This window comes from Dromaius novaehollandiae, chromosome 1 (assembly GCF_036370855.1).
Source record: "Dromaius novaehollandiae isolate bDroNov1 chromosome 1, bDroNov1.hap1, whole genome shotgun sequence".
Lineage (NCBI taxonomy): Eukaryota > Metazoa > Chordata > Aves > Casuariiformes > Dromaiidae > Dromaius > Dromaius novaehollandiae.
In genome coordinates this window covers 113,272,645-113,344,733 of record NC_088098.1, presented here as the reverse complement: position 1 = coordinate 113,344,733, position 72,089 = coordinate 113,272,645, and the positions used below count along the sequence as shown (strand labels likewise).

The 72,089-nt window shown below is 37.0% G+C and overlaps 1 long non-coding RNA gene across 1 annotated transcript; it reads left to right on the top strand.

Annotated features, from left to right (window-relative positions):
* Nucleotides 1–13,352: 13,352 nt before the first annotated feature.
* LOC135329342 (uncharacterized) lies at nt 13,353–44,163 on the top strand. Its single transcript, XR_010390750.1, has 2 exons — nt 13,353–13,396; nt 43,038–44,163. It is a non-coding gene; the product is annotated as an uncharacterized LOC135329342 (long non-coding RNA).
* The last annotated feature ends 27,926 nt before the right edge of the window (nt 44,164–72,089 follow it).

Genomic DNA, 72,089 nt, shown 5'->3' with positions numbered 1-72,089 from the left:
CTTTGCTATTTCATAGAAAAGTTCATCACTATGAGATCGGTGAGAAAGCTGTTGAACAATGGAACAGAGAGTTTCAGCCTGAAGAATTTATAATGGCGGAGAGAATATCTAATGCAATCTCTCTTTTAAATGATACAATAGTCAGAATTATTAGCTTGTTATGATCTGCTTATTTCTCAAGATTCTACTTCTGTCTCTTTAAAATTTTGTATATTTGTATTGTTTTAACAATTGTATTTTCTAGTTTGCAGTGCTTTTCACTGATGCTGTAATATGCGTTCTTGTTTCTACTAAATGATATTTGCTTGTTTCTTGATGAAATAACTTTTTCTCTGTATTTCTGCTCTTGTGGTCTTTTTGTTTAACTATATTGTTATTTTTCTTCATTTGAAGAAATGGAAGTTTTGATTACTTTTGCCATAGCTCTTCTGATGAATATTATTCTCCTATATTTCATTTCAAGAAAACAAAATGTTTTTATATAAAAGGGTTAAAGATGACTGTGGCTGATTTTAATTTTTCTAAGTGTTTTGCTGCTGTATATTCTGCCTCCACACAACTATAATTCTGGTGGATTTGATTTTCCCCCCCAAAACTCAAGGTAGCTGTTCTTGTCATATTGAATTTGGGGTTTGTGGAGAGGAATCAATTTTCTGTATTTGGTTTTGATAACTTCAAGCTTATACTTTGCAAATGAACTGTTAGCACCTGAACCACAGAAGCTAATTGTTATCTAACATTTTAAAACTAAAAGTAAAACATGGCATATACTATCCTCTGGGTTCCCATATGTACTGAGGTGAGGAAACGGAAGGCATTACTGTAGATGACCATGCAGTTTTTCCACTTTATTTGTACAAAAAGGGTAAAACATCCTCTCTGATTCTTAATCTTTTTGGGGATGTGTGTAATGAGATCCTTGCTTGGTACAAAACGGGACAAAGCCAGATAAAATGGATTTAGACAAATAAGCAAAAAATACTGTAGTAAACAAGCTCGCAAGAAAGATTAAAAGAATAAGTTCACCTTGCGGGTGAAATGTCTGTGCATATGGGTACATTAGAATTAAAAAGCAGTGATAGCAACCATGACTATACTCACCTGCCTAAGGCTCCTGAAGTAACCAAAGCTAGTGAAAAAACATTAGTTTTTTTTGTTTGTTTTTCTGTTTCCCACCTATTCTAAAGTGTTAGAATTTACCTTTCTCTGTGTAATTATATGATAAACTGTATTTGCTCTGTTTTTACAGTAGAGGTAAATTTAGAACCACACCGTTTCCTGCTCCCACTGGAAGTAGTACAGTTCTCGCAGGCAGAGCAAGCGACTGTGAGCCCATCAGTGCTGAAACAATGTCTGGGAAGGGAAGAGATTTTTTTGTGGTGGAGAAAGCAAAAGGTTCAGAGACTGGGTGAAGACAAGGACAGTGTTATATCTAGCTGTATGTTCTCACTGGCCATTTTCACTGTCTATTGCATGCAGCCAGCATGTACACTCAGTTTAGATCTTACATCACCAATGAAGGGTTGCTGAAGACAAAATCAACCTCACTAACCTTGGTAATACATTGCATGTATCCCCATATTCTTGCTAATAAAGGGATTTGCTCTGACTGGCAGCCTGTATGGGCACAGCCTGTAAGAACTGCTTGTAGTCATCCTGAAGGAAGCCAGCTGAACACATATGGAAATACCAGATCTTTTCTGTCTACCTAATTTTAGTCAGGCTATACTAATATAGGCAACATAAACATTGCATTTTTATCATCATTTTGTTGTCATTCCCAGTATTTTCTGGTGATAAACAGTATTATTATACCTGGTAAAAATGAGTGGGAAATTGTACTCTTCTACTATGTATTGGAATATTATATCACTCTGTGTGGTCTTTGTGTATGCATGGTTTTTCTTTTCATCTGTAAAAACTTTCCCCTTGTGTCTCCTTATTTCTGGATATTGGACTTGTATGTGTATGAAATTAATCCTTTGATTTTACAGAAATGCAAATGCAATAAAGTTATTTATATCAAGTTATAAATGTGAAATATGGAGACTTGATGAAGTTTATTGATTTTCCCATTAAAGTGTGTTGCAATTCAACATTTTCAGTGTTCAAAACTTCAGCTGTCTGCTTCTATCTGATGCCAGTAACAGCTGCCAGTGTTAATGGGATGGGGATGCCCAGAGAGCCAAAGATCTGAGGTGGTCTCACTTAGATCTCTTCTAGAGAGAGCTCCTCAAAAAAAAGACCAGAAGGCTTTTATACTTACTTAGAATACTTGTACTTTCTAAAACTCAGACTGACTAGGTCAGGCACAAATAGAAAAGATGTGGGTATATATGCAGCACTCCTCCAGCTCTCTGTGCCCTTGAAGGCAAGTCTTTGCTTCTAGGTTTGGTTTCAATCAACATAAAAGATTTCTGCATTAGAGGAAATTCTTTGTCATTCCTTCCTTGTCTTAAGGATTTTTTTTTCTGGGTGCATCCACGTTAGCTTTTCAGTTTAGATCAGCCATGAACATTTGAAGCAAACCTCCATTTGTTCCCACTAACTGTACTCTGGCTGCATTTTGAAGCCATGCCAGAGTGGGTGAGCTGGTGTCTTAGCCTGCACCCTGACAGCTGAAGGGCATTCAGCCCATGGACCAGAGTTGAGCTAGGACAAAGCAAAAGCCCTGGAAGTATTTGGTTCCTCTGCACCAGCTGAACTCCAGATTTGCTCTTTCTGGGCTGTGTTTTGTGTTAGTTCATATTTGTCCTCTGTCCACCTCTGAGGCCAGACTGTTTTCACCCTCCTCCTCTTGCGGAGCTACAGATTCCCTGAGCTCACTGCGATGCTGTCTCTCTCTGATCTTCTGCCCCGCACTGCAGGCCCTGGCAGAGTCCTCCCCAGGCTTGCTCGATTGCTCCTGTGTACGGGAGGGCTATAACCCTCTTCCAGAGGGATCCATCTCATCCACTCAGTTTTTAAAGAAACCTAAGCTAAGAATAAATAAAGCAAGCATTCTTATTCATAGTTCGGCTTGCACAGAGTTTCACTGCTTCCCTCACTCCTCACAGGCTGTCACAACAGGATTTAGGCAACTGTCACATCTTGTAAATTTTGACTCTGGTAGATGGGTTCTTCTACTTTTTCAGGACAATGTTTGGGGACCGATAAGAAAAAATTAATAGATGCATGCAGATGTAATAAACAGAAAATTTTATCATCATAAAACAGTCTTATACGGACAACAATGATAGAAAGTTCCAGTGGTGTTTCCAGATTTACGTGATTTATACTCAGGTATTTTTAAGGAAAAAAAGAAAAAATGAGCTCATAAAAAACACAATGCTCATGTTGGACTTTCTGTGAAAAATGGAAGATATATTGCTTGCATTGTTTTTGAACAAAGCTTGAACAATTGCATAACTGTAAATATATTTATATAGTTGTAGTTCCTTACCATGATTTAGTAGTAGGCTAATTCACCTTAAATATTTCTGGTTTTATATTTATTTCTAGAAACAAGCTGAAGAGAAGAAGCCTTCTAAACCAAATACTTCTCTTTACCCTGCTACTTGCAGAGCCCTGCTGAGGAAAAAGGGGAAGTAACTTGCTTGAACAACTTGGTGATTCCTGGTTTCTGGAATTAAAGCACAGACAGACAAGAGGGAATTGGAGTTACTGTATCTTACACTGGGACAATACTTGCAAATTACTGAATTCAGATTTCAAGGCGCAAAAGCATGGTGTTAAGCAGAGGTTATTCCACTGCCATGGTTCCTGCACAAAGAACTTACCAGGCCTGCCTGAGGAGGAAGCTAGGCTCATATTAATGGTAAAATGCTCTATCATGAGCTCAAGTTTTCTATCCTTGACTTTTTTTTTCTTTTTGATAGAGTGCAGAAATGAAGAAATTAATTCATACAAAAGACTTTATCATGATAACAATTTGAAGAATTGCTATTAATTGCATCTAGTTGCAGTGCTGTTGAACTCAACAGTGTTTCTAATTACAGTTTTTCATGCCATGACTGGATTTTGCATGTCATCAAAAGCAGTGTTTCACGTTCATTTCCTTCAATGAATGCTGTTTGCGTGCATGAACGTTTCAGGTATACAAGCTGAAAAATGTTGCTGAGCTTGTGCAGGAATTCAGCTGCAGGAATTCAGCTTTTCATAAATTGTCTTTGCTCTAAAAGAGGGCAATGAGAATGTATAGGGAAGTCTGTGAATTTGAAATAAACGCCAACCTTTAATTTGGCTATTTTTTACAAGTAGAGAAAATTCAATTAATATCCAAGTCATTTCTTCAATTACTTTGCCTGAGACATGCTTTTGCTCCTATCTTACTGCTTTTACAAGCATTACTTCGCTGAGTTTATCAACCACAAGAGTTCATGGAGGGTCAAATTGTGAGTCTACTCTCTCATATTTTTCATAGTAATTAAAATGTATATCTGTTAAGGAGAATTACAATCTTGCATTCATAAGACATTTCTTCACATAACTTGATTACATATTTCAAACTTCTGAATAAATGAGTAGTCAGTTTTTCAAAATTTGTTATCATATATTTTTTCTCTCCAATTTTTCAAGAACTAAATATAGTAAACTCTTCCTCACCAAATAATATTGCACTCTCAGAGTCCGTGTAAAATGAAATCACCCTTTGAATGTCACACCTTCTCTCCTTTGATATTTAAATTTAAAAATCCACCTTCTTTATTTACTTTCCATGAGATAATTTCCCTCTGCTGCAAGTTTATAGAAGGTTAATACTGACTTTCATTATTTAAGTCCATTCAAGACTGCTAAGAATGTGACTTTTTATAAGATCATTCCTTTTACATTTTTACAATGGCAAGTGTTTATTTTCCAAGTAAAAATGTGGGTTTTTTTCCAGAGTGTCAAGAACCCTGTTTATATCTATGGTTTCTAATTTTAAGTTTTGGCATGTCTTGTTTTGAGTCTAATGCAAAAATATTAAATGTAGGCTGGGCAGAAAGAATTTTTTCACGCTTAAGAAATGTCTGATTTAAGAGAGCATTGTCAGTGTTAATCTGCTTGTGTTTGCACATAGTGATACAGTCTTTGAAGTATGGCAAGTATTTGGGTGATAAAAAAAAAAAGGACTACATACACAGGTAAGGTTTTCTGTTAAACTACTTTGTAATTTCATCCTTTTTTGACATAAGAATGTAACTTTCCCCCCCAGAAAGTATCAGGATAGAAGAAAATGACTGCGAAAAATTTCGGATAAAATGTTGCTTTAGGATAGTTGAGATCTTTCCATTGTTTATGACTAAGTTATCAGCACAAGAAAACAAGGACACCATCTTTTCCCCATTTTATCTAACATCACAGATTCCCTGAAAACATGTTATATATCTCCTTGAAATGCCTGAGCCCCAGAATTGCTGAGCAGCCTGTACCGCCTACCATAATCGGCATAGAATCTCAATGTGCTTCACTGTTGAAAATCAGTAAGAATTTTTAGATATGGATTAGGAGATAAGTATTAGTCTCCTATTTTTGTAATCTCTGGTCAGGATGTTATAAATGAAATTTAATTGAACAGGACATTGTCTGGTGGTTAGTCTAATAAGGACAAGACTTGAGAAGCTGAATTAATAATAAGAAGTATAATAATGTAGTTGATTGACAGATTCATGGCAGCTATTTTTGCCAGGTATTACTCTGGCTTCTAACTAAGCTGGTTTTCTTCACCAGGACTCCATCACACTCAAAATATCTAGTCCCTAGAAATACTACCAAAAATTAAAAGTAGCACAATGTTGAGGGGGAGGTTAACATACTCAGTCTGCAGTCTTTTAAAAATGAATCAGTTCAATAAATATAGCTGCATACTTCCAACATTATGCACAGTGGACAATAGTTGTTAATTACATGGAATACACTTCTGCAAATTTGCCTACTGAACACAGAGGGTAAACTCCTGGCCCTAGTGAAGTCAAATGGAGGCTTTGCAATTGACTTCAAAATAGCCAGGATTCAATGCATTTAATTTTTAAGACCTTTAACCAGACACAGAAGTGATACATTGAATAAGGAAATTATAATTATTTAGGTCTTCCAGAGCCTTTGTTTTATGTAACATTGTCTGTAACCATATTTACTGTGAAGAGCACGTACACAATAATGAAAAGTTAATTTTTGGCTGAGAATAAGACCTCAGTTCACAATAATCAATCCTTGCTCCATTATTTCTAGGTATGCATACAAGAATCAGATAATTCCAGCAAAGATAAGCAGTGTGGATTCTCTTGCAACATTGACACAATTGTAATCTCCACTCTTAGAAAATGTAGTATGGCTAAGATTTAAATTTTAAATGAACGTCTAGAAATCGTGCAAATAAATGTTAGCAAACTTCTACTTCAGGGCAGCTACACATTTCAAATAAGCCATCTGACACTGAAGGCTATCACCCAGTGGCTTTACTGAGTGACAGTGAAAAGCACGTTTCTTCCCTGCAGCAGTTTCTTGAACGTTCTTTTTTTAAAAATGCTACATTTTTAGTGGTTTTGCAATTTCATGAAAACAAGTATTGACTAAAAATGCTGTAAGTCCAGAAGAACATAAGCTGAGATATTCTGCAGACCAATCATTCAGGCTGAGAGGGAATTTTTTGGTTTAAAGGTTGTTTAAAAGAAAGTAAGAAAACCGTCAGACAAATAGGAAATTTTCCCTGGGGAAACAAACAAGTCAGGAATCTTGCATTAAATACATTGTGCCTATTGCTTTATGTGCAGTTCTCAAAGTACTCTGGAATTACAGAGGTGGGTGTAGTAGGAGGCAATATAACAAAGTGGTTCAATCCTCTTCTTCCTAGTTCAGAGTTTGAACTTGGCACAGGAAAATATAAGGAGAGTAAAAAAAGTAGTAACAGCTGAACTGAAGATGATTACTTTCAGAGAAACAAAAAAGTAACCTAAAGGGAATTACGATAGAGACTTTCCGTTTCCAGCCTGCCTGTCCCAGAGGACAGGAGTGTTAGTGATGTCTTTGATTTTTTTTCTCTTCACTTCTTGGGTCTTGAAGAGAGATTATTTTATAGCATCACAACTGAAGGAAAACCTATAACTTGTGACATTTAAACATCAGCAGAGACAAGAAAGGAGAACGGGGAAAAAAATGAAATCTGCATGAGGGTTTCTTTTTTTTTTTATGTCTGCAAGTACAATGTTTCCTCAGTATATTTTGCCCTCTTTTCTGATCTTAAATCTGTGAACTGCACTGGGCTGGATGTTCCAGTTGAGAGTAGAGAGGTAGTTTGATTCATTTAATCTCTTTCTGTGTTGAAACAAATTTAGTCTAAAATGGAGGCACAAACTAGTTAAACAGAAAAAAAAAATCAATAACAAAGTTCCAGGAGGAAAAAAGAACAAGAACAAGTACATATGATATATCTTATCACAAGAAAGTGTGTAAAGGGAAATAGCCAGATAACTGGAGTACCAGAGCTCTTAGACAGGCCATTTATAGGGTAACACTGACTGCAGCCTTGAAAGCTCTCAGGTAGTCTGCCCATTTAGAGGAAGAGTGGGTAGGATGATGACAGATGGCATTGATTGGTCTCAGTGAAGGAAGAGCAGGGAATCCAAAATTAGAAGAGCTGTGTCTTCAGAGTGAGATGAATTACTTCATGTTTGCATGTATCAGAGGACGACTACTGCTAACAGGGGAAGCAGGGAAAAGAAAACAAAAGGCATCAAAGTGATATGGCATCTGCTTATGGTTGCCTGTATGGGGGGGAGTTGTTCAACCAGCCTAGGACAGTGAGAGAAAAAGATGAAGCAACATAGAATGAAGACATTAAAGTCTGAGTCAATATTTTTGCGAGCAGGCTTTCAATCAAGTGTAATTATACTGCAAAAAGTAAATAGAAAAGATTGCGTTGAAATTATGATTTGTATTATGTGTAATGCAGTAGAAATTACAGCCCTATTGTGCCAGACCCTGAACATGAACAAATATGTCATCTGTCCTGAAGAGATTATAATATAAACAGAAAAGATGTGCCTAATGTGGAAGAAAAGTAAAAATCATATAAAAATATAGAAGTGACTAAGTGATCTGAACAAGGCTGTAGAAATCCTGTAAATGTAATGCTACCTTTTGAATCCAAGACCAGCCTCTTTCTGTGAAGACTTAAGCACTTCTCTAAATAAAAGGTAATAACAAGACCTAAAGGGAAATTGCACAGCAGGGATGCACACTTCCCCCCTACTCTCCCCTGGAGCTGTAAGTATTGTAAGCAGCAATTTTTAGTCTGCTTTGTACACTAGATTTTATGTGTTGTGACTACCTGAGAGATTTGCATAACAGCTCCCAGTATATACAAAAGTGTTTCCATAGCTTATATTTCTTCCTTCCTTAGAGTACTGATGAAATATTTTAGGTTTGTATTATAAATCAAAGCGGTGTGATAGAAACATTGACAATGTTAAATACTTTCTGATGAGATGTGGAGATTTGTCGTTTTGACTGAAAGTACTTTTAGCTGCGCTAAAACTAAAAACATTCTGCTTTCAGAGCTGCCTGTTAGTGACAGCCATATTGCTCCCTATTTCAAAATAACTTCTTTATTTCAGACAGCTGAGGTTACTTTCCATGTTAATAATATCCTTCCTGACTTCTATATGAGATCCCTTCTTCCTTTTCCTTCAAGTTCTTTCTCCGCATTTTTGGGCCATTGCTCCTTCATTCTTTCCACCACAGCTGCCCTGCTCCCACCGTGAGCCACCCTTCCCTAGTGGCACAGGGACCTGCGTCTGTATACAAACAGATGTCTGCAGAAGTTCGCTCACTCTACTGACATTCTGAGATGACCAGCTATAGCACCTTTAGTGCTGAGCAGTCTTCAAGGGCTTGTTTCATCAGTGCTGCTTGTTTGTGTGGATGCAGCACTATGCTGTATAGTTTTCAGATCAGAAATTGCTTGCATCTGGCCACCTTAAATTTTTGCCAGAGAGTATGTGTCCATTCAGACTTGCCTGTGAAGACATCTCTGTTGCTCAATGCACTTAAGGTATAACTGAAGCTCTTTGGGGTCAAGGAGAAATTTTTATTTGGCCAGTTTTCTGGGCCAGATCGGTACATTGATTTCATTTGTTTGTCTATTTAAATTTGCCCTTTTGAAGCATCAGTTAAAAAAAAAATGATTAATGCATCCACTTCAATATTCAGAGTCATGCACACTTTTACTAGTGAGAATCATCATGGAGGCACTAAAGCACTTGGATAAGCAGCAGGATTTGAAAGCTTAGTATTAGGAAAAATTTTGGCTCATTGCAATTTGCCGGTTTCCAGAGGTGAGACATGATTTTGATGATGACAATTGTTCTTAACTGGTACTTGTAGATCAAAGGAGCCACTCCGTAGACTGCAGGCCCCATTTTGTTATTTCCTGCCCTTCAAAACACATGAAGGCAGGGGTACCTGGGGGAACAATAACATTCGGAAACAAAAAGCATCATTTGGGAAGGTCTGACGTTCCCATTACAGGAACTGGCTAGAGAAACTTGAGGCTAGATCCAATACCATAGTTCTTAGCGAGACACTTAGGCTTCCTTTGCATTTTTATGGGAGGGAGTTGGGGGCAGTCAAACAAGATTTAAAGCATCCACTAATTGGGAGCCTCCCCTTCTGCAGTGCTAGCCAGGCAGACCCAGTGGGTGCTCAGGGCTTGCTGTGGCTGTTCTGCCTATCAGGCTTACAAGGAGGAGATCATAGGACTCTCTTCTGGTAATGAATATCTATAAACATTCTTCTGAGAATGAAACAGGAGTCATTTTATTCAAGAATCAAAATTCTCAGGAATCCCATCTTGGGGAAGGTGCAATTGTCCTGCCTTTTACACAAGAGCAAGGAAGAAAGAGACACTTTTTCAGTTCCTTTCATCTTTAGACCACCCATGGTGATACTGAAGACATTTTTTATACACATGTACCAAAATGATGCAACTGATGCACACAGAGTATCCTGTGCCAGAAGGCGTCATCCGGAGTCAGTAAGATTTTTGAATCTTGATGGTTTGGTCACCTCAGAAAGAGAAGATTTGGCTCACAGTCTTAATCTATCAAAAAACTGCATCACATTTGGCAATGTTTCATAAACCAGAGATGTTTGAATGAAACATTTCTGTCTCAATAAGATAATTACTACTCTCCCTCTCAGTAGGAGAATTAGCCTTGATTTTGTTTCTGTGTGCTAGTTATGGCCTGGAATACCGAAGAGACTGAGTCCTTCAGAAGCTGCCTTCTGGATCCCAATTAGGCTCAGATGTAGACGTGCCTTCAGACGCTCAGTTTTCCGAAGCCTGCAATATTGAGCTTGTGCAGAGGGAGACATCTAAAGAGTGACACTTCACTTTCACAGTTTTGTGCAAGTGCTGACATTGAGGTCCTTCTAAGGGGTTTCCCCTGTGGAAGATGGTAAACAGCAAAGTTCAGGAGCAAACACTGAATCTGCTTTCAGCCATGGCTATTTTAAATATTTAATAAAAGCACTGTCAGATTTTCCCTGCTTCCTCAAGAATATATTATTAGTTAAGAAAAATATCTAAACTAACAGATAGGAAATGATCTCTTTGTTGAATATCTTGTCCTAATTATTCTTCATTTTCATATATTTTGTGAATTTTCCATTCTGGTTTCTCTAAATCAACCAATCGTCTTTCCTTCCTGAATAAATAAATAGATTAAATACTGATTCAGAACATAACCTCTCTGTTCAAGGTTGTTCAAATTTTCACTGAAATGTTAGTAACCTTTATTGTGTCCACATGATATTATCTGCCAAATAAATGGAACAGCATTTTAGATATATAGTTATATCTAAAAGATAAAGGAAAATGAAATACTTGAATTAGTTTCTATTGTAAGATAGAAAGAAGATGCCCAGAAATACATTCTAATATCAAAAAGCTTCATATCATACTCAGTAGTTAAGACTTTTTATTAGTGCCCTGCAAGTGAGGACATCATTGTAAAGCAAGCTGGCAGAACAGTCTGGATTTCATCCAACACAATGGATTTAATAAGTACTGTCACCCATTCTAATGACACTAGTCCAATCCATTTTGAAAGACTGCATTCCATGGAAACATGACTCTCAAAACCACCCAAGTGACTGACGTGGCTGAAATATTCTCATGTTTCTGGGTAAATACTGCAGATTAATAAAGATTTTTTTCTCTGTTTACAGGGGGAAAAAAAAGCTTTTTTTCCTAATTATCCCGGTGTTTTAAAATAACTTGACAAGTTCCATACATTAGCATGTCTTTCCCACAGGCAGACACATTTATGCAAATTTTCCATGTCTTTGTACAAATATATCACACAGAATTATGACTGCAGAGTCTTTTATGTATATGCCCTGTTATGAGTATATGAAACCCATATACTGGACTGTATGGGGTGCTTATAAGTATCAATGATAGCACAATAAATGTAGCATTATTTATTTTTAGTATCTTCCAAATTATTTGATGCTTTTTGAGTTCCTATTTATGTAGCCCTCTACATTTTAACATTATTGACTAAGACACAGGTGAAATGTCTTTTATTAATATTCACTTATTAAGATTTTTTTTAAGGATTTAATCTTCTTATGTACAGAATATCCCGAAACTAATCACCTGCGGAGACCTGTTTAATGCCACATGCAAGACTGGGGCCTAGGTTTGTTCAGCAACAGGGAACATAGGAGTTAAGTGTTTTCATTCCAGTTCTTAAAAACAACTGTCTGTAACACGTGACTTGCTGTGAATACCCCGTCTTATATTTTTCCTGGCAGTGTCTAAAAGGGTATGAGTGGATTAATATAAATATTAAAAGTGACCTCTTAAGTTCTGATGGTCTCTCTGGGCTAACAGCATGCCATGTGTTAGCAGGACAATGTCAGAATCCTTCATTGCCCTGGATCTTTCCTTCCTAGACTGTAAGTTCAGTTTGAACATTACAGGTAGATTTTCTTTTCTTTATGGTTTCTTCCCAAAACAAGTAAGTTCAGTGGTATTAGACCAAAACCAGACAAATGCTTAGATGTATATTTTTTTGCTTACTGACTGCAAAAGCCTCCTTGTCCCTGTCCAAGTTGTATACATACTGAAAGGTTCTGATACAAAAAATAAATACATGCTTTTGAGTACTTTTTTCTGTCAATATAGAAGACTTATTCTTTGTTAATAATTAAACTCTTCCTATCTATGTGAGCTCTGACGTTCATATTAAGAGAAACAATTTGTTCATTTAAAAGAAATGTGTGGTTTGAGGGTTTTTTGGTTTTGTTTTTTTCAAAAGTCTGTAATATTTTAAAACATATTCTGTTCCTTTGAGGATTTCTTTTTTACTGTATATATATATATATGTTCTTACTGGGTTTTTTTACTGAAAAATCTTTCCCAGAGTTTAAACTGCAGTGGGAAATATAATCACTTTTGATTTTCCAGGAAGCATAAAACTGAACACCAGTTTACTCTTTAGCGTTGTTTCTTAGCTTGTAAATAAATCTGAAGATATTCTGCATACTATTCTCTCTCTGGATGCATTTTTTGTGCTCTTTCAGTAACGCTATGGATTCAAATCAAAACATCTCTGCAGCCCTAATAGTCAGGTTTTTGTGCTCAGAATGAAATTGTTTTCCCTGGACAATCACCAAAAGATAAGAGCTTTACTTCAGGGTTGCATTGCAAATTGTCTTTGAACTTCTACAGAAAACCAGAAGAAAGAATTTTAGTAGCATTTTATCTCCTCCTCTTTACTATTTTACTTGTTAATTTTCCTTACAATATGTATTCCCCAACTGGGAAGGTTTAGTTACTTGGCTTTCCCTTTTGTGTGGTTGTCTACTTCTGGCTGTTTCATCCTCCAGCAGTCTGTGCAGACACTGAACCATTTCCTCAGAAAAAGAAGGAAAAAAAAATTTGGAAAAGTTGCTAAATAAAGGAAAAGTAAAAAGTTATTTAGCTTTGACATCTGATCCAAAAAGTTCCATACACAGCAAAGACAAGCCAGGGGACTGCATGTTGTGAGAGGGGAAAGAGGCAGAGTACTTTTGCTGCTGTAGGCATCCTACCAACAACCACAGGTGTGCGAACACCTTCTGTAGGTAGCTGGGGTGACACCCGGTAGTCTTAGAGACAAAAATACTGCCATTACTGTTAGTAATTCTCATCCATCTCAGTCTGTTTGGTAACTTGGTCATGATAAAAAAAATGGCAACAGTTCTGTAAATCATTTCTGATGGGAAAAGCTGTGGGGTGGGGCCATGGAAGAAATATGAGCTCCAATTCATGAACTATAGTGTCTCCAGTGGGAGGGACAGGGTAGTGAGAGAGAAGAAAGAAGACTGATCCAAATTACCTGGCACAGGCTGTTTAAAGAACTTGGTAAGTACTCTCTCTCGTTTCCTGTCTTTCCTAACTGTAGGTTATGGTGAAAATTTCCTGAAATATGAATGGTAGAAAGGTGATTAACTCCCACTGGGGGAAAAAAAGAAAAGAAAAAAGGAGGAAAGGTCCTATCTAACATTTGTGCTTTTAAAGCTGTTTCTGTCTCCACTGCCTTCTTTTAAGGTCTGCTCGTTAGTTATTTTGCAGCAATTGCCAATACTTTGTGGCTAATACTTTAACTGACTTGAATTTCCTGTCAGAATTTATTCTGTAGTAGTACTGCCCACTGGTTATTCTGCTATGAGTAGCATGTCTGTGAGAAGAGCATATAGGAAGTTTTTCCAAGACTCCCAGTGTGGAGCTTATTTTCTCAGAGCTGTGAATCTTCAATGGCATCTGGCAGAAAGATGCTATAATTTGGTCCTTCTGAGGTGTGGTACATGAGAGGTAGCAGTCTTGCCTGTTATTTGTTTGCCTTAGACAGGTCCATTAGTTCTTGAAAACTTCTGCCAAGTTAATAAATTGAAAGAAAAATTTGATAATAGCCAGGCAAGGCAATTTATAACATACCAATTTCACAAAGAGCAAAAATCAGACTGCTTCTCACACAATCCATATTCTGTCATAGCTCCTCTGTCAAATTAGCCATAATCAAAGTTCTCTCAGGTCCTGTAGCTGTACTCGTTCTACAGGTTTTTTTAACTTTTGCATTACTGTTGAAGCACAAATGTTTCTTGAAATCCTGTCTCTGTTAAATGTTACTGCAAAATTCCTGTTAATTCACAAAGCCTAGGTGACATCTTTAATGACTTTGGATTAGATACTCTGCAGTGCCTATCATTTGCTAAATGCAGAAGAGAGGTAAGGTAATCAAATGGCGCTGGGTCCTTAGATGCCTGTGGATGTGCCTAGCTACTGCCCACTAGCGACATCTCCACAAATTTCTGTGTCCTTGGAGCTGCATGGGGCCAAAGATGCTGACTGGGTTGTGGAAGTTACTTATTGCCTCCTTGCACTTTCCTAGTGTTTCATGAAAGACAGAGAAGGGAAAGATTTGCTCTTAGAAGGGGATTTTTCCTTCTTTTTTTTCTGTTAGTTTATACTTTTTACTGGAAGAAGCAATAAATAGATTAATTTCACTAATTTTCATCTGCTTGGGACTAGAACTATGCACAAAATCCATGGAAAGGATATATTTTGCACAACTCCTAATTCCATACCTACCAGCCAGCCAGAGATTCGTCTTGCAAGAGTCCTGGCAAGAATCCTCCTACAAGATTCAAGGGCAGTAAGATGGGCTAAAGGTGTTTTACTTATTAACTTTAATGAGCTAAATTTCAAAAGTCTCACTGTAGTTTATACTTCCGTGTGAATTGTGCTATTGATTTCAGAAGGAGCAAGGTCAATATGCTGCTAAAATTATACATGGATGCCTGCCACAGGTGTAAGAGATGCAGCAGAGGAGTTTGGTGTACTGTCCTGTGTTAGGTTGGTATTTGTACTGCCCATGCATTTGAAAAGATCTTTCTACATGAGGCACCCCCCTGAAAAACCTGACTAAAAATGGAAATGTCAGGAAGGCACTTGAGGTAATCATTCATTTCAACATTAGGGATGAGAAAGCTTTATTACAGCACATTCATTGCCTAATCCACTCTATCCTTGTCTGTTTTCTTCCTTTATGTTTTGTTTGTCTTGTTTAGACAATAAAAATGGCAGAGTGTATAATTCTTATATTTGTTCTGTGCCTTCCACTTTGTAAGCATGGCCAGGAATATAAATTAAGATGAAGATTTTTTCCTATAATTTCAATATAATCTTTAAAAACAGGAACTCTCTTAAAATTTCCACTGGAGAGGAATATGGTTTCTTCAATACTATGAACGTATAATAGTACCTCAGTGTTCCTACTGCAGTTACCCATCAATATCAGTCCAGTACACAGAATGACAGCAATATTTTAACTTTGCTTGAGTTCCTACCATAATTGAATTTTAAACTACAAATAGTTTATAAAATTGATCATGTTTAACTGAGAAGGTTTAAATATAAACTGACTTCAGCAGAAGCAGTCTTTAATGAGGTTACTGTCTGCCGTCCTGTAGTAACCATGGTCTGCCTACATTTATGAAGACTGATGCAAATGTTTTCTGTTTTTTTAAGACAACGGAGCATAATTTGAACAGCAGTGCTTATATTTATACTGGTGGTTGAATAGATAAATGTAATGGTTGTTATTTAACTGTAATAACAGTTAAGTAATAATTATTTTTGAAAGTGGAGCTTTTTAGGCTCTGTCAAATGAAACTCTCTGCAATTCAGTCTATACAGTATAAAATAATCCTACTTAGTCATTGCAGCGACTGAACAGAATAATTATTTTGGTAGATAGAATTGGAATAATAACACAAGATGTAAGTAATACTTGGCAAATATTAATGAATCCCATTGACATGCAATTATTGCTCTGACAATTTTTAATTTTTTTTTCCTGAAGAAATTGCTGAGCAGTCTTTTGGAAACATTTACGTGTTGGCATTCATCTTAAACTGTGGATCAGCTACCACAGCAAACAGCTGATAGCTTCACAAGTTTGAGCTTTGATACTAACAATTGGGGTAGTAATAATTAAATGTTATTGGTTGCTGAAGAACCAGATTCTGACTCCTTGATGTAATAACCTAATAAGGTGTGAGAACATCTTGTTCCTTTAAAGGTTTCAGAATCTCACCCCCAGTTAATCAGTGTTTTATATATATAGGCACTTGGCTTAAAGAGAAAACTGTAATCTCAGAGGTTCCCTTATCAATTTATCAACATGAAATGTCTGTGACAGTCTCAGATCTATAATTTTCACAATTTTAAGTCATGTGGCTACCAAAGAAGACACACTTATTGTCTCTTTTTGGTGAATTGACTTGGGCTCTTTCCTGGACCCCATTTAAGAGATCCACAGCTGGAGAACTCGGAACAAAAGAGTCCAGAGCTACTAAATGACATGAAGAATTGTCACCAATGTGACATGAAATGAGGAGAGGAAGTGTCATGAGCAAAAGAAGTGAAGGGGTCAAGGGTGATAAAGTTTGCAAGTTTGTTCAGAAGTGTGTGACTTAATATGACTAAATCACTTCCTATTATCTCTATGAATTAAATATAAAATTAAGTGGCTGGTCATATATCCTTTGCATTTTTTTAAGGTCCTAACTGTAAAGGTAATCTCACACCATCTATCATACAAGTTGTAAGAGCTATGCGTTCTTCCAAAACAGAGCTACAATCAGACTTTCATTTCTTTGTACTAGTATTATAGGCACCTGTGAAGCACCACGCAGACTGATGATATATACCTCTGATCTGAAGTGGCAGAACCATTAAAATCAAAGATATTTTGGGTGATTGCTTCTGCTCTGTAAATTTTCTATGTGTCTGTGTGTGTCTATCTAAGTATGTATATGAGATTTACATATATAATTTGCACTATACAAATCACTATCTTGATAGGTTAAGGCAGTTGAGGAGCTAGATAGCTGAGCTGAGCAAAGTCAACATTTAAAAAAGATTGAACAGTTTCCCAAATGCTTTGCCTCTTGGGCCAGTTTGCACTTACCTCTCTATAGGTAAGAAATGAGAAATGTTGAGGCCAATTTAACACAAAATCCTCCAGATATATCACAATTGCAGAAGCATCTGCGCTAAATAACATAGTGTAAATCCACTGAGAATATCCATAATATTAAATAGGTCTAAAATTTTGCATTTCTCCCTCAGTCCATTGCTGTATAAAAAGCAATACATTAAAAAAATACAAAAGAAATCCTGAAATCCATTAAATTTTGCATTTGTGACCAGAAGGATCAAGGCAGTTCAGTTTCCCATGTAAATAATCTGCATTAAACGAAAATGAATGTTCTTACATTAGTTTTTTAAGGAACATATTTTACAACAGCTGCTGTACAGACATTAGCTGATATATTGTCTTTTTACAGTTATCTCTGTTTTCAAGTTAGGCTTTGAGTAATGAGAAGATAATGGTCATACAAGACAGTACAAGAAAGCTAAATTATCGCTCACTGAAAAGATGCCTAAAAATTCTAAGCGTCTCTGTGTATGAAGAAGTAGTGAATTAACAGATTGTGGAGTGGTATTAGTAGACATTGCTTTGGTGAAGTGGAAAAGATTCTGCCTGTTTCTAGCAACTTTCAGGTCCATTGTATTTAGGAAGGTTGCATAGCGGGGGGGGGGGGGGGGGGGCCTAACAACAACATTATTGAGTGTTATGCTTGGAAAAGGAAGGGCAAGATTTCCCCCACCATCTGGATATGAGAAAATGTTCTGTGGCCTTCTCTGTGCCAATGTGGAAACTTGTTTTATGAGTAGAATAAACCCATCAATTTATGAAACTGATGAAGATAAACCTGATCTGTGCTGTCAGAATTAGTGCCTATGAATCCATGAGGATTTTTTTTCAAAGCTAATAAATTTTTTCTAAGTGTTCTAAAATCCAAAATAATAAACTCTTGTTACATCATGAGAAAAGAAATAAAATATTTGTGTTAGACATAAACCTGTACGTAATATATATGTCCTGAAAGTTCCAGAACAATGGAAAATATGTTCCAGAGATTTATTTTCTAGAAAAAACATGGCTAATGTCCCTGAAAATGTTTTTATGCTGTTTCCCTTTGAATTATATGAGTTCTTTCACTGAAGTGTTTTATACAATAGGAAATTTCTGAAATATTGTCTCAATTTTTTTCTTTTATGAAATATTACTCAAAATATCAGAATTTTCTAAAAGATGGAAATTCTCATTTTTATTATCTCTGCTTGCAGTGGACTGTTAGGTGAGAGAGGTAGTCAAGTTTTTATTTTTATGACAACTGAAAGGACTATTTGGTACAGGTGTCTTTCAAAGAGGAGCTTGATTGGAGTGCACTTATACAGGTGTATGTCATATTATCATCAACAAATGTTTTCAGGAGCCTTGACATTCCTGACCTAAGTGGAGTTTTTTGAGGTTATAGAGAGTAGATCATTAGAGGTAAAAAGATGATATATTTTCACCATCACCAACTCTGCATTACAGAATGCCAAGGACTGGGTATGATAAGAAAGCTAGACTAAGTATAAAGGTGCGTAATAAAAGGCCATAAACAATATAAATAAATGCGTAAATCATATTCTCTTTCCTAAATGTATATGTTTTTTCTGTGTAGTAGCAGGATTCTTGCTGGTTGCAGTTGAGGGTGGATTTTTCGTCAAAAGCAAATTTAACAGAGTAGCGTGTTGAGGACCCGATGTTGTTCCTGGGTCTGCCCTGCTATGAGCGTTTGCCCATGTGTTTTTCTGTTATTGCCTTTCCATTCCCGTTTTCTATTGTTTATTTATAGATTGCAACTTTGTTGGTGCAGAATTCTTTACTTCTCTGTGTTTGTTCATTGCCTATACTCTGTGATCTTTGTCTGGATCCTTAAATGCTTTTCTTACTTGGTAATTATAAGACAATTGTCTAATATCTTCAGTGAACCTCAGTGAATTCTGAATAGTGCATGAAAGCAAAAGGTTTCATATAAACTGCAATTATTGCAGCCAGTAGATGAGATGTTCTTTTACACCAACATATTCTGGTTTCACTCGTAATAATTTTAATGCAGATTAAAATGTAGAATTTAGGAAAACTACTTCTGAACTGGCTTTGGGTCCTACCAGAATGTAATCTCTGATGCTGGTGTCAATGTGACATCATGGATCAGTACAAATTGCAGTTTAAGTGTCTGAAAGAAGCAGCTACTATGAAAGAATTCTTTACAGGCAATTGAACTAAAACAAACAGTGTATTTCAAATTCTAAGCTTTCTGTTTTGGTCAGTGTAATGCTATGAATGCATTTAACAAAACAGTTGCATAAGGTATGAAGTAACACATGGATACATCCCTGCAGCAACGCAGGCAATTACAATTCCTTCATTTCAGATCGACTTTCTGGCTTTGAATATGTTAGCTGTAATTCATCTTTCCACTAAGCTATTGTAGCTTTCCCTTTTTCAATGAGGCAACACTTGATTTCTCTAACTGAAATCAGAATTTGTCTCATTTCTGCAGAGAAATAGGGGCAAAAAGATGCCTGATATTGAAAAAAAACCTGTCTGAGCCTAATGCATTGTTCAAATTGGTTAAGAACACTTCATCCCTGTGAAAATAATTTTCGTGTATTACTGCTAATGTAGCCAAGGTAAGTGCTGTCTTGGGTCACTGACATCTAGTCACCAATCAGTTGTTCTAGTATGAGTTAAAGCTGTGCAAATGCGGCCAGGAAAAAAATTAAAAGAGTGTATAACAATTTTGGAATTTCCTTCTACCTGCTGGGAACATTAAATGCATTATATTGAAATCAACATATGTAAATGTGGATTCTGGAACACATTAGGCTCAGTGAAGTGTGGAGAAATTGTATTCATGTGTGATATGGTTGGAGGGTATTTTTTGTGCATTTCTGATAGCATAACTCAGTGTAGGTTTTCTGGGCACCTGGCTGTAAATAGGACAGGAAGTAAATAACTTGTTCTCATTTGAGTGGTAATTTACGTACGCCTTTATTTCCTGAAATCAGTCTTTAAATTCTGCATGGAAACTAAGTGTAGCAATATCTCAGAAATAGAGTTAGACTAGAACTGAGTTCCAAAATGGAGCTAAGTATAAATGTTATACATTATGGCTGGTGTTTATAAGCCTATTAGAGCAGATAGTTACTCAGCTCACTACCGAAATTCAGGCTTTTGTGGAAGTACTTTCCTATTAGCTTTGAAAAAAATCCTAACTATAGATTTCATCAGTTTTTAGACTGACAACACAGATGTTCAGTTTTTCACAAAGACTTAGTAGCAGAGTAATTTTATCAGTTTTCTTCTGGTAAGATTTCAGAGAATATCAGTACAGGTACAGATAGTGATTTAGAAAATTAACACAAAACTGCATGAATGTTCTGAATGAATGACGCCTTCCATCATGTGCTAATCTATAAAACTTGAAATCTTGCTTAACTGTAGAAATACTGAGAACCTTCCTTAATCTGCAACGAAACTTTGGGCAATTAGTTTGAATTAGCAAGGTTACTCCCTCTATATTAGGTCATTAATGAATTAACATTCCTTTGGACCTTGCCATACAGTTTAAGAAGGACTTTCTCACTGGCTTACTAAAGAAAAATGAGTAAATTGGAACTAATTTTATCTTATCTTTTTAATGGGCACATTGTACCTTTTTGTGACCTGCTACTGTATGTCTTGGGAAACTATTGGGAAACAATACCTTAATTTATAACAGTTTTTATTTTTATGGAATGATTTTGAAAGCATATGAAAATATGGGATCTGGGAGGGCAGCTAGAGGGGGAAAACAAGTTAATTTGTTGAAGCACATTTAAGAAGAAAAAAATTTATAGAAACAGCCAAAATGCATAATTATAGTTTGAGATGAAGAGAAATAGTAGAAAGTAAGTCTGACTCTCTCTCCTCCCTTTGCTTTTCCTTCCTTGTGCCGAGATAGACTCTCCAGTCTCAGCCAGTTTCCCAAAGCCTTAGGAGCAAGGAAGACAAACTGCTTGTCTGAACTGTGTGGTGGAAAAAGATAGCGTAAGTGGCAGTCTTTCCCAGGGTTCAAGAAGGGGTCACTGAGCTGTGGTTACAGATCAAAGCGTTTTGCTAAGACATGGATTTAGAGCTGAGAGACTGCAGTACGGAAGGAATCTGGATTTGCTTTTTGCCTAGAGAAGACCAGAATCTAAGACGAAATGAGACATTTTGGACAGATGCACGAAATCTGTGATTAGTACTGCAGAGGAAGCACTTTTTGCATTCACGACGGAGAAACTGGGACTTTTTCTCTGATGTCCTCTCCGTTGCAGGGGGAGAGGGAGATGACAGCCTTGGATGGCAAGCAGGCAGCTCTGATCTGGGTGAGGGTCGGGCATGGAGGGACAGCGGGCGATGCAGAGCACCCAGCGACTGCAGCTGTGCAGGGAACGATCCCGCCACCAGAGGTGAATGGCGCTGCCCACAGGTTCTGTAATGTTTCATGACTATTGCACTGGTGACAGCAGTCCTGGCTGCTCCCCCTGCTCCTTTTTCAGATATATCTATATTCCAGTGCTTGTGGCTAATGGGGAGCTATAGAGCTACGCCATCCTCATGCCAGTGGCTTCATTTTGTGCTTTAAGTGCTGCCCCAGTTCATGTATATTGCTTATTTTCAGAGTATTATCTGTCTGAATTAAAGTTATTTAAAATAAGTTTAAACCACAAGAGAGATATTTATTGGAGATTTAATTTTACCAAACCGAAGGCTAGGCTCAGTGATTTAACTTTAGAGTAATCACTCCTTTCTAGGAGGATTAAAGTTAATGACTTCATAATAGCTAGATTTTATAATTCACAGATGTAGCTCCCATGCTATTCAGGAAGTCTTACAATAAAAAATCAAGATGATATTAATGATCAAGTAGACTGAACTTTAGCCCAATCCTGCAAGCACTTCATGAAAATAGTTTTCACTCTGATTCTTCTAACTTTAAAGTTAATACCAAGACTCCCACAACTTCATTAGGGACAGGGGTAGGTTTCCTGGTAACCAGGACTACACTGGGACTTTTTTTCGTGCAGAAGGCTGCTAGATCCTGTTGCCTCCACCAGTCCTAAATGCAAACTTGAAACCAGACCTTTTTTTTGACCTTGAAGCAGAAAAACGAAGTAAACAGTTTTAAAATTTGTTGCACTTCTGAGACCTGGAATAAAGTGGTAAGAATAAGCTGTGGAGTTTAGAATGAGATAAACCAGGAGATTTTCTTTTATGGAATATGAATCCTGTCTAAGGAACATATTAAGTCATTCTTAATAAAGGACAGATAAAGCTATTAATTGGGAAAACACAACACAAAGTGTTAGGCTGACATTTTGAATGAAAAGGCACAATTCTGTATTTAAAAGTGCTACCCGCAGTGAGAACTCAGAGTGCTCAGGGTGATGACACAGAGGTGGTGCCATATTCTTAGCTCTCTCTTTAGTGGGAAAGAAACCCAGGGTTTTGAAAAATGTATCTTTGTAACACCTCTGGAGCCCTAAAGAAACGCAAAGGACTGCATTCAGTTTAGTGTGGTACACTACAGACAGCAAGGGTAAGGCGCACTTTTAATTCATGAAAAATACTGTGTAGTTTCTCATACTGCTTAATGCTGTGAAGCAGTCAAGAATATTACAGATAAGATGATAGAAGAAAGGACCAAGTGTTAATGCACAAGAAATTACTTTCTGTATGAGTTCTTATATTGCCTTTAACACTATTAGATCAAAGTATCTTCCAGACATTCGTTAAGCAAATTGCTTAACATAATCATGTGTGGTCTTCATTCTCTCTTGGGCTCTCGTCAGGGGAAGCACTGGTTGTACACGCCATTTCTACCCACCTCTCTTTTTTTTCCCTTTGTGTTAGAAAAGTCCAATTAAAGAAGTCTGTCTCATGTCTGGAATGGAAAAAGAAATGGTCTTTAGTTCATCTGCATATTCCTTTCAGTCAGAAACAGTGGGGAAGGTCTGTCTTCTGCTGTGACCGTTGCTGGGTTGACTTTAAAAAGCTATATTTGTATTTTAACTAGCCATCTGCCTAACTTTCTATTTATGTAACTGAGCTGTATCTTCTTAGTTCTTGTGTACCTTCAGCCTTTAAAAGATATCAGGTATCACTCTCCTTTTCTTTCATACGCAGGACAAAGCAGAGTTTTTTAACACTATCTGTGCATATGTTCATTTTCTAATATATAGGCCTATTAGTGCAGCTAAATCTGGTGCCCCTAGATGACAGGTATTCTAACCAAAGATGAATAACAGAATTATTGCCATTGTATGTAATAAGTATGCATGAAATAGAAGGACTTCTGCTTATTTAATTGTTAACCAACAGCTAATGTGTTTTTTTGTTTTTTTAAACACCTATTACAGTACTACTTGACTTCCTTCTTCTTGACTACAAAAGATGCCATGACACAAACAGGTCATTTTTACTTGTTTATTTTATCTCTCCAAACCAGCAGAACAAAAGGCAAGTTTATCTTTGCAAGAAGTTATTCCTATTGTATTCAGAGTTCAGGTGTTTCTGCAACACTAACCATCAAAACTAACAGTATCATGAGACTCCCTGGTGCTGAGGTGATGATTTTGCTGATTGGAAACTTTCCTGCAACATACCTTGAGGTTGCTTTGGTTGGTGGGAGAGATATTGTTGATACAGATTTATTGGAGGTGCACTACATGAAAACCAGGAGATAGAAGAACCAAAATGAAGTCACAAGACTCAGTCCATTTAGATGATCTTGGCTTTGTCCAAATCCTTCAGATTTATGCCAGAAATGAGACAAGACAGAGGGCTCGTAATTTTAATGGAAAGGTTTTGAAAATTTCCAGGAATGCTCTCCATGAAGATTCTCAGTCAGCTAGCTCCTTCTCATGTAAACATCATAAATATCACTACACATGATAATACGTACAATATATTGTATGAAATGGTAAATTGTTTAATTTTTGATGTGTTTTTTCTTTGCTGTCAAATAATACAAGGACAAAACTATAGTGGCCATTAGAGAACATGGTTAGCATTTCAAATTCAAAAGTTGACTTGTGTTTTTATGTATGCAAACATGTTTTCATGCTTATTCTGAAAGATATTTTAAAAATTCATATAATTTAATCTTCCAAAATAAAATCACCAAAATAGGCACGTCTGAAACATTTTAGCCTACAAAGTGCAATTGCTAAGATCATAGTCTATAACTAAGATTAGGTTTACATATCTGTGGTTATAAGTTGTTGTAACTAGTCTCCATTTAACCTGTAATATATATTCTATTTTACATATGAAATTTATATGCATATTTAATGATGAATCTAAAATAGCACACCACATCTGAACACAGTCATATTTGAACTGATGGTTTATTGCCATTGAATTTATGGTTCATCCTGATCTCTAACAATAAATATGCATAATTTTTGTTTTTATAGTTTCATAGTGAGATGCACAGGCATGTAAAGGTACCTTTTTGTTTCTAGATGTGAGAGATGTATGTCAGTTACGGACACACTATGTATTTCTACCTGTAGTAAAACTATTCATTTTTATATATGTGTATATATATGTATATATGTCTTCACCATGTTGGTAAAAGTGCTTAAAAATAAATTTCTCATTCTTTATTATAATATTAATATTAAGAGCTGCCAGGAATATCTTGGCATGAGCTTCAGTGGTGGTCATTTCCTCAGCATGACACCGTGGTTGCCTATTCATATTTCACTGCAAAATTACCTCTAATGTAGATACAAAGCTATTATATAAACAAACAAGTTGTTGAAAGCCTTATCCACATTTATGCTTCTGAATACAATAGGACATTTTTACAAATAAAAATATATCCATGAAGTTCCATGTCTGACTTCTCTGATAACATGAGCTATTAAAGCCATCTGGCATTATAAATACTAATAAAGGGCATGTGTAAATATGAGTCAAAGACGAGAGTTGTCTGCATTTTTCTTGGTGCATATGTAACATATCAAGTGGGAAAAATGGTTAATGTCCACACTGAAAGAATTACAAATCATTCTGAGTGTGGCTATTCTGGATTCGTTACACTTGGAATCAGTTTAAGGCAAGCACAGATGAATAAAGTAGGTAGCACTGGAGGAAAAAAAGAAAACTCTAGTTATGCTAGTTCTTTGAAGGAAATTCTATAAAAATTTTTAAGAAGGAACGGAAATAAAGTTATATATAACAGCACAAAAAATGATAAAGCTAGATAAATTAGCCACTATAATAGGAAGTATTTTGCCCTTTAATTTCTGGACAACTACAAGGAAATCTGTCTAAGACCAGCCATTAGAAACCATAAGAGAAGCGTGTGCTTTTTACAGTGGAATCCATCAGCTTGTCAGGAATTCACGTAAAATTTTTGGGTCAGCTGCTTTTGAAAAAAAAGAAAAGAAAAATGTTCACCAAAATCAAAAGAGCTGTTTTTTTTTTTTTTTTTTTTTTTTTTTTTTTTAATTTACTAGCAAAGAAATTAGTGTTCATCTCCAAATCAAAACCAGAAGGGCAAAGACAGGTCAGTTTGCACAGATCTAGATGGGCTTGCTTTTTCCAAAAAAGACGATGGAGTGAAAAAAAAAGCAATAATGATCTGAATAAATGTTTTACAGGATAAAGTCCTGAAGCTTAAAATGGAAAGTAAATTGAACAACCTTCCATTAGTTTCCCTTGAAAAGTTTTACATGTAAAATTATTAAGAAATAATGTAGGAAGTTCTGTGCATCTGTTCCCAAAATAGTATCTTCCCACAGTGGACAGATGCACGCAGATTTGTCTTTTACTTTAATCATATCCTGCTGCTTAAATGTTAAAGTCAATTACAAATTTACCATGGTGAAGCTGGCCACGGAAATAAATATAGTAATCCTTTTGATTTTTGTTCCATTTGCTAGTACTTAGAGGAGCTAACTGGTTATGAGGAAATACAATATGTTAAAGTAGATATTTTACTACCTTATAATAAATAGTCAGACTTTACAAAATGATGACACAGTATGACTTCATACTTTTTTTAAAAAAAAGTGGCCTGTTTTTGCTTTGTTTTGATTTGATTTGATTTTAGTGTGAGGTTCTGTTGGCTTCAGCAGTTCCTGAAACATGCACGCGGAAGGTCAACTTTCAGAGGAAAAGTACTGAGTCCTTAGAATACTCTCACAAGGCTTGGAAGATCAGTTCCTAGCTCTGTAGCAGATTTTTCTTGTCACTAGCTGCTTAAGTGCATCTGCAATACAATTCCTCTTGCAATTTCAGACTAGTGGAAAAGGTACCCAAGCTGAGTGTAAATCAATTGGCTAATGTTATCTCCCATCTCAGGTCATATTCATGGCTGATCTTGACCATCATACTTTGTCACTAGGTTGTCTATATCAATCTGTACACAGCAGAATTCTCACACACTGTTTTTATACTGTCCATCTTGCATTTTTTCCTTACTCAAAGTCTTTTCTGTAAAATGAGGATAAAACTTGAACCTCATTCTCTTTACCTCACCCACTGTATGATGGTTGTGTGGCAGGGACTTTGAAACAACTATTTTTTAAAAAAATGGCCAATTCTTATTTTCTTTTGTTTAGTTTTCTGCAATACTAATGACATATCAAGAATATGTTAGAATTACCAGAGAAAAATAGAGAAATAAGTATCAGTATTCCAGAATGCAGGAAAAGTGCTCTGATCTGAAGTCAAAAGTTGAGAGTTGGATCTGTCTTGTTCAGAGAAACTAGCTAATGCCTGCAAATGAGAATAACCCTTATCACTTACATATTGCTTTATAAGCAGTGACAAATTAAAACTTTTCTTTGAGTGGCATGTTTTATCTGTTGCAAATTGTAAAGAGAATTCTACAGCAGCTACACTCGCTGGGAAGCTGCCAGCTTTGCTCTGTACCCTAGAGAGTTGAAAGAGCAAGCAAATGAAGTTGTTCCAGGCTTGATTTGAAGATGAACTATTTATTTAACAGAAATAAGCATTGAAACCCCATTTTCAAGAGCCTATCACTACGTGAATGAAACAAGAATTCAGTGGTAGAACTGCTTTGAGAATCTTAGGATTATGTCACCTACAATTGACAATATTCAATTTTTAATTAGATTCCAATAGAAAACACAGTGAAATCTCCTAACTTATTACTCTGTGTGTGAGAAAGGTCAAAGATGAAAAAGGAGGGATAATGGAGAATCTGAAAATGTTGCATATGCAACATCTGCATATGCAAAAATAAGAGAAGCAATTAAATGCAAAACTTATTAACTTGCTTGGTTAGGAATATTGCTGTCTGTGGAAACACAGCCTTGTAGTCCTCCCTCTGCACTACCTCCCCATGCAAGAGAATGTATTTTAAAGTCTCAGTCCTGACAGCCAAAGCTCTCTTGGGACTGAAGGTAACGAAGAGTAAGAAGGAGAGGGGAAAAAAGAAGGAAGGGTGTAAGAGCTGTGAGACTGCATATCATTCAGAAAAAAAAAGCAAGGAGTTGGAAAACAATTCAGTTGGAAGACAGCTATTTGTAGCAGCAAGATATTTAGCCTAAGGACTTGTTCATTAGAACTACAGCAGCAGCTGAGATAAAAAGAAGAACCAAAAGAAAAGGAAGTTTATGACAATGTCCAGATTATTGATGATAAACTAGATAGGACCCTGGTGGAATGGTAGAAAATTATAAATGGAAGACAGAGCACAGAAGTGGCCTTTTCTTTGAGTGTCTTGCTGAAGTCAGTTCAGATTGACTGCAAAAGATGGCAAATACTCTGGAAAGAATAAGACCAATACAGTGACTCAATTTTAGAAATGAATAGACTGAATCTTTGAAAAGCAGGTGTGGATCAAGGCAAAGGATTTTCTAAAAGGGACTGGGTATAAGAATTATTCATAGGCTGTTTGGACGAGCATCAGAAGATATAGAAGATAATGTTGAATGTTAGGAAGAGGGATAAGAGAAGGAGTAGATGAGGCATTAGCAGAAAGATACAAGCTTCCTTCATGTTTGTCATTTTTTGTTACCTGTGCAGTATTTTATGCCTTTCATGTAGCATCCTAGAATTTCATGAAACAAATAGTTTATGTGCCAAAGACCAGGTTGCTACAAATAAAAACAAAAGGAAAAATGCAAAAATACCCTGAATCTCACTGCCTCTCCCTTGTGCTGAATGCTGTATATAAACGTGTCACTAAGATAAGGGGAAATGGTTTAAGAAAAATGAAATGTGCTTTTGTATTGCACAGTCCTATGCACTAACAGACAGTAAGAAAGAGTGAAGGAGACAGGAGAAAGTTCAGAGTCAAACTGATGTGAGATGATGTACCTGACAAGCACATGTAAGGCTTCTCAAAGTTCCCCAGGGAGTCAGGAAAATCAATGCTCAGGGTTATTTGATGTTTGAGAGTCCTGGCGTGATCAACCTGTTGGTAATCAATGGTATACACACGCCGAACATCTGTGCAGACTGACTAAGCTGAGGGGTATCACGGCTGAGGGGCAGCAGGCTGCCTGTAAGGAAAACAGCTCCACACAGAGCAAAATGCCAAGGTGTGTCCTACTGTGTGACTGTGTGACTGTGTCCTGTGTGACTACTCCTGCCCTTATTCAAAATGCAACGGTCGAAACAACAAAGTGACGTGGTCAAGCCCATGTGCCCGGCTGCTTAAGGCAGGATCACAGTGTGATATGTGCTCTCTGCTACTGAATGAACGGAGAGGCAAACAAGACAGAGGGTGGCCCACATCAAACACCTACCTTTGGGTCTGGCAGAATTCAAGCTCAGGAGCAGACAGAAATGGATGCTTCTGTCTACCCCTATTTTCCAGTTTTTCATGGCTTCATAGGAGAGGATGCAAAAGGAGGGGATAAAACATCTGGATGAAACCTGTCTTACACCAAATGATCACTTCCTAATCCATCATAACAATCATTTATGTATGTATAATGCTCAGTTTGCTCCAGCTAAGGAGAGGAACAGGCATAGGCACAGCCTATTAGAACATCTGCCTCAGAAATTTGAGCAGTCTGGCAGTTGAGGGAGGAAATGACTGAAGAACAACTCCACAGGGGCTGGTTTGGATGGTTGTCAAGGCAATGTCATTCTGGTGCTCTTAACTTGTATTTTGTTTCAGTTTGCTTTTAAAAAGCAATGGGATTGCTGGAACAGGGACTCTCTCTAGGCAGAACCCAATCTAATATGCAGCTGCTTTTTTTACCAGCTTCATAGCTGAAGGTCAAGCCATAGACTCTGCACTTCTAAACACACACAATGTGAATGGGGCAGGGTATGGAAACATTAAATTCAGGGAGATAATTGCTCCATTATCCGGCCAGTAATATTAAGAGAAGTGTGTGCTGGTGGTGGCTTTTAAAAACAACTACAATGGAATAGTTTCAGTGAATAGACAATGGTGAAAATAACAGCCTTCAGTTTTTCTATGCTTTTGTTTCTTCTTAAATTGGTCCTGTGCTTAGTTTTGTTATCATTAAAATAGGGAAGGTTAAATTAGAGCTTTAGTATAGCTAAGGATATAAAAAGCAAGCTAGGATGCATTGTCTCAAATATTTAGGCACTATTGTATATGGCTGAAGGATGTTGTTTAGCTGTAAGCTTTAGCTCAGAAATGTATCTATGGCCTTCCTTTTCATTTTCGCTTTTCTTGATAGTAACCAGAATGTGATATATCTCTGTTGAAGGGCAGGGTATATAGTTCAGGAGCTTTGCTTTGTATTAAGTATAGATTTCTTTATTTTAATAAATGTGGGTCAGATATATGTAGCTCTATAATGTATTGCTGTTGCTGCTGACAGTGGAAATCAAGCTGTGAGATTCCTCTTTTCCTTATTTAATCATGTAATTTCCTTTCTATACTTCAAAGAAAGGCAGCAAAGCATCCAGGAGCAAGAACCAGACAGAAGGGGGGAACTGATCAAACAATTTAATGAAATACTTAGCAGAGCTGGAAAAATAAAATCCATAGATGCTTAGGAGACTGACCTTAATAACAGCCACCATGGAGACATATGTCATATTTATATGCAAATTAACGAGGCACTGTAAGCCCCTTGGGGCACAGACCGCATATATCTCCAACAGTCTGGTAAAGCATCTGTTCTGTGATTACTCTGTGCCATATATTGTTTTGCACTGCCTGGAATGATTGATGTGTGCTAACGAATATGACAAATAATAGATGGACTACGGTTCTACTTCAGGAAGGTGTCTACACTGAAGGGTGGTAGGTTCTGAAGTGAGCTGATGGCAACTGCCCTCTGCATGTCAAATGCAAGTGAGCTGGGGTGGGGAAGAGGTGCGTGCTCAGGGAGCCGGGCCAAACAGCCAGCCTCTCTGTACGGCACACACAGCCTACACAGTGATGGTGAAGAGATGACGTTTTAACCGTGTGTTTTGATTTAAAATCAGTCTAAAATGAACACCACGAAAGGGGTTTGGGAGGAAAATCTTCTTCTGTGTGATCCCGCATGAAAAATGGCTGTGGCTCTTACACACACTGAATAAGAAGACAACTGCTGTTTCAATGTAAATATCATGCCGAATTACCTCCCTCCCACCTTCCCCTCTCAGCTCCTACCCGAGGAGCTGCTACCCTTTAAAAAGCAGCATGCAGCTATTGAAGTTCAGCTGTGACGGTAAGATCCATCTAGCTATCTTTCATCCCTCTGCACAAGTTATCCGTAGCATACCAGTACCTGCTTCGGTGCCCAGGCTAACTCTGGCGAGGCCAGCAGAAGGTTGTCCCTGCCGCTAACAGCGGTCAGGCAGGCTGGCCAGGGATCCGACCACAAAACCTGCCAGCAGTTGAGTATGCCTCTAAGCCAGGCAGGGCTCGATCAGCAGGCTCCCTTCCACAGGTAACGGCTGGGCATTGGGACTCTGGGTCTGTCCCCGCTGCACTGGCGGGCAGCACACATGCCTGCACGGCCTTCTGCAGAGAGGAATGGATAGGCTTTCCCTGCCAGGTTTCTGTAAAGCAAATGAGATTTGTTAATAATCCAAGGAAAAAAAGCAAATGGGGACATCAAACCTTTGTGTAAGAGTCTTCTCATACACAGATACAAAAGAAGAAGTGAAATCTTTTCTTTTTTGAGTAATTTATTTAAACTGGCTTCTGCTGTTCCCTGAGGTCTTGCTTCCCACAATCCAAATTAAGTTATTCCTTTAGGTCTTGAGCTTTCTTCTTTTTTCTTGGGCTTTAGCTGCTGCTGTCTGCACTATGACAACTTTGTTTACAAAGTCTTTTTCTCACCTAACACAAATCCTTATGGGAAAAAATTCTCATGGTAGCTGTTTCACTATTGGCCTGTGTTGTTTGCATTAGCACAATTTGCTACCCGATCAAGCATTTTAGATTCCCTTTGCACTGATGTAAATGTTATCACAGAACCCAGCAATGGTGGACTGAACTAGTTGAAGGAGGAATGAAAGATGCATTTTAGCTACTCTTTCACATTAAAAAAAAAGGTCAACTGAGACAAGAGGCATGACCTCCTTTAATTAGTTCTTGTTAAGATCATTTTAATCTCTGGGTTTCCATGATGATACCTGTTTTTTTCCCATCTGGGCATAGGGAAGATGCTCCTTATCTTTCTAGCTTAAGCCATGCTGCTAGCAGTAAAAAATTCCAGATCATGTTTGCAGTGCGCAGCATAGTGCAGTGCAGAGATCCCTGCAGCGCTCTCTGGGAAGCTAGCCTTGCAATCCAAAAGTGATAGAATTTCTTTATGGCTCTTCACTTACCAGTGGTTAGCCCAGAGTGGTGTTCCTCCGAGACAGCTGTGTCCTCGTCTCTGAGCTGTGTCACCACTCCAGGGTTCATTCGCGCTTCCCGGCATATGTAAGAGAATTGACTCTTGCCAGTTCTGCTACATAGGCAGGCAGAAGCAGCTCGCAGCCCACACTCCTTGTTGTTGATCCCAAATATTCTTCTCAGAAGTGAAAATCATAAACTTGCAAATACAAAGGATAACTATTCCTTTGTCTTTTTCTAGACCTGCATGTTTAATTCCTTTCGTCCCAATACAAATAGAGGGATATGTGCAAACACAGGTGTGCACTTGCAAGCACAGGCACACATACTCACACACACTCACACTCACACTCACATACACACAATCTACTTTATGATCAGTACATCTCCAATTGTTAAAGAAGTATTTCTATATTCAAATTTGCAAAGGACTATAGATTTCTTTTTTTAGTTGCTAACAAATTTTTTGTCAATGTGTTCTTGCTGTATTTTCCCCTCCTGCCCTATATGTCTCTGGAGTTACTTTATATGTCCAAAGTGAATCTTTGTCCTGAGTCTTTCATATAGTGAAGGTCACGCATCCTCATAATTGTATACAGGACTTTCAAAGTTAATGTATCCCTCCACAACAGATTTTAAAACGAGTTAGTGAGCCATCAGCAAGATTTTTCACCAGGATGGCTATAAACAATGCTAAACCAAAGTTATATTGCATAAAATGAATCTCTGGAAGGCACCTGTGGGTGGGGAAAAATGTGGTGTAAATTGAGAATAACTAAACAAATGTTTTCCATTGTGAATGGATTGGATTATTTTTACAATCTAAGTTTTCCATAAGTGCAAGAGTTGCTCCCCGTCAGTATGTTCTGACTGACCATGCAGAATGAAGTACATAAGCCATAAAACTTTATTTACTTGAAAACAATAATCTTTCCATCTTTTAGTTTCAATTCCAGCTTACAATGCAAAAATATTTTGCTGGCAATTTCTGATAAAGTTTTGTAAAAAGGCGTTTCATGGTGTGGCAAATAGAGAAGCTCAGGAATCTGGAGCAGGCAGGCAAAGCCAACTCTTTGGTTATACATTCTGTATCTTGCAAAATTACCCCAGAAACTATTGCTGTATATATTCAAAGCTAGATGCTCTTCATCAGCTTTGGGGCAACTTCAATAACCGACTTTAATGGTTTTTGAATCAGGCTCTTCATCTTCATTACTTGGTTCAGATGCAAACTGCATGACCTCAAACTTTATCGTAAAGCTTTCATGTGTATTTTGAAGTATTTAATTAAGTTTTCAATTAACCATTATTTGAACACTGGCCTTCCTGCTGCTGAAATATATTTAATTAAGAATTAGGCCATGTTTAAACCTACATTATTAAACCTGCATTAAGCTTTTAATAAAGGCAAACTTCACAAGCGTTGCATTCAGGCCCTGCACATGAGATGAAAATGTATCTTCAGACTATGTGTCTCTATTTAGGACAGCTCCATTTCAATTTATTTAAATTCAATTATAGTTGTGTTGAATCTAGGTGCAAAATAATCCTTCTAAAATGAGCTGAATTTGAGAAAGATTCTTCTCTGTATGCATTATATATTCCATTATGTACATAATGAATTATATATAACGAATTCTAGTAAGATATTGTTTCTAACAAAGAATAATCTACATAGTTTACACTGAAGTTGTGACCTTTTCAGCTACAGTACCTGTTCTTTTACTTATTATTGACAAGCTTTACAATCAAATATCACATATGTATGTGCAAGTCTTAAAATTTGAGGACTTGAATATTTTTGGTGTGTAATGTTCCCTCTGTGAGAACACTCCTAGAGAATAGATACAAGAAGCAACAAAAAAGATTCTCCGTTTCAGATGGCCCTTACAATACTGTGAGAATAATTGCTTGAACCCATTGTGCCAACAGCAATCTCAGTTTTGCCAGTGATGTAAGAAGGACAAATGATGAATTAAAAAACATAGTTCTGCTGGGAAAACCTCCAGAGCTGATCTAGGGCCTAAAGGGGGCCTTAGGGCCTTATTAGGGCCTAAAGATAGGATGCTACATAAAGCCTAAGGCTTTTCTGTTTTCACGTAATTCTGTGTTTTCCTATTCTTTTTTTCATATAGTAGCCTTTTTGCAAAACTCCAGATAATTAAAATTGAAATAAAAATTGAGATAATAAAAGCTAATTCAAATATTGGGAACCACATAAATGAACAGAATTCTGAAGAAATCAATATGGCCTTAAAAGAGCACAAAGGCATACCCGCCTAGATCCACATTAGTCCCATTGAGAAGGAAGTACCCAAACTTACTATCCGTGGTTATTTTTGTAAATGAGGGGGGAAGGTGCATTTTGTAGCCAGTCCCAGTATGCTGTTTCAACCAGTTTGGCACAAAATGAGTCTAAAGTGTTACTGACATGAGATTAAGACCTCTTCTACTACAATAGGCTGTTGGACTACCTGAGAAACAATGCTGTAAAAGGACAAACTACAATTTTTACAAGACATATGATATGGAAATACAGAGCAATTTAGTCTGGAAGGGACCTCTGGAGTTCACCCAGTGTAACCTCCTGTCCCAAGCAGGGCTAACATCAAAGTCAGATGCAGTTGCTCAGGGCCTCCTCCAGTTCAGCCCTGAAAATCTCCAAGGACAGAGGCTCCACGATCTCCCTGGGTGCCCATGTTCTCATGTTCTCATGATGATTTTTTATCTAATTGGAATTTCGCTTGCTGTGACCTCATCCTTTCACTGCGCACCTCTGAGAGGAGTCTGGCCCGGTTGTCCTATAACCAACCATTAGGTAGTTGAAGGCAGCTGTATCACAGTTCATAGTAACCTACTTGGTAATTCAACAGGTTCATCAAGGATTTGAATATTGCACAGGATTCAAATCACTTATTGGAGTTTACTCCAATGCTACTTACATTTAAAGATACCTAAAAAAAGGAAAAAACGTGAAGAAAAAAAGTGCAATCCATTAACAAGATATCTGAACAAAAATAAACTGTCTGTTTATATCTGCAGAAGCTCATCTTTTCATTCCCAGAGGCTTTTCTCATTAATATATTGCAGTTGATCAATTCAGGATCCTAGCTAGACAAATGGTGAGTATGACTGTGACAGCAGTGAAAGGACTGTGAGCAGTATGGTGAATATGTGACTATACATATGTGAATATGAAAAAGAGTTGATTGATCCCTTATCTTTTTTGTTGATAGCTTTCAGAATGTTTTTCAACAGCAAGATGTTATCCTCCATTTTATGAAACAGAAGGAATATGTCCATGATATTATATGAACTGCAGAATAACTTTGGTGCCCCTTAGCTCAAAAATAAAGTGATTCCTATGTTAATAGATATTAATATTAATTTTCTGAAGAATATCCGTTTTTACCTTGGGCAAAGGAGCAATAAGGGGGACAAAGGGATAGTGATAGAAATCTACATACATATAAAGCCTTGAATGCTAAAGCCCCCATTCTCCTGTGTAAACACTGGAAAAATAACAGAATGAAATCCTAAAGAATCTGGATGTACTTCATGCTGCTGCAGTCTAATGTCTGTAGGCAATTCAGGATTACTTTTCCTTTTTTTTTTTTTTTTTTTTTTTTTTTTAGTAATGTCTATGTTAGCATGCAAGTGAGCATTCAAAGTGAAATCAGAATCATTAGGTGAATGTATTTGAATGATGTGGTGTTAAGATAAAGTACAAACAGGTGTAATATGGGATTTCAGGACATGAATATTTTCTGCATAGACAGTGAACTTTTTTTTGGCTCTCATTTAATCTGGATCTTCCTTATAGCTCAAAGTAACAGCTGCACTGAATTATCATAAATATATTCTTTTAAGTAGAAAAAGTAATAGTTTAAGAAGAAAACTAAATTATGAAATACTCATGGCTGTTAAGACATCTCCTGGACCCTGAAACACTGAAATATGGTCTCACAGAACACATGTATAATCTTTATTCATTCTATAAGAATGAAATTACCCAAGATCTTTTGCAGAATCCCTTAAATCCAAAACCAGTTTGTGTGTATGGTGTGAGACACGGGAAGGTGCTATCCTTGCTGCTGCAAATCTTGCATCAGAAAAAAATTGAATATTATATTATTTTGCATCAATTTATATGCTTGTAGTCAGACATGTCACGGCCAGAAGGACTGTGGATGCTGAAGTGGAAGCTAACCTAGCTGAAAAACTTTTTCAGTGGTAACTGAACAACAATAGAGATCAAATTGGTTGCTTTTGGTAAAAAAAAGAAAAAAAACCCTAATTTAACCCTAATTTTCTAATTCTATTGGTGGACTGAAGTGGAATGCGCATTGTGTCTGTTATGGACTGCCTACTGCCTAGTGCTCAGTAACATTTATTCTTGCAATGAGAAGTGAAGTCAGTGAAAATAGGCCTGGGTTATCTATTAGCTTTTGTTGAACTGGAATTTATTAGATGAACAGTTTCAGCTAAGAAAAAGAAAATCTTTATAAAAATAAAGTTGGTACTGACCCATCTCTCAGCTGTGTCAAAATAAACAAGCAGGTTTCTTTTGTCCAGTTATTTTATACTAGATTAATTCTTTTTCTTTTTTCTCTCTCTTTTTTTTTTAAGTGTCTTTAAATGTAGCACAATGTTCCTACTCTTAGGACATGGAAATGAGGTGAGAGCCCCTCTTCTGCCTGGTGGGATTTGCAACTGAATCTACCTGCCCTGGTTGTTCTGCTGGGATTATTTTGCCATGTGTAAATCATTAAACATGCACTGAATTGGAATTTTGACCCAATTCATAATCATTTCCATTCTGAATAATCTTCTATAAAATTAAGGATATGATGTTGGGGAACTTTAAATGCCTCGCTGGATATAATTGTATTTCGTATTTTGTACAATGTGAAAAAATAGGTCAGCAGAATATAACCGGTACAGGTTGCACTACAGCTTCTAGATGGGACATTTTGCTTCTCTTTTTTTCTCCTGATGAGCAAGATGCAGGTCTGCTTGGTTGGCTGGTTTGTGGCAAGCATCCTTACCACTTAAATATAAGATTTTCTGCAGTGGCACTGCCTTATGCTGAACTGAAAAATCGATTATTTACAGAGCCCTTCTGATAGATTGACATCTTCCCACAGTTGCGCATATCTCTCGGAAGACAAGTAAAAACAATATGCATTTTGATGAAGAGATATTAATCAGAAAACTATACATTTTCAATGATAATCCTCTCTTGCTCAAATGGAGATGAAAGGAAAAATGATTAGGTGTGCAGCTCCTAAACTTGTCACATAGGAGCCAGAAGTTATTTGCAGAGATTTCAGTATTTTATCTAGAAAGGGAGGTTCACCTGCTTGTCTTTTTGCCATACTCGGTGCTTTATGGTGTACATGTAATGATGCAGCCAGTTGTGTCAATGTTCGGAGCACACTGAAAAATGGCAGTCACACAGAACAGTTGACACTGGGAGGCACCTCTGGAGATCACCTCATCCAACCCCCCTGCTCAGAGTCACCTAGAGAAGGTTGTTCTGGATTATGTCCAGATGGCTGTTGAATATCTCAAACGATGGAGACTCCACAGCCTCTCTGGGCAACCTGTTCCCATGCTCAGTCACCCTCACAGTAATAGAGTTTCCTCTTACATTTAAACAGAATTTCTTCTATTTCAATTTGTGCCGATTGCCTCTTGTCCAGCCACTGGGCACCACTGAGAAGGGTCTGGTCCCATCCTCTTTACTCCCCCCATCAGATATTTACACACACTGATCAGATTCCCCTGAGCCTTCTCTTCCTCAGGCTGAACAGTCCCAGCTCTCGCAGCCTCTCCTCATATGAGAGATGCTCCAGTCCCTTCCTTGTCTTCGTGGCCCTTCACCGGACTCGATCCAGTATCTCCCTGTCTCTCTTTTACTGGGGAGCCCAGGACTGGACACAGCTGGACTACGGACATGGTCTCACACTCAGCTGTTCTTTTCTTTCTCCTCCCAAAGGACTAAAGAAATACCTCATGGTTGAATGGTGGCACATTAAAACTGGGGCGGAGGAGGAGGAGAGGGGAATCCTACTTATAATGGCGAGTCAGTGGGTTTTTTGTATGAGTGAACACTGCATAAAGAATAGTTATCCATCTTTATCTGTAAATGCACAGATACACACACTCCTACATTCAATTAGAGCTTTGATTAGCACTTTTGTTACACTGAAGTGAATTAATGTAAAAGGTGAGCTTGTATAATAAGACATAAATTATTTCTAAGTAGTAGGTTTTCCCTCAGGAAAAACTTGAAAGTACTGGTTTGTTTAAAGGGGCTAAAAACACTCTGAGAGTCACCAGAGAGAACATGAAGGAAGCCTAAGGACACAGGTAAAAGAGCAGTTGTAAACACAGGCATTTGCTTTATTCATTCAAATCATAGCTAGCTAGCTGTGTTGTATAGGAGCATACACACTGAAAACACATATGTGCAGATACTGTAAGTCAGATACAAAGCGGCTAGATAAGTTGATTAAATGAGCTTTGACAACCCTAAAAGTTTCCTTCTAGGCAGAGAAGCTCACTGGGTTATCAGTAGCTTCGGAGGTAGAGAACATGTTTTCGTCCAGAGTATATACAAGCTGTTCTTCTGTGTTAGTGGTAGGATCACCAAACTCTTGCTAGGAGAGTTGTATTTCCACATGTGATATCTGCATTATGATAAGATTTGGAGTTGGATCATCCAGACCTTGAGTTTAAATGATCCTGCTGTGCTTTCTGTCAGCAGCATGCCCTGCGCATAAGTCTGGATAAAGGGTGTGGTAAATAACACTGCTTAGATGCAGCTGCTTTTGCTTTCCCACTGCTAAAAGAGGCTATTTATTTTATCTCACTCTATAGTTTGAGTCCTAAATAAATGTATGACAACTTGGCCAGAATGCATATACTTGTATCTGTTCCATTTGCTTCAGGCCTTCTATAAAGTCTATGTTGTTGATGGTTTAATTTAGCAAACAGCTTGGGGCATTTGATAAATGCCTGCTACTTACTTTTAGATTCACATGCTAAATAGCTGAAATTTTGGGGTTGGAATTCTAAAGTTACTAGTGTTAGTTGCCTGGATACCACTGACTTGTAACAGGAGATGGAAATCTAATATACTATATGCTTTGATGTCTTCATATCAGAGCCATACAATCTTAGTGATGCCTAGAAAATGATCAGTTGATCAATTAACTGATGGTGATAGAATATATACCTATGAATATCTGATGAAATGACAAATTTATGTGACAGGTACCTCTGCAAGAAAATAGGGGAGTGGACTAGTTTCATTTGTTACAGAAAAAGTGTTTCTCTTCCAGAGCTGGAGCAGCATACTGTGGTTGCAATGCCCTGGCTGGGCTACAGTATTTCAGAGCATAGGATCAAAATGTGGTCATTTGGAGACACTGTGATAAACAGGAGTAGGGCAAACTAAGCTGTATATTGAATCATGCAGCGGTACTGCAGAAGTCAGAAGATGGCAGTCTTCACTCACTGTTAAAACTGCTGCATAACTAACCCTAATGATATGAACACTTGAGAAGTGAAGAATAAAATTAATATGCATCTTCCTCTGTATTTTTAGTTGTTAAATTTTAATTTCAAGTACATATTGAAAATGCAAAAATGACAGCTCTTTTTTTTTTTCCAGAAATTAGTCATGATGAAAGCAACTAAAATGCCACTTAATATTCTCTGATTCAAACAAGAACACAAAACCATTTTTAGCGTAAAGGAAGATCTAAAAATTGGCTTAAGCACCTAAAAAAGGGTATAGGCAATATGCATCAAAAAGGAGGATTGACAGAGCCTGCTCAGCAATTGTGTATGCCTGCAGGCACCTAAAACTCAGTATCTGATTGCCTTCTGCTTCTATTCATGTCAGAATTCTCCCCATGTAAGCAGCAAAGAATTTAATACATTTTCAAGCCACACTGGGATCCAGGAATTAGAAAGAAATGGGTCAACATCCCCTGAAGGCTTGATCCAATAGGTGTATGTTGAACATGTCTGGAATGCATAGCAGATTTTGTAATGTCAGCTGTCCTTTATATCTGACTGATCAGTGCATATCCATGGGGAAATCTAGTCTTAAGGCACCCTGACACTGGAGAGAATTGAGCTTCTATTTTACCCTTCCCAGGACAAAAAGCAAGAAGGTGCAATCAACTCTACCCCTACTGGTAAGGGCACTCTGCTAGCAGTAGGGATTTGGATTCTGGGCTTTTCTTATAAAAGTCAAAAAAAGTCCTCTTCCTTTAAAAAGTTCTAATTATGACGCAGTAAAATGGATAGATTTCTTGTAACAAGGTTATGACGTAAGAATCTTCCCTCCCACATGGGGGCCCTATTCAGGAGGCATAGAGGTGCATTCAGTTTCTGACTGTCCTTGTGGCCCATAAACCTTGACTAATTTCTTTGCACAGAACACCAAATTCCACTCTAACGTCTCTTAATCTGGAGTAGTTGGTAGTCTCTCCTACAATGCAGAAGATGGGAACGTATTTCTCATTCATTTGAGAACGGAACAGAATTTGGATGTGTTGTATTTTGGGTGACTGTCTCAAACAGGAAGCTGGTATGTGACTACCACCATTTCCTCCCCGGACCCTGCCCAAGCCTTTACCATCTGTATATCAAAAAAATTAAAAAATAAAAAAAGCCCTCCTTTTTTATGACAGGACTTGGGAGTCTGGATGCTTGGAAGCTATGTGGTTCCCTTGCAGCAGACATACCATGAGCCTCTATCAGTGAATCAGTGCATTGGACAGATCCTTTCTCAGCACAAATTCGTCTCATGCCTGTACAAGGTATCTCACAGTATCCTTCTGAGAACAGCGTGGGTGAGCTTTAAGCAGCTTCCCTCCTGCAGAGACTAAGGCTGAAGTCAAGCGTGGAGGGGTCATCGGAGCCCCCTGCTTACAGCAGGGAAGCAAGGCCCCTCAGCAGTCAGCTCTCCAAGCACACACAGCACCTGCCTAGGAGCAGCCATCAGTGCAAACTTCATTGCCAGCAAATGTGGATGTGCAGTCCTGGGATCATAACAGGCTACATCAGCTTGAACCTTGGTCTTTCCCTTTTGTGCCTCATCTACTGGTAGTGCATAAGTACCTGTCTTCCTGACAATGGTAGTTTTTCAGCTCTTTTTCCTAGCATTTTTGTCTTGGCTAGCATGCTTCCTATCCATCATACAGAACATTTTATTTTCTCATTTCTGACATTCATAACTGCCAGCAGATAGTGCACAGCCAAGCTGTTCATTTTGTATTTCTATCTGGCACCCTGGCATTTAAAAAGTTAGGCTTAAAATGGTTTAAATTTGGAAATTTTATGGATTCTGGCCCTTGTTAATATGAACCAAATAGCAATTTGTAGCCCCAGTTCTACAATGCCTTGATTAGGAGCTTAACTTTAAACTAAGTAAGACTTACATGTTAAGCTACATGGGTTAGCTGAGCGTGCTGAGCTAAACTTTTAGGCCTTCCTCAAGGTTATAACCTCAAATTTGCAGTTTTAGAAATAATAGACCAGATCAATAGCTATTGAAATTTAGCTCCATTGACTTCAGCAAAGATACACTAATTTTAATCAATGAAAAATCCCAGATCAGTCTCTGTCAGATTTATACAAACAATTTTTATCAATTTAGTATTAAATATTAAGAATTTCCTATGCCTAATTTTGAGAAAATGGGCAAACATATCCTAATTACAGTGATATTTATTATAGATAGCTGTGATAAATAATAATAGCATCATGGTTCTTACATAGCCTTAGCATTCCTTGCAAATGAAACTGAAAAGGTAATAACTCTAGGTCTGAGAAAATTCAAAGTTAGGAAAGCAATACTAGAAAATTCTGTAAACGTTTAATATCAACATCAAGAGCATTGTACCTAATGTTCTCTTCAAAGAGAGTTACAGTGTCTCACTTGTAGAAATTTGGCAGTATTATTATTCACTAATAAATATTTTTTCATCCATCTTCTAAACAAAACATCCAGTAAAGACTGATAAAGGAACTTATTTTTTAATCTTATTTGTCATGCAAATCTTTTTTATAACAATCTGTTTGAAGTCACTTAGCAGTAAAACACAAGGAACAGTAAGAAACACTATAAGCTAGAAAACTAGCATAGAGGAAAGAAAGAATATCTAGAGGAAAATAGATGTTTATACACACACCTGCAGTGAATTGCTTTATTAGAAAGAGAATATTTTTCATAAGAAAATAGAGACTAAGATCGATTTTAGCTACTTCTCAGATTATTTTTTTATTCCTCCATCCATGTTTGAACTGATGTTCATAAACAAGTAACTATCAGCCACAGAAAAAATGTTTTGTTCCATAAAAATATTTCACTTTAGTATTTCAAAACTAGCCTTTCTAATTTCTTATTTTAATAGATTTTTCATAAAGTAACTACATTGCCTAAACGAAAATTCACTTTGAACAGCAGAATTAAATTTTTCATTTATACAGTTTGACAACTTTGACAACTGAATTGACAACTGAAAACCTCCCACCTTCTTCAATAAGCAATGATTAAGAGAGAAACTTTGCGACATTATTTTTTCTTTTGACAAAACATAATTAAAAAGAAGGTGGTGTTGTACAAAACTCACCTCATTTCAGTGGAAATTATCACTCTTATGAAACCGCAGAATGTGTAAATAGACATCACACCTAAGCACTCAAAGAAACAATTTTGATGTTGATATCACTGACTTTTGGTATAGAGCTACTATAAGCTTTTTGAAAATTGGATTGGTTGTTTCTACATTCTTTATGGTTCATTTTTTATGGTTCAGAATGTTTCTATGGTTCAGTACTCATGTATTTAGTTCACCCACGTGTCTAGTTCCAAAAGTCAGAGGTTTATATATATTCCTCTTAGGATGTCCAATTTTGAGTTAAGGTATGCCTTGACTCATTAGAAATTGGCACGCCCAGACTATACTCATGTTAAATTTTGTTCTGACCTGTCCCCATGAGTATTTCATAATAGCTGAACAGAAAGTCTTATTGTCCTGCAGAGCTGAGTTAGCTGCTTTGCTAAAATAAAATACTTTCCAACTTGTTCTTTTGTTCATCTCTAGAACCAAACTACACTTTTGAAGTTGGATAGATTCCCTTAACCATTAATGATCCATTTTTTTCTTTTCTTATTTTTGGGATGAAAATACCTTTTTGTCTGATTCTGCTGTCTGACACATCCCTGTTGTATTATACAGCTTGACTCACCTATATTGAGGAAGCTTGGAGCATCCGTAGTTCAAGACAAGAGTGGTTAAAAAGTGATAAAATCATTCACCATCAAGGGTGCCCTTGGTAAAGCATCAAACATCCTGAGGATTATTCCTGCCACTAGCCACAAAAGGATGCCATTTCAGGGCAACAGAAAGATGCAGAGAGCATTGCAGAGTCATCTTTGAAAGTTTCTACGCTACGGAGAAGAGTCAGATAATCATACAGACTCCTGTGGGGAAGGTATCCACCAGGACACTTCAAAAACTTAACATTCTTCATGTAGTGATACTTTACAGCAGGGATTACCCTATTGCTTTAATGGTGTCTTGTTCAAAACAGCTGGTGTACATTGGAATAACTCCTTTATAGTGAAAAGGTTCATGCCTGTTCATTTCACTCACAGAAACCTGAATTCAGAATGTCTTGACACTGGTAGCACCATGTCCTAGCTGACATTTTCTCCTGTTAAAATTGTTTTTTACTTTTAAACTTTATATGATGCCTTAATTTTTTTTTTTCCAGATAGCTTCTTAATTTTTCATTGAGCTCATTCTTTTGACAACATATTTATACCCTTTTCCTTCCCAAAAAATAAAAGGGTAGAACATACACACAAAAAGGCAATATATATTTGGACCTTTATATTGTAATTACAGTTTACAGAATACTTTATAGATTTTTTTTTACCTCCAGTTTATGAATTTTGGAGATTAAACTTGAATTTAAATACTTTTGCAATGACTAAATTGGGGGATTTTTTAAATTAAAAAAAGTCATGCAAGATGATTTTAAAGTTTTTTTCATGATTAATATTTTCTGGGCGAATACATTTGCTGTGTGACTTATTTCTGGTTAGAAACCATATTTCTGATTTGAGTCCAGTATGAATAGGGAGCATAACGTTTTCAGAGTTTGTTGTGTCTAGGTGTATTATGGTACTTTCAAAAGTTCATCTTGTATGAATATTTTATCAGTGAACTTCTTTCTCGGATGAAATGCACAAAAGTTTGCAAAGAAAAAATATCTATCTCAATGTGTGTAAACAAAAATTATACTTATTGTATTTGGAATTTGTTGTTGTTGAAAATAAACAGTATCCTGATAAATGAATTAAGTCTTTCATTGTATATTTTTATCAAGTGGTATATTCTATCATAAAATTCCCCATTAAATTAGATTCACCTGATTAGGTGATCTTGTACCATACTGATAAACAGTGCATAAACATTGTGATACGTCTGAGATTAGAGGGACTGATTTACCAGCTCATAGCTCTAGCCTCATGCTAATGTAACTCTACTGTAAGTGCAACCACTTTATTTAGAACTGGTATGTGCATTGTAGGTGTTCAGGAGATGTAAATGCTGAGTCTGTTACTGCCTCTGGATTATTTTCTTCTCCTTTGAAACATATCAGGGCTCTCCCCATAATATTCTTGTGCCGTTTCGGAGAATGCCAAGGTACCTTCTGCAGGTCTTTCTCTGGGTGGAAGTCTGCCAAGGACTTTGACCTTTGCAATCTCACCTAAGCCAATTGGGTAAGTTGAGATGGAAACTGTGCAGTGGAATTGGTCTGAATTTCAGGTAATGAAAGGGTTTTTTAGGTTTTCTGTGTATTTAAGGGAAGAGGACATGGAAGTTTTCACTTATGAAAGGAGACAATTGGGCTGATACTGTGCAGCAAGACTCGTGTTTTTCAGTTACTGAATTCTAAAGAATGTTTATGAGAGCTGTTCATGAAATTCCTCTTGAAGTCATTTTAAAAGGTATTTCTTTTTACATTTATACATATTTTTATGTAGCTGTATTGATTGTAAAGGTTTCATTCACTATAGTTCCTTCTTTAAGAAAGAAAGTTTTGGCTAAGTGTGTGCCTTCACTAATAAATGAGGGATGACTGTGTAGACAGATGAAGTAAAGGTTCTCATTCCATAAGAAATGGACACACAATTTCCACAAGCTGCTTCCCAGGTATGTCCCTGTGTGAGGTGACCCAGCCCTACAAGACAAGTTCTAAACCTTGCTGTGACTGAGACCCGCAGGAATCACATTCTGCACAAAGCAAAGGGGAGAGGGACTTCTAGAAAGGATTCACAGATGACTGCTAAATGATTTTCTGTGGTGCCAGTGCCCATATCAGTAAAGCTCACCATGCCATGTTATGTGATGTAAGCATGAAAGCTTACATGAAGCTGAATTGTTCAGGATTCAGAGTTGGGTCAAAAGACACATCTCTGAATGGAGGATTGTGATGGAACTCCAGACAAGAGAAGGAGAAAGACTGTTGTTGTACTCAAGAGAAGAAATTGTCAAGACCTAAGCAATGTCTGACAAAAATTATACCAACAGATATAGGGACAGAATGAACGCTAGACTGATATAACATGTTGCATGCATTTGTGAATAAAGTAAACAATACATTATAATCATAATATTTATGAAGCAATATTAGCTGGTTCCACAGAGAAAAGGCTTGAAATTCCCTATCAGTCTGTAATACCTGTAATACCTTCTTTCATTGCTTTTAATTTGAGAATTTATAGAACTTTTTTCCAAAAAGAATGACTTGATTTAGAAGATTAAACACAGTATTTAATAACTATCAAAAGTTCACAGTTCTCCCATTTAGTTTGTATTGTATCTTGATATCCTCAAAACATGCTGGAGTTTAAACCACAACAAAGAAAATGCCTCTGTCTTTCAAAATAAATAGGATCCCTGAGGCAATGAGATTTTGGTCTTGTCTGACATGGGTAACTGATCCACTCCTAGTCCATGCACCAAACTAGCTTATCTTAGGCACTGTTGGTGGCATGCCAGAAGTGAGCTTGCCCTAGCTACTTACTGGAGCTGGAGTGGTTATAGATCTTAGAACATTAGGTAGGAAGCAATTTTTCCCAATCTGTCTCTCTTTTCAGTATTTTAACTTTCCCCTTTTTGTGCATTGACATGAAACAAAAACTGTTTAAAGTTGTTGTTTACAGCAGCTCTTTGTATTTTGGCAAGTTTAGTGAGGAACAGTCAGTTATTCAGGCTTCTTTTTTGCATAGTGTTATTTAGCTTAACAGAAAGGTGCCTCCCCCATGATGTGGTAGCAGCACACTTAAATCTGAATGCTGCCATTTTCTCACATCCCGGGTGCATGGCCAAACCACCTGGCCAAGAGTTTTCCGTTTTTTATAATTAAACCTCATTTGAAAGCAAGAACTAGAGCTTCATTTTCCTGTCACTTCTAAGTTCTCTAGCCAGTTGGTTTATGAAATTGTTCTTTTTCTGGCCTAGTAGGCATTTCCTTGGTTACATAATGCCATCAGAAAACAAAGTTTGAATCATTAGATGCATACCCAAGTACTAGGTCAGCCTGGCCTTTTTGATCACTAATTGCATCATTTACTCAAGAAATGCTTCCCTGCAAATTGTCTTCTAAAACTAGGAACACTACAAAAAGAATATCCGTATGTAAAATTGGCATTTTTCATCCTCCTCTCCCCCCACAAATCCTGAACAGCTCTAAACATGTGGCAAAATATCTGTTTATACTCATATTAAGTTTGAGATATTCCACACACCTTAAGAAGTTCTATTCTCTGGATTCACGCTGTGGAAACTCAGTATAAATTTGCTAGCAGTTTGTTTTTGCTGATTTGATTTTCTGGATATTGCATCTTTATATGGTTGAATTCTTCTCATTCTTTTTTGTTTCTTTCTTAGTGTGAAATACTTGGACTGTATTCCAGTAATAATTTGTAGCTGACAAATGCATATATTACCAATTGTCCTGTTAGAGTAGTATTCTGGGCATATATCTACTACAAATCTGAGTTATACTTGCAAACGGATTTCTCTCTCCAAAGAAAGAAAAGCTCTTCTAGTATATGACATCCATTATTCCAAATTAGAAGCAAGCAAACCAGCAAAACACCCTTCTTGTTTGTCAAAGCAAGGAGCATTTTGCCTGGATTACTTTTAGACAGGGAACCAAACACATCCCAACAAGAGAAAAATTAATTTACAGAGAATCACAGAATAGTTGAAGTTGGAAGGGACCTCTGGAGATCATCTAGTCCAACACTCCTGCTCAAGCAGGGTCACCTACAGCATGTTGCCCAGGATTGTGTCCAGATGGCTTTTGAGTATCTTCAAGGATGGAGACTCTGCAACCTCTCTGGGCAACCTGTGCCAGTGCTCGGTCACCCTCACTGTAAAGACATTTTTCCTCATGTTCAGATGGAGCTTCCTGTGTTTCACTTTGTGCCTGTTCCCTCTCTCTTGTCAGTTGGTGTCACTGAAAATAGTCTGGCCTCATCCTCTTGACACCCTTCCTGAAGATACTTATACACATTGATAAGATCCCCTCTCAGTCCTCTCTTCTCCAGGCTGAACAGGCCCAGCTCTCTCAGCCTTTCCTCATATGAGAGATGCTCCAGTCCCTTAATCATCTTAGCCCTTCGCTGCAGTCGATCCTACAGCTCCGTGTCTCTCTTGTACTGGGGAGCCCAGAACTGGACACATTACTCCGAGTGTGGCCTCACCAGGGCTGAGTAGAGGGGGAGGATCACCTCCCTTGACCTGCTGGCAATGCTCTTCCTCATGCAGTCCAGGGTACCATTGGCCTTCTTGGCCACAAGGGATATGGTCATGGCTGGCTCATGGTCAACTTGGTGTCCACCAGGACTCCCAGGTCCTTCTCTGCAGAGCTGCTCTCCAGCTGCTCTCCAATTCAGTTGATAGCTGGGTCACACAAGTTAGATGAGACCTGGCTGAAGTCAACAGGCAGTGGATCAATGTCGCCACATGATGCTTTTATATGGAAACGTGTTAAAATGATGACACAAAATTATGAAGTGATGGGTATAGGTAGTTGCAGACGTTTGGACACAAAAGTATAAGTTAATTGTATAAGAGTAACTTAGGATAAGTATGCAAAAGAATGTATATGTCAGCTAAATCTGCTCACACTGTGCTAATGAGCCTCCTCCTCCCTGCCTTGGTCTTTATAAACTTAAAGTCTTTATTAACCTGATCACCAACTGCTTCTCAAAAAACACAAGGTATGACACAGTTATTAAAGAATAGACACTTCTTCAAATATGGGATTTTTTTTCCTACTAATCTTTTTTATTCAGCTGTTTTGTAATAATGAGCTGTGTGAAGGACAGTACAAGTAACATTTTTGTAACTTTAAGATTTATGACTACAAATGTAAGAAATGACTAGAGAGTTGGCCACATGAATTTTGTGGTTTACTACCCATTCATAATTGAATATATTTTCTTCTTTTCTTTCTTCTGACTTTAATTTCTTATCTGAAACAGAAAATCCACCTACGAGATAGACATTTTTGTGGCACATTTTGCCTTAGTTTAAGACATGTGAATTTAATCCTCTTATCAAGATAGATATAACAATACCCATTCACAGTGTATTCATTTAATATACTTCCAAAATATCTATTTGCTCACTGAAAAGCGTCCATAAATATTGTGTTTATTCAAAGTGGTGCTAAATACATGTGGTCACATTCCAAAATCTGTAATGAAATAAGATGTGTTTAAATCTTTGGCAAGAACACTCTTTGAAATTCTTCTAGAGTGTCAAGAGATAACATATACAAATATGTTCTTCAATAACGCAGCAAGCTTCATCTTTTTAAAATAATATTTTGCAATTTATTCATCCCCAGTCTATCTTGTCTTTATTTTAAAACTGTCTTTCATACATCAGCTATTTACAGCATTTTATAAGCTTAGGTGCTAGTTCTTAAAGCATAAAAGAAGAATGAATCAGCTTATATATTTGAATGTTCTATTTCATGGATTTTTTTAAGTTGCATTTTTGTGTGGAGCTTTCTTTTGCAACTTAACTGACTAACAGCACTTCTGATGATATGCAAAAATAAAGCTAATATTGCAAGGCAGACTCTCTAAGTTTTGAAACTTTCCAAATATTAATAAGTCAATCTCAGATGATTTTGTTCAGTAGGGCGTAGGAAGAAGCATGAAGAAGATATAGTAGACAGGTAAGCCAAGTAATAAGCCAAATCCAAATTGCCTTCAATAGAAATATATTCTGTCATGCCAAAGCCTCATTTACAAAGGAAAAGATTTAGATAAATGAAATACACTGACAACATTAAGCTTTGACATTTAAAAAGATTTTTTTTTTAATAATCTGCGAGCATTCTATGAAAAGATTTAACTCTAAATGCTGTATTATAACACTAACTGATATAAATTATATATTTCCTGAAAAAAAAAAGTCATGGAATATCCACACTTCCAAGGACAATAACAGATAAAAACTGTTATGCTGTTACTTATTTGCATACATCTTTTACTGGTTTTGTTAATGTGCAATGGCATATTTGATAAAGAAATTTTATGCTTCTTTTCTTCTTGCTAAAAAGAGATCTTTCATTTTCTTGAAAAGCTATTTTAATTTTTTATGCTATTCATCTCTTCTCTCTGGTATTTGGCAGAAATGTGTGATGTAAGACTTAAGCTCTTTTTGGTAGAAATGCTTGGAGTCATGACTTCAATTAGTGAGATCGGCTTAGCTTCCAAAAATATCTTACATTTACATGTAAGATGTACAATTCTTATTTGCAATGATGACTGTAGAATATTTTTCACTGTAATGCTATTCCCAAATAAAGTTCTTTATTGCATGAGACATAGTTAGACACATTATTTTACTGATGAAATTAAAATCTTTACTATTTCAACTTTAAGTGACAAGGAGGCTTATCCTTTCTCATCAATATTCTTATTCTCTCCAAAGTTGTTAAGATAATGAGGCTGAACTAATAAAGATCCTATTTAACATTATGGTAATACTGTCTGCATTGCAAGTGAGTTAATGGTTGCTATTTATAAACATTTATATATGGTTTTCAGTGCTACCATACTATTAAAACAATAAGCTATGATACTAACATCTAAACAGCCTTTAAGCTGTATTTACCTGCATGCCTAATAATAGCAATAATAATGCTATATACTAGAATTATGCAAAAAATGTGTTTTTAAAATGATATTTTTGACAGCCCACTTTGAGTAATTTCACAGCAAACCTTTTATCTTGAAATTTAATAGGAGTTTAAACATTAATGACATAATAGTGAGTTTGTTCTGCAAGCTCATTTAGCTCCATTTGCTGTTCTACACACTAGATGAGGAAGTGGTGGGAGAATATAGAAGAAAGGCCTCCTGCTCAAAGCAGGGACAGTTGAATGTAAGGCAAAGGCGAATGAATGCTTGATCTCCATATGTCCAGAAAGGTTAGGAAATAACCATTCTCCTACTCTCAACTATTTGCAGAAGGAGTTTCCTCTTTGCAAATTTGAGGCTCATACCTCTAGACAGGGTAAAAGGTTTTCCCACTCTTCCCCAAAAACATGCATTAAAAAAAAAAAAAAAAAAAAAAAAAAAAAAAAAAAAACAGCCTTGTGCTTCTTGGACTTACCTGTGAATATAGGAAATCCATGCCCAGGTCTTTGCACTGAATCATGCTTTGGTTTTCTCCTTCCCACCTTCCTCCTCCCGTCAAATAATAGTATATTATTTGTCATGGAAATAGGTCCATAAATTAATATGACCTCTCAATACTGTTTCCCCTGGTAATGCCAATCCACAATCAACATTCTACAAATCTGTTCTCTGTAATGTTCTTTAAGTGCATTTTAATTTCCTCAGTCAATAGCAGAAGCAGCAGTTGTAAATGACACCACTGCTGAGTGCCGAGACTGAAACTTTAAAGCTAATGACACTATTGAGGAGATACAAGTCAAAAATAGTACTGAAATGTTTTAAATTGGCTCACAATATGTTCTCAGTGATATAATTTGGGTATTGGCCCCAGTGTCAACTCTCAGTCAACATTACTGCCACAGCAGAAGCAGTAATTACAACTCCCTTGTTTTATCTGCTTCTGATGAAGTTGTTCTCATTTCTCTCTCTCATTTTCTATTTATTTATGTTAAATATGTACAGATCTAATATATTAGAATATATATCTAGAAAAGACCTAGGGACACAGCTTAAGTTAAAGAAATGAAGACTGTAATAGGATTCTGTCTGCCCCTCCGTCCATCCATCCATCAATTTTCTGTCACCTATGCCAAAGTTTCTAAGCCTTTTCTTAGTAAAATTGTTAAGAAATTCCCCAATGGGCTTTTTGAAGCATCTAAGTCTGTTTTGGAGTCCCTTTCTCTTTTGGAATTTTGATGTGGTGAAGACAAACATTTCAGTTCATGGGAATAGATAGATAAAATACAGCCTTACATTGAAGACCAGCACTTTCCTCCTATATAATGCTAAAAAGTATAAATTTCCACCAAATTTCTTTGGAAAAGATAATTTTTAAGATCCAACTCCAGGACAGGTCTTTCATTTCCAAGAAATAAATGCTGAGGAAGAAAAAAAGATCACAATGTCCCCAGATAATCCACAGAAGGTCCGCTGTGAATGTTCCTAGCAGTGCTAGTGTCTCTCACTCAAAATGCAGGTACATTTGCGTCTCACCCTGACCTTCATCTTTTCATTTTTGATGCACTCTAAGTTAATCAATCAAGATTCAACAGATGTGTCTAAGTTCTGCTTCAAAAGGGAAGATTTGATCACATCAGCTGCAGTATTGTCTAAGCCCAAAAGTACTTGGTAATAGAATATCAAAGAAGTATGAACCTTCTGTATGGTGAGACTAAAGCAGAGGCAATGCAGGGGTAGCTGTGAAGAGTGGTTTCACAGATTGCTTAAATTTAGAAAGAGCAAGCAGAGAAACCATAGATGTTTAAACTTGATGGGTCAAGTGGATAACCAGTATAACACAATTAAATTTGTTACAGCAGATTTTGAAGGCCTTGTCCAATGTTTGCAGTAAAACAAGGTAAACCTTGACTTAGTGCATGTAAGCTAGGGATGATTTTCAGTCAAATACAATTAGTTATAAAATAAGATGCTGCAGGAAATCAAATTCATTCAAAGTTTGAGCAAAATACATATTTGCAATACACATTTTTCAATTTAACTACAGCAGAGAGAAGAGATGTGTTGAAGAACTTCTTGAAACCTCAGAAAGAGAAGGACTATTGAATTCTAACAATATATAAGTCTCGTATTGTATACATCTATTATCCAACACTATGTCATAGACACTGGAGCAAAATATAAACTGGAACACTACAAATTCCTAATCTATTATACTGAACAGTTTAACTAATACATTCTTCAGTAATTCTATAAAAAAATACTTAAAGCAAGTTGTACAAAAGAAGTTCCACTGCAGTGATTTGCTCATAATAATAACTATAGTTCTACTGGTGTGTTTAAAACTGAACACATGGTTAAGATTGTTGCTGAAATGGAATAATAAATTGCAAACAATGGTGAAATTTATAGGGATGGTTTGTAGCTCATCTCCAAACAGAAGTCAGAGCTGAATTCTGTGACTGTATTCCAAACATAAATATGAGCTGTTCCCAAATTCTTAATTTCTTTACTTTTTTATTGTCTGAAGATAGATTAACTTCTTTCCTCTCATTAAGGCGCTGTTTTGTCTTAGCTTTGCTCTTCTCTTCTTTTTTCTTTTCTTTTTTTTTTTTTTTTTTGTAAGTAGAGCATATCTTTCCTATTTTTTCAGACTATCTCAAGTAATTCTCCCCTCACATCCCTCGTAAGCTTTGGCTTTCTAATCGATAGTTGTCTTTTTACTTGTTTGGATCATTTCTGCCTTCTTCTCCTCACAGTTTTGTTCTCATACTTCCAAATCCCATACTTATTTGCTTGTTATTCAGCATGTATCCTCAAATAAACTTGAATAAATTTAATGGGTTTTTTGAAGGGATTGCTGGCAGATGGTTTGAAGTAACATTTTGTAGCACAGTACGTAGTTCATAAAAAAAGTCCAGTTAAGCTGAAAGACATCTATACCCTCATCTTCTATACTATAATATTAATCTTTTTACACATTATTAATTATTTTTTTTATAATCAACCAAAGCCCTACAGCATCAGTAAACACAGGATGAGGAAATCAAAACATTTTAATGCTTATTCCAACATATTATTGTGTTGACATTATAGTTTGCATTTTATCTTCAGATGCTTATAAATGTTCCTACTATGTACCTTTAATTTCAAATTTAAGAGGAAAAAGATCCATTAATAGCATAACAAGGGAGAAAATCCATTTATAAGTGATCTCAGTCAGTAGCAAGCAACAGATTAAAATCATGGCAAGATGATTAACTGCTAAATGATTGTTGCAGCAAATGTACATGTCTAGATAATGCAATAAACAGCATGATTCATATTTTCATGCCAACTCACATTTGAGCTTTATAGGTTACAACACTCTTGAGTACAAGATATACCACGCAGGTATAAAATTATTATTTATTTATAGCATGAATGAAGAGCTTAAGTATGCAGATTCTTCACCATTGTACAAACATACTCGTATTTTGGATATCCTACAGCAGTCTCATCAAGGCCCCTTTGGGAAATCCCCATGCAGATTTTTCCATCGGTCCTATTGTCATAGCAAGTTCCAGAAAACCATGTATTTCCAAATCATCCAAGGTCATAATAATGACCTCAGACAGTGCCAAAGCAAGGCCTCTTGCTCTTCTCAAGCAGTCCTGCAGGCTGTCAGGTAATACAGTGGTGTGCAGCTGCGGGACGCACAGCTCCCACACGCCCACACTGCCGGGTGCTGCAAAGCACAGCATGCCCGTTTGCACTTTTGCAGTGACATTGCTTCAGCGGTGCAACCAGGAGGGGGAGAGCCTCAGTCGCGTTTCTCTATTACTTGTCATATGTATTACGATCAATGTGATACGTGTCCGATAAAGTGTTCACAGCCGAGCAGCTCTCTCCCTCAGTCTGGGGCAGCGTCTCTCCTGCTTCGCTGCAAACTCTGGTTGAGCAAGGATGCTTACTTCTGTGTGCTGTGTGTTGTGAAATGTAGGGGTAGCCACTGCAGAAAAGGGGACAAGGATCTCCAGAAGTGCTTAACTCTAGAACAATCACCTTATTTTACCTGTCTCTTTTCTCACTAACATTTCAGAACATTTGGAGTTTCTTAAAATAAATCCTATCTACGAACATTTTTCTCACCTTCGCTCCTAGCTTTTGTCTTGACATTCAAGGCCCTACATGCTAAAATAAATCTATTTTTAGTATAGATAGGCCCGCTAGTAATGACTGCAGGACATGTCTGCATTCATGTGAGACTCGGTTTATGTTTGCCTTAGAAATCCTGTGTGGCCTCTTTCTGGATGTTATTCTTCGATTTTAGTGTCTGACAGTTTGGCATATACAATAATCTCTTAGAGTCAAATTACACTTGCTTACTCATATACAGAAAATATTTGCATTCACAGTGGTCTTCAAGGAAAGGAGAACACTACAAAAGAGAAGATATTTGGGGCTTGAAAATTTTAAAAATATAATAAAATCCATGTAATTAATAACATCCAGATATTGCTTTCAAATGAATAAAGAAAAAAACCTGTATATGTGAGCACTCTTAAGAGAATTTATTCAGAAGAATTGTTTCTTTTTCTCCCCTCTTCCTCTTAAAAATAACAATTTTTAGAACAGAGAAGTCCTCTAGAGTATTCCAGAAAGTAAAATATAGTATGCATTTATGCAGCCACAATTTACAGTTTTAATTTACTGGAGATCGAAAGAAGTTTATCAGCTGAAAATCAATAGTGTCCTGGATTTAAGCTTTCATATCTTTGAACTTCCCAACTATATTGAAGAGGTGCCGTAAAATGTAAATACTTTTTGTTTTGCTTAAATAATTTATCAAATAGCTGTTTCTTTATGTTCTTTTAACTATAGATGTCAAAAAGGACCAATAACTTTTTTTATTATGTATTTTTAACAATACTTTTAAAGCATGGTTTGTACACAGACCCAAATAAGATAAACTATAGCTATCCTTAGTTTTACTGACTAATTTGAACCTCATTGTATTTATGTGTCTTTTTAGAACCAGGACTGAAGTTTGGAGATAGATTCAGATTACAAAAGTGAGTTCAAATCAAGATACATTTACAGCAGATTATTCAGCTTGACTCTGCTGAACTTCAGGCCAAATGCTTTTAGTTCTGTATCTGTTGTCCCCTGCATCTATATAACATCCTGTAGCCCAACATGTGGAGGGCAGAATATACTCAAGATAGCGCAGACACCTCAGAGGTTCCATTTGTCCCATCCAAGATAGGACTTGATTAGTCATAAAGCAGCTTGTCAGTAAAACTGGCTAAAGTGAGCTTTACCAGCATCATTTCCTTCCACAGATGGAAACTTGGGTATGCAAGTATAGCTTTGGTGCTGATGTCATGGCATATCTCAACAGCAGCAGCCATACTTCATCTATTCCTCAGATGCATGCAACACGAAAGCCATTTCAGGTAGTGTTTTAGCAGGAAATGTGTTAGAAACTGGCCAAGTTACAGTAGTTGTAAATCGAATTTAAACACAATTCCAGAACTGAGTTAATGGCAGACTTCTCATTGGCCTCTGTGGAGTCAGGAAATGACTTTGAGGGACAAGGTATTTTGGAAGGGGCCCTAGTTATCCTTTATTATCCCCTTATGTAATGTGCCTTGCAGAAGCAGAAAACTGTTTTTCAGTTTTAGTATTAATTTATAGTCAGAAGACTGGTTGAATGAAGACAGTTCTTTCAAAGTTTTCTTTAATACTTATTAATTGTTCAAGAGTATAATTTTCAGTCTGTCTGATATGATTGCATGGCAGTGTTTTATGAGAGTGATGAAATAAGAGTAATGCAAGAAATCTCATGAATGCTTTATGCTGTTGAGCACAGACAGAAATTTCTTATCTGCATTTGAAAATCCTAGCTTTTTGATCAAATAGCCTGAATCATCTCTCTAACAGCACATACTTTCTAGCAATTTAGACGATAAGCTCTCTGGTAAAGAGGCAATCTTTTCATCCCACATGTGTGCAGGACATATCACAACGAGGCCCTAGGCTTTGATTTTTGCTAAGTCCTATTCAGCACAAATAATTGTTAAAATCATATGTAGTGCACTTGTGTGGATTTGGATAGGAGAGAATAGTGAATGTCTAATGAAAAAAACAATATGCTAAAATTGTTGTGTGTGCTATCAGAGCCAAAGAATCTGACTTTTCTACGGGTACTATATCCTCTATAGGGGTGTTACTGATTTGAAGTGCTTTGTTGTGGGCATGTTGTATTGTCTTTAAGGGTCACAGCGGTACCAGATATGGAGAGGAATCACTTTGCAGCTCCTCGCACCCCCGCTGGTAATGCCCAGTAGAGCCACCTCCCGCACCTGTGAGGGCAGCAAGGATAGGGGAGGTACACACCTATCACGGGAGGTGCATGCAGGCTCCATGGCAGAGAGGTGGGGTGGCACAGCCCCTTCTCATATTATCGTGACAACGGGAAGTGTTCGGGAATGAGTGCAGAAGGCCAAGACTTCTTCTGTAACTGACCTAGCAAGATAACAACATGAGGTATTACAAGGCATTACAGAGAGCAAAGGGGAACAATGCGTGTGAAGCAGCTGGCCAACCCTGACCAGCACTAACAAGGCAGCAGCACGAGAAACGGCAGAAATGGGAAACATTATAGATAACAAAGGGGGTGGCAGCTTCACAGATTTGCTGACCCAACATAGTAATTACCAGGACATCTATGTCACAAATACTGACTAAGGTTGTAAAGTCAGCAAAACTGAGGTCAAAGCGGTGACAGTAGAGAGGGGTGGTTGGCTGTTTCTTTGGGAGGGGACGAGGATAATAAAAGGAAGGAACTGGAGAGGGAAAAAAGGGAAAAAGGTATCAAATCATGGGATTGAGACTGATCAGGAGTCCCTGTTTGTCACCCTGGTGCTTGATCCCTGCAGTAAGGAGAAGAACAACAAACTCGCAGCTCCCATGAAATCTGTGTCTGACATCCAGTGGGGATCTAGTGTGTTTTTCTGTGGCAATAATGAGGAGACCTCTTCCTAGCATTGACAAAGGAACACCTGGAAGGTATCACCTTTCAACACCATCTCACCCCCTCCCTCTTCCAAAGGAAGACCTCAATTTTTGATAGTTTCTGATTTTAACAGAACTATGAATGTATGAAAGTAACAAACAAAAGATAACTAAACTTCCTTGCATTGCATCAATATTAGAGTTATGGTAGGTATTTCTAATGAATATTTGTTGCTTAATCCCTCATCTTGTCAATGTCTGAAAAGAGTAAAAAATTCCTCCAAAACCCGAGGATAACATTTCAGCTACTTTACCAAGATTGTTATGTATTCATAAATGTGTGTTTAGATCTGTAGCTTAAAAATATTTCATAATATTAATTGTGCTAGGAATAACGATAGACTATATTCCTGTAGTGCTAGTTCTATCTATAGATTTCGATGCATTTTGGTAATAACAAAGGATTGTTATCCTAGAACATCACTAGATGTAGGAAATAGAACTCTTGAAGTAGAACAATAGTTACCTGTTGATTTTATATGTCCATGTTGAGTCCACCTTTGATGTTGCCTGAATAAATGTTTTCTGACCACTTTAATATCATATTTTGGTTCTTAGAAGTTTTGTGGTATATGAATTCAAAAAGATTTATACAGGGAAATATGTAGCAGAACCAGTTAGAGAGTTTTTTACAGGAGGAGATTTTTCCCTTTCTCCCTGCAGCATTAACACTGGAGACAGGTATGTTCCTCTCCTCAAACTTTATTTAAGATTCAGTTATGTTTTATGTCTCAGTTGATGACAGCTGTATATTTGTCTAAATATAGACAGAAAACTTTGTTTTATAGAAAACTATTTGTTTTGCTTTTATCAATCTATATAAACATTTTATTTTCTATGGTTAGTTTTGTAAAAATTTTTAGTCTTTTATTCTCATATATTAAAACAAGAATTTGGGGGCTTTAACTGTTCATTGTCTTTAACTTGCATAAATCTTCTGTCTCTGTTTCATTTCTCTTTTATCTTCTCTCCCTTTTCTCACAGCTTATTTCTGTGATATCATCAAGTATTTTTAGTGCTCTGAATGAGACACTTCTGTTAACAGGTTGGATTCCGTCTATGTACTTATGCACCAGTCTAAATATTTACAGCCTGGGTCCCATTCAGAAAAGTACATTTTGCAGTTCCATTAAATTATGCTCTGTTTAAATGAGATGGGAATTTTCATGGCAACTTAATCTGGAAATATTTGAAGCAGCTCACTGGGTTTTGTACGGGTTAACATCGGTTTCAGCCATGTTTTCAAATATTCTTTTCTGAAGATAAATAATTCCTTAAGAAAGGTGTGAGCTGATTCACAGAAAGAATACCATACATTCATCATGCATATATTAAGATCTGGGCATTTTACCTGTATTTACTTCATCCAATCTTTCATTGTGATAGGGTTAATAAGCATTAATCGATATTATTTACGTCATGACAGAAGGTAGGCAATGATAGGCAAGGATATACATGCATCTTTCAGTGTTTACAGAATAAAAATGCCCCTTCTTTCAGTGTTACAGTCTTATATTTCTGTTGGCCTTGGGAGAATTCTTATTTTACAGTGCTGCAAGCAAAAAGAGTCAACAGTTTAATCATAAAGATACCAATTCACACTTCACGTCTGAGTATGGCCAGGGGCATATCCTGCGGTAGAAGAGCATTGCATGTTCTCACTTCTCTGCCTTGGCAAGCCCAGAGGGCCATGGAGGGACCTGGAAGAGTGTGCAGGTATCATTCCTGATTGGAGCTGTCTTGGAAAGATATGTTTTCCTGCAAAGTGATTTCACGAAGACAAGACCTTTCCTATTGCTTTAGGGTCTGTCAACAACCAGCTTGCTTTCCACAAGTCAATCAGCCAATAACAGATATCGCTCAATTTTTTTGGTCTGCAAAACCTACCAACAACCACCTGCAATGTTTCAGGTTTTGTTTTGTGCTGCATTTCCATCTTGTAGGTTTTCTACTAAAGTCTCAGATTTTTAGTATAAAAAAAAAAAGCAGGTACTTTCCATTGGACTTCGTATTTACAAAAAATATTGTATCCTGTCTTTCTACAGGCATGAGGACAGGGGCAGAGAACCTACAAGATCCATTTCCAAGAAAATTTTCAGCCAGACTCCAAGTAGTCCCAAGCATGTGTAGATAGCAGCCTTTGGAGTCACCTTTCAAAGCAAATGATAGAGAAATTCAGCAAGCTAGAAAGAGGTTATGCTAGTCATAGTTTAAATGATGACAGCACTTCACTTATTAAGCAGGAAACAGGTTTTTGAAAAAATCCTTGCTAATTAGATTGACATGAAATTTTATGTGTGTTTTTTATGAGTGCCCTAACGTAATGAGTAAAAAGTTCCTTCTTGTCATTATCAAAATATACACAGAAACATGTACTGCTAATGTTAATTTTCCCTAGGATTTTAGACTTTGTCTTAATTGCATCATGTTTTTAATTTCAAATTCAGGAGTATGTAGTAATTTTGAGGCTTAGATTCAGCATCCAGAATCATTTCTGTTGCCATGGTTATTTTGACATATTTATTGATCCTAAACACGTACATAACAGATGGGGTAAGGGTTGTACTAGTGACCTCATCTACGTATAGTTAACCAGTTTAGTTCTGAATGAAGGATCAGAAAAGGAAAGTATTTTGACAAAATATTTTCATTTGGATATTTCTGTAGACCTTGCTGTACATATAAACAATGAAGTATCTTATCATAATATCCTAAATAGTATCATTATAATATCATTAGTATCCTAAATACTAATCCTAGCCTTGTGATTTTTAAATGGAGTACACAGAACTCCCTAAGTGTTTACTGGTTAATGTGAAAACCAAAGAACTGGAAATTTTGGCTGCCCCAGCAGCCTCCATACTAGCATTTCTCTGCTCTACAGCACTGATGATATCCAAAAGCCACTGATCTGACAAGGGCTGATAAGAAACCTCATGAAATTCACAGAGACTTGCATAGGAGATGGCCAACTGTGCACGGCTGAAAGTTGCATCCAACCGGTTGAAACCAGCTGAAGTCATTTTTTTTTCTTCTTGATATTTGTAAATTAAAGCAATATTAACAAGCAAGTCAAAAGTGTGTGTGGGGGTGTTGCATTAGAGAAAAATATCTGTCAGTTGCAGTTTGTAAGTAAAAAGATGGAATTTTGAATCAGTACTTTTAATTATTTATGAAATCAAAATAGCCTAGAATGATTTTTCAATAATATATTAACTTACCTGCATGTCAAGATCAGAAAATGTACCATTCTGCTGTTAAAGAAAAAGCCTATTTTCAGTAAGTCTCAAATATAACCTTTTCTGCTAGGAAATGCATTTGAATTAGTAACGTCTAAACATTTGCATATGTATATTCTGTATAATGAATATGGAAATTAAAGGTACTTTTTATGTTGAAATTTTGTTTTTTCTTTTTTCTCCAGTCACTAATGGCTCTAGAATTCATGAGATTGGAAATCTACCTTAAAGAATGCTGTTGTCAGACCATATTAATCAAATTCACTAATGCAAAACTATACATTCATAATGCCATACTTGAGCTTTATTTTTAGATCACCATATGGTAATACAGAAAAAGAAAATAGTCTCTTAAATAATCCATATATTTCCTTATGAATTACTGGAGTCTTTTTAAAAGTTGTGTTGTAGTAAAAACTCTGGATCCCAATATCCCAAGTATCCTAAGTCAATTGTGCACGCATCAAATCGTAGCCAGATTAACACAGCAGGAGTTATAGAAAGGTGGCATACCCTTCTTATTTTCATTCCCTGTTCTTGAACATTATTTGAGTTCATGCAGTCTGCTAGGAAAATCTAATACGATGTGAGAGCATCCTCCTCTTTATCTCCAACGAGAGACCAGGGTTACGTTAAGACTCTGTTTGCCATAGACAAGTCTGTTTATAGTAGCATGAGAGGATTTCATTTCAGGTATCTTAGGCCTTCTATATTGGGTATCTGATCTCAGCTGGTGGACTAGGTTCCCTCTCTGGTTATTACAGAAGAAGAGAAGATGGATCATCCCATTCTAAAATAAGTGCCTATGCTAGAGGGAATAATTTGTCCTCTGAAGCTGCCTCTTTGATTACTATCTGTAGTCATCAAACTTTAAGATGATTAAAATTAAGCAAGAGATCCATCTCCTTTTGTACACAAATTCATGAAGTAAACAAAACATGGTTCTTCAGGGTCTAGTTATCTTCCTTGCTTTACTATTAATTTTGTGATATAAATAGCCTACCTTGAAGTACTTGTATTTTGGTTCTAATTCTAAGCTTTCTCATTATTGTGGTTGTTATTTAAATGATTTTTATTTGCTCTATTGCAATGGGACCTGTTAAAAAGAAATGTTTGTGCTGCCAGCCTGGCATTGAGATCTGAAAAATTTGCAGGTAGCTTGTGATATTCAGGAGCACTTTGGCTATATAAACGAAGCTGAATCATTCTGTGCTTTCCTTCCATTTTCAAAATGACTCATTCTGAATCTATAGAGCCTTCCAAATTATTGTAACCTCAAACCATCACTTTAGAATAAGAAATGGATCACATTCAGCTTCCTTGGAAGAGATTTCTGACAGCATCAACTTTGTCTTAGGGAAGAATCACACACTTTAATGATGTGTCAGAAAGGATGTATGCTGAGCTTCATTTTTTTCTGTATGGTGAATGCCTGATCTTAGCAAAGAAACCCAAGGTACACAGCTTTAGGATACTGTATTTGTATGGCAATTCTATACAGGAAGCCATGCTATACATTTGTTGCTGATTACCTCACCTGTGTCCATAAGAAAAAAATACCAGCACCATATTCGCTGAATATTTTAGCAGGAATAGAATCTTTATAATAAATTATTTTACTGGGAGGTAAGGGGATATAAGCCACTTTTGATCCCTGCTAATGGGCTTTGGTATGACTTGCACCGATCATTTGCTTCTTGGAAAAAGTGTTATGTATTAGGTGTTATATATAAAAAGTGTTATATATTAGTATTAGGTAAGGCATTTCACTTAGTCTCAGATGACATTCTAATTGAAATATATATTCACTGTTCTAACTCAAGGTAGTTATGTTAAATTGATAAACAATTTATCATTGATTAAACTGATCATGGAAAGAAACTTAAAATGGGAAAAGGTCATAAGTTAAGGTGTCAATACCGGGACTCTTAGAGATCTGCTCTTGGAGGTGTCAGATACACGATCTGGAAGAAAGTTAGAAGTAATTGCAAGAAAGAAAGCCTTGCAAATATCAGAAACATTGGCAGAATCATAAATAATGATAAGGACATATATGTTATACTTGATGACTTACTACACAAAATTTGTTAAGGGCTAAAGTGAAATACAGCTTGAACACGAAGCCAAGAATTTACTGTTAGTGTAATTAAAGTCTTAGCAGTGTAATCAAAATATAGCAAGCAGTTATATTACAATAATACTAACAATAATGCTAACACTCGTATTCCAAATTAATACAGGAAAGCCTCAATATTACATATAAAATTGCTATACAAAAGCACTCCCTCATGCCTCCACCCTTTCTCTGGTGTAATGCTTACTTTTCCAGTGTTCCTCTGGGTCCTTAGGTTGATGCTGCTGCTCTACCTCCAGCGAAGAGATGAAGAAGTGTCATGATACATCATCAGCATCCAGTTTTGTTGCTGGGAGAAGTTTGATGCTTATATTGGGAGCCTCTTCTTCCTCAGTCACGGGATCCACTTGGCTTCCTTTCTTGTGCCTACCCCCACCTGCCCCTTCCCCCTGCTGTCAGCGAAGGGGTGAAGCTGCCCTGCAGCCCCGGCCCCAGGGGCTGTTTGCAGGACAGGGGCTGCCTGGGGCTGTCAGACCCTTCCCCAGTGGCGCTCACTGAGCTGCAGCTCAGACAGACTGGGCAATGGGCACTTGGCCACAAGGCGCCTGGTTAGCCGAGCCCAGCCCAGCTCGGGACATGGCAAGCCCAGCCACCACTGGAGACCATGCATGGGCACAGCGCCCCAGAGCCTGCCACCTTCCCCTTGTAATGGCAAAAATCAGGTGAGTGCAGTTTTCAGAAAGCCAGATGGAAACATTAAATTCTGGCCTTTTTTAGGAAGAGGGACTGAGGTCTGGATTGCTGCTCGCCTCTGGAACATCCGTAACAGAGCTGATGGCAAATGAAACTCTGAGAACTGTGGGACTTTTTCAATAAAAACAAATGCTTCTGTGAAATTTAGGTGCTTTCAGGAGTACACAGCAGGTTAGGTGTCTACATTCAACATAAATTTCACTTTTGGTACTTAAAACTATTTTGCATACAGCTTTATTAGTCATGCTTTTTCTCAATAGAACATATGCACCTACAGAGTAGAATTTTTTACAGGCACGGGGAAATAGCAGCAGAAAACTGAACCTCTTCCTGTGTTGTGTCTATATTGTGATTTTTATCATTGTTATTATATAATACAAGCTACTCTTTTATGTGTTATTTAGAATTTAAGTATACTGAATGCCATTTCTGGTATATATGCCATAATTGGCTATGTGGTTTAGATTATAGTTAATGCTTGAGCCTCTCATTAGGTTTTTTTTTTTTCCAGGAAATATTTTAAAACCTTATTATAAGATGCATGATGCCTTTTCATAAATAAATGAATATCTGAAATGTTGCTAGACAGTTTATGTTTAAGCTCTTAGATGAATTGTCAGTGACCTTCACATATGGTCTATTTTTCTGCACTACATCTTAAAATCAAAATGTCAAATCCCGGAGTAGCTTCTGAGCTACTTCAGGCAGAGAATGCTAAGGAGTTGAATTGATTTATTTATAAACTACAGAAACATTGTTCATCAGAATGAGGAGTTATTTTGCAACCATATGTAGATTTATGTTTTTCTAAGTTATTTTAGCCTCTGATATTTTTCTAAATGGATTTACTCTCAACAGTCCCAAGACAAGTTTGCATTGCAAATGTGCTGGAGAGGAGAAAGCAGTACAGCATATACAGGTTCTTAAGTGCCACACTATCAGTACAATTAATACTGTTTTCAGTCTGCAATATGTTACTTACTAGTGATAAGGAAAATGATGCCTTTAAAACTTCATGTACTAAGCTTTTGTCCACTACGTATGGCCAAATTGTCAGTTTGTAGCAATGGCTCTCTGGGATATACGTCAGCTAAAGCTCTATCCATATGGTTAGTTATTTAGATTTATAAGAAACACAGAAGGTTTCCAAGGCCATGGAGGAATTTAGCTGATCAGTAAATCCATACCTCCTATTAAAAATTCTTGCAAACTTTCCGTCCACTTTTTTAATCTCATACAGTCTAGCATTCATGTGAAGCAAAACTCGTCATGGATGTTTGAACGTACGGTATCAAAGTCTTATTGTTTTGTAAGTTAAGAACAACAACTGACTTAATACACATGAATAACCACTGCATATGTCGTTCTGTGGGGAAGAAAAGTAGCTGAGAATAATCTGCTTAGTCTTAGCCTTTGGTTCAGAGAAAGACGACTGCACTTATTCGAATACATGCATTTCATGAACTTTACATGACAAGTTTTCCATCTTGTTTTTCATTTTACACTATTCACACACTTCACATTTTCATCCCTCCTCACTCAGGCACTATTCCTATCTCACTCCATGTCTGAATCTTAACACAGCATTCATTGTCTCTACCTGTCTGCCTCCAGCAATAGCTGGGGTGACTATAATATTTACTACTTAGGTAGAGAGACAGTGGGGACTACAGGGCACTTTGGGGAGAGCCAGTGTTTGTTGATTAATACAATGGTAAGATGCGCGTTTAAATAAACAGAAATGAAAGTGATAGAAGATTTTTAAAGGGTCTTCAGTCATATCTGGGGGTTTGTCTACGCTGCAGAATGACCACGAGGATGTGCAGAGGGCCAGCCTTTGCTCTCAGCCAGCTCAAATCCTGCAGGATTTATTAGCTCAGGCCTGTAAGTGAGAGCACACACTTCTCTTTCAAGGACCAACACAAGGATGCAGCCACTTTCAAGCTGCTTTTAGAAGTAATGAGCCTGCCTGGCCTCGGCTGGCCCCAGATATAAGGTCACCTAATTGCCTCTGTCCTGCACTTCCCAGTGCTCTCATTTGAGAGGGTATATTATAGGCAGCGCTGCTGAGCTCGTTTCACGCTGTGTCCGTCAAGGTGGATCCCTCGCTGTGGTGTATGTTTCAGCTAATAGAGTCTCTTGGACCCAAGCGATAGGGAGCGGACTCAGATAAATTGAGGTGATTCTCCAGGAGCCACCTGCCTATTGCGAGAGAGGCGCTGAGCTGCTGCTAAATGGCAAATGTTGGGCCTCTGACCCCTTAGTGACTCGCTGCTCTGTGCTGTGCTCCCTAGCATGCCCCAGAGTCACTTATTTTATGGATTATGCTAGATTCCACTATATTGTAAGACAGGAGAGCAGACTGATACGTAACATTTGGTTTAAAATAAAGTATTTGTATTGTTTATCTTAGATTCTTAGGTTTTTGAGTCGTGGGCTTGGTCTGCAGATACCTTCGCAGAATATTAGGTTTTCACAAGAGTTACCAATCAAGGCCAATGAACAATACATTTTATGGCTGTGTTCCCAACGTGAGTGGTCATACCTACAGATGAGATTGTAGTAACAGCTATTTGTGTTGGAGCAAGTTGTACCTAGGGCAGGTTATTCTGACAGTGCCCCAAAGCAGATATCCAGGGAAGGATAAGAATAGAGCAAGTATATATGACACCAGCCCCAAAAGACTTCCTCAACCATACATGATCTATAATTATTGAATAACATCTAGTGGATTGCTCTTCCGTTAAATTCTCCAGTCTTTTAACATCTACAAAATCTTATAACAAGCAGTTCTAAAGTTATACCAGGCATAATTAACTATGCTAGCTGACTAGTTTCATAATTTTCAACCTCATTTTTGAAATTATAGTTGATAATGCTTTTCTTGGAAAGGATTTTCTAATATCTATAACAAGTTCTACCATGAAATCATTTTTTTCTGTTTCTTCATAGTTTAAATAGATTATTAATTTGCTCAGTGATGTTTCCAGAAAACCAAGGCTAATATAATATTAATAATCTTCACGAAATCATAAGTCAGTTCTATTTTAAAAGTGTACTATTTTTATTGGCTTTGTTCCTCAACTTTATTTTTGTTGGTACTGTTTACCAACTCTGTAATTTCATTATCATAAAACCAATGTTGTTAGGATCTTTCAAGATAAGCCTATTCAAGAATTTAGCTTTAAAATCCATTCTATAATATATTACAGTGATTTCAAATGTTTTAACCCATTATCATTACCAGTTTGTTATCCAGAAATCCATATCTACCAGCAAGATAGTTTATAATCCTTTGCATTTCAAGTGACATAATTTCTTAAAAGATAGACTAATTTAAAAATTAGATAGAACTTCATCTATCCAGCAGAATCATCTCTCTAGCAGTACAGTTTTCTAATTCAGGTGTTTTTTTGTGATACTGAAAGGAGTCTAAATCTGATCCAACTCTACTTATGTTTGAGAAGTTTACAGTCAAAAATATGTAACAGACAAAAAACTGTTTAAGCCATATTTAGAAGTTTGGAATTCTGTGTCCATCCTAAATATCGTGGAATGATGGGACAGAAAGTGGTCTGCTGGGGTCACCCAGTCCTGCAGGGCCAGCTGGGCCACAGATATCTGTCTAACTTGTCCTTGGTCCTCCAGAGGTGGAGGGCTGACAAGTGCCCGGATGCTGTGACCTCCTGCTGGGGACGAGAACTGCCCCTTTCTCTGAGGCACGCAAAGCTGGAAGGGGCCACCATCATCAGTTTATTGCCTTTGCCACAAACTAATCTGCCACATTCAAGGTTCATTCTGAGAGTAATCTATCTTTCCTGCTTATGAATCATAAGACTCACACTGGAAAGAGGGTCACTAAAGCTATCCTTTATCTTCTGTTAGACTGACATCTTTCTAGGAATTAATGCATTGTGTCTTATTTTTCATGAATAAACAGATGCTGAGTACAAACAAGATGTAACTGATCTAGCAGCTTGACTTGATGTTATATTGTACTGTGATTGTAGCCTTCACATGAAATTTATACCCATATAGTGAAAAAAAAAAATACCTATACAGGTGGATACTGACTTCCATCAAACACTGACTAAACTTTTACTTTCCAGATAATATGAGAAAGCTACAGACTTTCAACTTGCAAGATTCAAAACTGGTGTACTTAGCATAATTAAAGCACAAATTCTCCACTTGTATTTATCTATTTGTTATTTTTCTTTTCTATGTATTTTGTCCACTCTTTTCTTGTCGGACTGATAAATTGGATCTTGATTTCTTCTCTCCACTCTCACTTGAATCAGTTCCAAATGAATAAATTACTAATGAGTCACCAGCTATAACTAGCAGATTGATATTTCTGCAATAGTTTACACACAGAAAAGTGTTCCTAGTCCAGGAATTACAGAATGGCCTAATATAACAGTATACCAAAAGTAATTTTGCCTGCATTTTCTGATCTGAAGACTGACTGTGTTTAACATGAACACAAGATAGTTGGCCAGAATTATAAAGAAATATTTTAGCTTAAAGTTGCAATGGTCTTGTTAGGGCATGTTGAGATTATATAACTGCTGCAACACGTGCCAGGACAAATTAAATAGTAGAGTTACTTTGTCTATTGGGAAAGTCCAGCTAAAAAATGGACATACCTAGATTGGCTATGCCTATGCCTACGCCTGCCATTAGAATCTGTGAGGGTAGTGTGGACCCAATATTCCATCGCTTCTGCCTAGAGTCTCATTTCATAAGGCAGCATCTCTCCTTTTTTTTACATATCAACACTTTACCAGGAAAATATAACAATCAGTTCAAGTGAAGTTTTCATTGTCTTTTGCAGAGTGCATTTGTTTCTCGCTTTGATGGATGATGTTTTACAGACCACAAATATGAATTCACACATTTTTCCATTGCATACTAATAGCACAGCGTGCATAAAGGTGGCAATGAGATCAAAATGAACTCATAAGAACAAAGCAATTTGCTCTGTTCATGTGGGTAATTATTAAAGAGGTTAAGCTTGGATTTCTGAGGTAAAATCTACTACAAGTGCAAATGGTGACATTGCTTTGCTAGGAAGAAACTTTGTAAGGTCGTAGTCATTCTAGCATATACATTGTGCATAGTGTTTAAAAATGAACTAAGTTCTTTTATCACAGATTATAATGCTTCTCAATAAAGTGAGACCAAGATGACTGTTGATCTTTGTTTGACTGAATTAATGAAAGTAAATCTGATAATGATTTGCTGAAATTATCCCCTGAAGATACACAGCTGTATTGCTTGTCCATTGGCAGCTCATATTGTCTCAGTGCTCTAGTAGTTTTTATGGCTAATGGTATTGCAGACTTCTAGCTGAACTTATATTTATGTGAAGACCATCACTGACATATATTTTAATAATCATTTGGCACATGTATGAAACATAACCACATTGCATCAAAAATTTGTGCCTATTCTATAACAAGGACTGTAACATAACTGTGCACAAACTAGCTCATATCTTCGTTAATGGTAGTGTTAATGCACAATGATACTAAACACAACGAGCAGAAGATGATGGGGTCAATAGGATTCTATAGCATTTCAGGGCCATTTACCACAATGATATTTGGCAGGATTCCTTTAGTTTTATTTCACGTGCTCTGTGCCTTTGAATATTGAAAAGCCTGAGCACATTCTACACTCTTAATACAGTGAAAAAATTTAGCTGTAGATAGCTTTACTTCTATGTGGAAGAGTAGAAATTATACATATATAATTGTAACTAACCATGTAAAGAATGTTAAGAATAGAAATTTGATATCCTTTAATGTTAGCAATAATAATTCAAATTTGAAAATATGAAGATTAATGTGCAGGCTAGCTTTATAATATTATTTGTTGGAGGGAATAATTTAAGAGGATTTCCAAGGAAATGCAAATGCCCTCTGTAAAAATGGGGAAAAAAATAAGATTTTTTTTTCATAAAAACAATCTTGAATTTTTGGCATAGTTTCCTGAAAAGTCCTAAAATGAGTTTAATAGTCAATAAGTGTGTATGTTTGAGGAGCTGACTATAAGAATGAGATTGAATATAGGGAAATGGCATGTAGTTGTGGGGAGAAAAATGACTTCATTAAGCATTAGAATGATTTCATTGGTCATAGGAAATAAGTGAGAACAAGAAACAGCCAACACTTTGAGAAAGAATTAGAACTTTTCTACTGTTGATCCAAATTGAATTTTCTAGGGTTCAGCAGCAGTAGAAATAGATACTTGAAAATAAATATGAAGGTATCCCAGTCACGAGGAAGAGGGAAGCTAAAATGTCTCAAATACTTTTAATCCTAACCCGATAAAAAATTAATTGTGAACTGTGGTAACACAACTGATGAGGTTGATAGTACTTTATCAGGAACAACAAATCTGATACTATTTGCATCAAATAAATTATTTTCTTTATTAACAGTTATTACTAACCATGTTAAGAATGGAAGCAAAATCCATGAGAAGTGAAGCACACACCAAAACAGTTTATAATGGGCTTATCTGAATTTAGTTTCACCTTGTGGTGGACAGATGAGTGAACTTTTGCCTTAAACATTTCTTGGTACATAAGGTGCAAGCAAACCATAACCCCGAACAAGCCATCTGTTCCCAGCGGAAACAGGACTGAGCTGCTGCGACCCCCGAAATGGTCTCCCTGCGACCATTCAGGACACACCGAGCCTGCGCTGAACCAGACCACGATCGGGCAGAGACTTTGGGACCTGGACTGCAAATTACTGCCGCTTAGCACAACTTCTATAAAACTTGCTTAGCATGAGTAGCTAAATTTGCTGAAGCCTTAGGCCGCACTCCCTAGTTCAGTGAGAAAGGGCCCCAGAGCTGGTGCAGACTGGAAAGACAAGGGAGTTACCAGCAGTTTGCATTCCCATGCTTCACACTCCTGGAGGGAGGATGTGAAGGCTTTGAAATAAGGCCTGCTTGGGCACCAGGACCCTGGGAAACAAAGCCTCCCCTCACTGCTGAAACAGTGTTAATTAGGGGGGGTCTGGATTATATCCTCCTCGTCAGGACCTTGGAAGATAACACCTATTGTCACTGCTGGGGCAGTGCTAATTGCTGGAACAACACCTGTTTGTCAGGGCCCTGAGAAAGAAGGGCAGAACCCGAGGAATCAAAACACATTTGTCAGCAGAAACCGCAACAGTAAAGATAAGGGAGAAAAGCAGCCTGCCTGGGAACAACGATGAGACCCAATAGGGAGCAGGAGACCCCAGACCCAAAAATTACTATTGGTCTGAACTACCGCGTGAGGGGTGGGAAACTTAATTTGAAAAAGCTATAATTGCCCATGGATTTCTTTGTTCAGGGTCCCTCTTTGGAGGCACCCAACTCGAGCTGTAACTACTGCACGCGTGTCATTACAATTTATTTATTTAATTTGCCTTGATTTGGCTCCGAACTTTTCAGCGGGAAGCTAGGGTCGGACCCCGCTCGAGTTGTAATTACTGCACGCGCATTGCTAAAATTTACACCCAGGGTGAAGAGGACCAACGGGACGCCGCTGGATCCACGGGTGGTGATATCTCTTTCTCTCTCCCCCTTTTCTCTCTCTCTTCCCTTCGCCTCCCCTTCGCCTTCTCCCCCCACCTTTTCTCCCCACTTTGTGGAAAATAAAGTTAAAAGGTTGTACGATATTTGACCGGTTTTAGCGTCTTAATCTTGTCCTTGGGATCGTAACGAAACACACACACACACACACACACACCGATATTGGATCGGGACACACCTATGGTAACAAACATTCTGGCTGCAAGAACAAAACTTTTTTCCCCCACTTACTCTGTACTAAAACAGTGAAGGCAGCATTATTGCATAAAGATTTCAAACAGATGATTTCCTTCTCTTCATGTACCACACAAGACTTTTTAAAGTATAATTTCCTCAGTCTTATTAATTATTTTCAGATGTCTTCAGAGGACAAAGCAATTATAATAATAGATGGTGTAATTACATGTTCAGTGACTATATAATAAGACTGCAGCTTAGACAAATTTGAGCAATATACAGTTTCTACACATGAAGATTATACAACAGAGTTGCTTTTCTGCCAGAAATTCTGTTTCATAATTTGATAATTCTAAATGTATAAAAAGTTCAGATGAGAATTCACCCTAAACTGTATTGAATAAATATCTTATTGTATGACATTGACTAAGTAATCTTTATAAGGCTGCATCCATGATTCTGACGACATGGTATTCTGTGAATTCATTACATATAACCACTCTGTTAGGTTTCCAATAGGTGTATAGAAAACTATACATCACGGTCTATATAAATTAAAAGGAAAAAAGAAAGAAAAAAAGAAGGGGAATGGCAAATTGTAATGACAAAACTGAAATCCAAGGAAATACTTCAAAATCAGCTGTCATTTCTGATAGATCTTTCTTTTTAATTTTTATGGTTGCATGTTCCACAGAACAGTATTCTGATATGCAAAATTCAGTATTCCTAACACTGGTATTTTAAAAGATAAATATTATTTTTAAAGAAATAACCCAAAAGTTAAGGCACTTGCTAAGCATTAGTATAAAAATGGCTACCTGAGGTGATCTCTGTTAATGTAAAACTATCTATGTAGATCTGTACATAAAGTCAGAGTAATGTCTAGATCACTAAAATCCACAAAGATGATAACATCAAGAAATATGCTTTGCTTTGTTAAAAACTCATACAGATGCAATGACTCTTCTCAGGTTGCTAAATGTTATTGAAAATTCCATAATTGAAACTTTAGATTCCAGGAACAATCCTTATTTGTGAACAGACATTTTAGGAATATTCCAAAAACAAGACAGATTCCTTAAGTGCTAAGCGTTATCTCCAAAAATTTCCTTACCTATTGTGCAAAGTGACTTACAAAATGTAGGTGTTGCTA